We start from the raw sequence: 64,247 nt of genomic DNA, 5'->3' as shown, positions 1-64,247 counted from the left end.
TTTATATATATATATATATATATATATATATGGTTTCTGCCCCAGTTCAGTTCCTGACACAAAGCCCCTAAAGCCCTTGTAAATAGGGGTGCTAGGAGAATCTTTTGTTCTAATATTTGGTCTTTGACCCCACTTCCTGACAGAGAGCCCTTAAGACCCCGAGTGATAGAAGTGACTGACAGAGCTCCTAAATCCCTTGGAATTTCCTGGATAGTGGAGCATTTTTGGTTCTAATTAGGAGACTCTTGGGGGTTCCTGGATGGGGCTGGTCACCCGAAAGACCAAGCCATGATTAGAAGCTTGGAACTTTCATCCCCACCCCCTATTCTCCAGAGAGAGGAGAGGGACTGGAATGGAGTTACTAGTCAGTCATGCCTATGTGATGAATTCTCCATAAAAATCCCAAAAGAATGGGGTTTGGAGAGTTTCTGGTTTGGTGAATACACCCATGTGCTGGGAGGGTGGTACACCCCCAACTCCAGATGGACACAAGCTCCTGCACTTGGGACCCTCCTAGACCTCACCCTACATATCTCTTCATCTGGCTGTTCATTTGTAGCCTTTAAAATGTCTTTTGTAATTAACCAGCAGTAGTAAGTTAACTATTTTCCTGGGTTCTGTGAGCAAATTATCAAACCCAAGGGGGTGGGGTTGTGGGAACCTCCAATTTGTAAGCCAAGTCAGACAGAAGTCATGGGTAACCTGGGGACCCACTGCTCACAATTAGCATTAAGACCCCTTAACGTGTGGGTGTGCAGTAACTCCAGGCAGTTAGTGTCAAAATTGTTTAGGGTGGAAAACCCCACATATCTGGTCTCAGAAATGTTGTAAGTGTTCAAGTAAAGGAAAACAGGTTTTTTTCCAGGCACATATAAATATCTGATTTTGAGGTGGAAATTAGTTGCTACTAAGTATTTTTAAGTTTGACATGACTTGTACATTTTTCCAAAATTATGTTTAGAGATTCTGTGATACAGTAGTCAGAATTTAATTTTTTAAAATTAATCAATTTGTTTATTATTTATTTTTGGCTGTGTTGTGTTTCCGTTGCTGCGCGCGGGCTTTCTCTATATGCGGCAAGTGGGGACTATTCTTCGTTGCGGTGCGCGGGCTTCTCATTATGGTGGCTTCTCTTGTTGCGGAGCATGGGCTCTAGGCGAGTGGGCTCAGTAGTTGTGGCTCACGTGTTGTAGAGCGCAGGCTCAGTAGTTATGGCGCATGGGCTTAGTTGCTCCGCGGCTTGTGGGATCTTCCCAGACCAGGGCTCGAACCCGTGTCCCCTGCATTGGCAGGCGGATTCTTAACCTCTGCGCCACGAGGGAAGTCCCAGAACTTAATTTTTAAGTAAAGATTTTAGACACAACCAGCATCATAAATTACCACCATCATCTTGTGAAAGAGAGGACATTATAATGTCAAATAATCTGGAAGGGCATAATCTCAGTACTAAAAGTTTGAATAAATTTAGTTTATGAAAAACCGACTACATTCATTCTTTCTCACCTACCAAGTACCAGTGAAAACTTCATGAACGAACCAGCATCACCCTTTTGGAAGCCACTGCCCTTAGGAACCCCACGTAGCACTTAAGAATTTCATTCAGCTGTAAAAGAACCCAGAAAAGCAGTGGCTTAAACAAATTAGTAGTTTTATTTTTCTCATGTAAATAGAACTTTGGAGATAGTCCCAGGTAAACGTTGCTGCTTCATGAGGCCATCAGGGACTCTGCCTTCTATCTTTCTGTTTTTCTTTTGCAGTCTTTAGCATGAATTTGTCATCATCTGATCCCAAGATTCCTGCTTCCTTCTCCAGCAAAGTGTAGGCAGTGAGGAGTCCGCCTCTAAGCCAAAAACCTGTGTCATATTTCAGACCCAACCATAGGCAGTTACAAAGCTTTGCCCACAGGCCTCCCGGGAAGGTACATAGCCTGTGCACTGCACTCTCTGAGGGGATTTACAGTCAAGGGCTCTGGCCCCATCCTACCATCACCCCAGTCTTAGCCCAGGCTCCTTATGCGGAGAAGGGGGAGCCTAGCCATGGCCTCTCTTAGGTGTCTCTGCAGAGACCAACTTACTGGCTGTTGGCGGGGGGAGGGGGAGAAGGGGGCGAGAGTGGGGCCTTGAAATGCTTCCTCCACCCTGACTCAGTATGCAGTACTTTTTCACTCCTAGCCCTTCCCCCCTCCCTTCTCCCTGCCTCCCTTGTCTGCAAAAAGGCAGGAGCCTTTTGTTCAGGGATCCTTCAGCAGTGAGACAATCCCGGCATCTGTACTAATCCACCTGACTCTTGCCTGGCACTGTTTCAGGGAGAAAAATGGAACATTAGGGGAGCCAGCACTTTCTCCTGTTTAGTCTCTTGCTTATACTGTCACAGTAGATGATTAAATCCTTGACCATTAGTTTCATTTTTACTACTCTACACAGATGCCTAGCAGCTCAGCTGTCTGCAGCTCAGCTCAGCTTTTGGCAGGAAGAAAGAAGGGAAAGGGCAAAAGGGGTTGGTTGGCCAGCTGAGTTGATCTGCCTTTTGGTGAGCTTTCTCCAGTGCCCCACTGATATCTTATGCTTATATCTTATTGGTCAGAACTGGATCACATAGTCATCCCTAGCTGCAAGGGAGGCTGGGAAATGCTTTTTATCTGGGCACACTGCCACACTGCCACCCAACCAGAATGGGTTTTATTTATTTTTATTTTTTAATTTATTTATTTTGGTTGTGCTGAGTCTTTGTTGCAGCAGGTGGGCTCCTTTGTTGCGCCTCACCAGCTCCTTTAGTTGTGGCACGTGTGCTCCTTAGTTGTAGCAGATGGGCTCCTTAGTTGTGGCTCGCGGGCTCCTTAGTTTGCAGCTCACTGGCTCCTTAGTTGCGGCACATGTGCTCCTTAGTTGCAGCTGGCGGGCTCCTTAGTTGTGGAATGCAAACTCTTAGTTGCGGCATGCATGTGGGATCTCGTTCCCTGACCAGGGATCAAACCTGCGTCCCCTGCATTGGGAGGTGTATTCTTAAGCACTGTGGCACCAGGGAAGTCCCCAGAATGGGTTTTAGATTGATAATTATTACATCTTGGAATCCCCTACTTTTAGAAAAGTTAGTAGATGGTGGTTTGTCCATTGTCTGTTTGATTTCACTGGTTGGCATTATATAAAGAATTGAGAGAAAAGCATTCTGGGAAGATAGCAGTGGCATTTTTTAATCTCCCTGAATTCCACCATTAAAAAAAAAAAACCAAAACAAGCAAACAAACAACAACAAAAAAGCCACAGAGCAATTGGGATAGCAAAACCAAAACCTATGGACATCTATAACAAAACTGGGAGACAAGACAGCACCACAAACCCCAAAATTCATGTAGGTGGAAGCCACTGGTGGCTTGAAGACTTGCATGGTATCAGCATTTTTGTGGAAAGAAGCAGGGGAAGCAAAGAGTGTCTTGAGAAATCTGAAAATAAGAGAACCCCAAAATAGGTACTCCCTGGAAAGTACAGTGGGCCAATAGGAAAACAGCAGCTGGAACTGCGGGGGGCAGGGTGTTGTACAACCCTGTTTGCAGCTGATGAGGGCAAGGGGTCCAAAGTAAGGACTGAAGAAGCTGGAGCAGCCCGGGTCCTGTGAACCCTCAAAACCAGACGAAGTATCTTTGCAGGACACTTTAGAAAGCCACAGGGAATATACTACAAATAGGGTAGGCCAGGGATATTTTGGACAAAGGAAGGGGAAGTCCAAATGAGAGCTGGGGAGGGGAACAGAGCCAGAAGATCTCGGAAAGTATGAAGCCATACTTCTTCTGACCACTTCATGGAAACATAGACAAGGAAGCTGTAGAGCCTTGAATTTAGCAAAGCTATCCTAACTCACTCCTCCCCACTAAATGTGCAGGAAAACTAATTTCATCTAAAAGTGAGCAACAGAAAGGACTGGAGTGAAATCTCATAATGAAGTTATTATAAGAAAAATGAGAACAAGGAGCAGAAAAACATCCTTAATGAAATAAAGCATCCCAGAAAGATATGCCCACAAAACCAGGTAAAAACTGTAACAGTATTTCAAAATGAGCTGAAGTAAATTAAGGAAATATTACAAGATATGAAAGAAAAGTACAAGTCAGAATTAGAAAGCAAAAATTAGGTAATCAAACTTAGGAAAGAATTGGAAAGAAAAGGGAAAATTCATCTTACAAGTGAAGACTGAACTAGAAGGAATATAAGAGTAACATGGTTTTTGCACAACAGATAATGCCTTAAGGGAATAAAAAGTGAAAAGAAGGAAAAAATTTAAATTCCAGAATAAATAAAGAGAAATCTGAGAATTCAAGAGAAAATGACAAATATAGAAGATAGGCAAAAATATCTAAAATTGTATTACACAAGTCCCTGAAGGAGAAAAGAATAATGGGGCAATGAAGGAGAAATAATATATTTAAAAATCTATATAAAAGAAACTTCCCTGAAAAAAAAGATTAAAAAGACTCGAGATTGCATATAGAAAGGGCACACCTTGTGCCTGGGGAAATCAACCCAGAAGATCAATACTGAGACATATTCTAGTAAAATTAATGGATTTTAAAGAAAAACTATTTGGGCCATCCAGGCTAAAAGACAAATTCACTTATAAGGGAAAGAAAATCAGACTGTGATCAGACTTGACAACAGCACTTTATGTTAGGCGACTATAGTGTAACAATATATCTAAGACACCCAAAGAAAGGAAACCAAACCGACCGACTTTCAGGTGTGAAGGCCACAGACAAAATGTTATCAACATGGAAGAACAAAGGCACTATTCTCATGAGACCTTTCAGAGGCATCTTCTAGGGAACATACCTCAGACAACCAGACTAGTGAGACATTGACATAACAGGTGGTGAGCACTAAATATATTTACTTGTATAACTAAAAATAAGTGATGGTTATAAGGGAAAGAATATAGTTTTTAATGGTTATGTGCTCTTAAAATAAATATACAGTATAACTAACAAAATAGAAAGAGAATGGGGAGAACATTTATAAGAGGCAGACAAAGCTTGCTGATTGCCTTATAGTTATTAACCAAAATATTTCTTCCAACCCGGGGCTGGAGAAGAAGGGGAGGAGGAAGAAGTTACTAGATAATGTCAATATTGTTCATAAGAGGAAAAAATAGACAATAGTTGCCTTCCCCAAATAGAGGGGATTAAAGATGTAACACAGAGGAATGATTAGAACAAAAGTACAAACTTTTGTAAATATTAAAACCAAAAAATGAGTGAGCAAGCAAATAAACAGACCACAGAGTGAAAAATTATTTATATAAAAGAGTTGAGGGCTTCCCTGGTGGCGCAGTGGTTGAGAGTCCGCCTGCCGATGGAGGGGACACGGGTTTGTGCCCCGGTCCGGGAAGATCCCACATGCCGCGGAGCGGCTGCGCCCGTGAGCCATGGCCGCTGAGCCTGCGCGTCCGGAGCCTGTGCTCCGCAACGGGAGAGGCCACAACAGTGAGAGGCCCGCATACCGCAAAAAAAAAAAAAAAGAGTAGAAATTTTCACATAGATGTGGGTGTGAATCCCTGCTTCACTTTACCTCTGTCTGCTTGGCTTCCTCTGTAAAAGTCTATATGTATGTATGTAGACTTAAGTGCCTGGGAGCACATCTTATTTATATGTGTGTGTCTATATATATATATATATATATATAGACACACACACACACACATAATATATATAATTGATCTTGAAGGGCAAGTGTGAGAATTAAATTTATATAATATGATTTTCAGTACCCAGTATATAATAAGGGTTCAACCAAAGCAAGATCTGTAGCCTTTTCAGCAAGGGAGGGGCAAAGCTAGGACTTGAAAGTAGGATTGTCCGGCTATGAAGTTTGCTCTTTCTCTACTGTGCTACTCAAGGCAGCACGTATCCACTGAATGGTGGAATTACAGGATTTTTCAGGAGAGATTCCATGCTTCATGGAAGACATGGCATGCAAAGACATAGAGTCCAGCTTAAGTAGAGGCATGAAAGAGAAAACAAGATGTGTTGGTGAGGAGGTGAGGGGTCTGTAAGAGATCAGTTTTAGTGTCTTAGACCTGTCCTCATCCTTTTTCCAAGGACAACTTGTAAACGAAAAACTGATAGTCAGTTCTACCAGATGTATTAGTTGAGAGTATGGTTTAGGAGAATGAGTGTCTAAAGATAGGAAGGTCCTGACAGCAGCGACTCTGCTCTGATGTACACCCCCGGGGCCCAGCACAATGCGTGGCCTACACTCAACCTATACTCATTGCTGAGTAAATGCTGGTGGGGTGAATTAATAAGGTAATACCTAAAAGATAAACCAAGTTTTTCAAGGAGTTTTCAAGCCCTCATCAGGTAACTGTATTTATCTACTCACTATTTGTATCATTTGGGGTAGGTTAGATTATTCTACAGTAATAAACAACTCCAAAATTTCAGCAGTTTAAAACAAAAAGTTTCATTTCTTGCTCATGTTACAAGTTCATCACAGATTGGCGGGGAAACTCTGTTCTTCGTAGTCACTCAGGCCCTTGGGTTGTTGGAATGAGCACCATCTCATATGTTGTTGGTCACTGTGCCAGAGGAAGAGAGCTCTGGAGGGTCTCTCAGTGGCAATTAAATCTTCCACCTGTAAGTGACACGTGTCACTTCTGCTTACAATTCATTGGCCAGAAGTGTCACATGGCCATACCTAACTTTAAAGAAGGCCATGAAGTGCAATCCTATTATATGCCTAGAAAACAAGAGCCCTGAAATGCTTGGTGAACAGTATTAATGACCATCACATTATCTGAAGGTGGGTAATGGGGCTCCATTTAGATAGGTAGATAGAAAGAAAGGACAGTGTACACTAGTATCCCCCCTTTTTACAGTTGAGGACACTTGTGCACTAAGAGGTTGTTACTTGCTCACACTAACCTGCTATTAGCAGGGAGCTAGGATTCAAATCTGCATCTGCCTGACTCTAAAACCTTTACCTGCCTTTGATCCTGCCTTTGATCCTGCCTCTTCCTCATATACTTGGAGATGAGGCACCAAGTAGCCTCACCTTCACCCATGGATTTCATTTTACTGTCTCTGTGTCACTGGCAGAAGGTTAAATCAGACTTTGCAAACAACCCAGGCCAGTTTAAAAGGAAGAAAAAGTTATTTCTGAAGCCTGGATTATATACTTTGTTTGTACCGTGTGGATTTTCCCTCAAGGTTCTCCCTCTCTCTTCATTGCACTTTCCTTTGAAATATAATCCACCAAACAGCCATCAAGAGGTAAAGCCTGGCTCCAGAGAGTGGGTATCAAAGGAAGGAGGAGGAGTTTGAGCCTCATTTTCAATTTGCTAAACCTTTCAAATTCTTCCCCAAGGCTTCAGTTTGGTAAAGGAAAAATAGTAATGACTTATGTTTATCCTGGGGAATATGTGTTTTCCATGCCCCCTTAGGAAATGTCATCAATGTGTTTTGAATTTATTTTTTGCTTGATTCATCAAATTATTGTTGCACAAGAGACTTTGGATGTCCAAAGAGCTGTCTTTTAAAATAAATGTCTTTTATTTTGCCTCTGGAAACAGCTAATCACATTTTATCAAGAGTCAGCAGCCTTCTTTCTTCAAAGGACTGAATTTAACACTAAAAGGGTTACAGATGGGGAGAAAGAGGGGTCATGTGCGACAACCACCCCCTAACATTAACAGGCTATAAGATGCCCAGGACTATACAGTGTGAAGGTTTTGAAATGAAAACTTTAGGAAAATGATGGCTCATTTAAAAATATTAGGAAAATTTGGGCAAAAAGTAATTCCCATATTCCTTACCTCGTTGGGAGAGAGTGGTGGTTAAAAATGAGAGCCCAGATTCTTCAGGGACTCCCATTATTCATATGTTAGATCATCTTTGCCTATCTTCTTTATTTGTTGCTTTTTAAAAATCCTTTTTGTTTCTTTCTTTTTTCATTTTTGTTTGAAAAATGTTCTTCCCTTTTATATGGCATTAATCTTCTGTTTCTTTGCTCTTGAGTTCCTCCTAGTTCAACCTTCATTTCTATAGTGATTTTTCCTATATTTCTATTTTTATATTCCTATATATCTATTTATATAGATACTCTTTCTTTTTTACAGGTATTCATAATATTTTATTTTCAGTAAGACTAGACTCGTAAGGTATTCATTTTTTCATATGTGATTTTGGTATGTGTATTTACTTTTTCTTTCATCTATCTCTTCAATAAACAAAATTGGCTTTGCTTATTGTCTCTATTATGGGTCTGTTTCTATTTTCTTTCTTTATTTCTTTTTTTTAACATCTTTATTGGAGTATAATTGCTTTACAATGGTGTGTTAGTTTCTGTTTTATAACGAAGTGAATCAGTTATACATATACATATATCCCCATATCTCCTCCCTCTTGTGTCTCCCTCCCACCCTCCCTATCCCACCCCTCTAGGTGGTCACAAAGCACTGAGCTGATCTCCCTGTGCTATGCGGCTGCTTCCCACTAGCTATCTATTTTACATTTGGTAGTGTATATATGTCCATGCCACTCTCTCACTTCATCCCAGCTTACCCTTCCCCCTCCCTGTGTCCTCAAGTCCATTCTCTACAACTGCATCTTTATTCCTGTCCTGCCCCTAAGTTCTTCAGAACCTTTTTTTTTTTTTTAGATTCCATATATATGTGTTAGCATACGGTATTTGTTTTTCTCTTTCTGACTTACTTCACTCTGTATGACAGACTCTAGGTCCATCCACCTCACTACAAATAACTCAATTTTGTTTCCTTTTATGGCTGAGTAATATTCCATTGTATATATGTGCCACATCTTCTTTATTCATTCATCTGTCAATGGACACTTAGGTTGCTTCCATGTCCTGGCTATTATAAATAGAGCTGCAATGAACATTGTGGTACATGACTCTTTTTGAATTATGGTTTTCTCAGGGTATATGCCCAGTAGTGGGATTGCTGGGTTGTATGGTAGTTCTATTTTTAGTTTTTTAAGGAACCTCCATACTGTTCTCCATAGTGGCTGTATCAATTTACATTCCCACCGACAGTGCAAGAGGGTGCCCTTTTCTCCACACCCTCTCCAGCATTTATTGTTTGTAGATTTTTTGATGATGGCCATTCTGACCGGTGTGAGGTGATACCTCATTGTAGTTTTGAGTTGCATTTCTCTGATGATTAGTGATGTTGAGCACCCTTTCATGTGTTTGTTATATAGATATTCTATTGCTATATATTTCCTATATTTCTATGCCTATATATCTGTTTCTTTCTGGTGTTCTATATCATAATCCTGAGTTTTTGTAGTACTAATTAGTGTTGTTCTTTCATCTTTTGTATCATTTTCTTAATTAATTTTATTCCATTTTGGAGGATTAGGTTATAGTTTCATCTATTTAGTGCATGTGTCTTTCTAGTATGCTTTTGGTGTCCATAGGGATGCTTTTAAATCTTCTTTTCATATAAGTCAAGAAAGATAAAGTGACTTTCCCAAGATCAAATAGCTACTAAGTGGCAGAGCAGGTATTCACACACATGTTTATCTGACTCCAAAGCCTGTTAATCTTCTTACTAATTATATTTATCATATATTGAAAATCTACTGTGTGGCAGACAATTTACAACAAAATCTAATTTAATACAGCATCTTGCAACATCTTTTTATTATTGATGAAGAAACCAAAGCTTGGAGAGCAACTGCAGATGTTGTGGGCACTTGTGGTGGTTTCAACAGCTCTAGGGTACTAGCTCCTTAGTTCCTGCTCAACAGAAATGGTGTGGTTTTAACAGCAGTAATGGAGCTACCTCAGCAGCTGAGCACTGCATGTGGGCCGATGAGCTCTAATGCAGAGGGAGTAGCATCTTTCTGATATTTGGGTAATAATTCCTTTCTTCCTTTTGCTACTACAACCCTGTTCTTTCTCCCCATGTTCTTTTAGCCCTTCCAATACTTTTGTTATCAATTCTTTGAATTAAATCCCCCTTTGATTTAAATAACAAAGTTTGTTTTCCTGAATCAGACACTATCTGATGCATTTACTTGTTTCCATTCATTATTTTGTTCATTTAACAAACGTTTATTGACTACCTACTAATGTTATGGGTATTTTGGAAACAATGATTAACAAGATAGACAAAGTCCCTGCCCTCATGAAGCTTGTAGACTAGTGGGAAGAAAGATAATAACTAAGGAGTTACACAATATGATTTCAGATTGTAGTAAGTGCTGTAAAAATAGAAGTCGGTTAAACAATAAATAATTGTCTCTCTTGTATAAATTAAGTCAGAAGGTAAAGGCAGGTAGCCCAAAATAGTATGATTGCTCCAAGTAATCAAGTCTCCTTTTAGCTCAGTACCTAATTTGCCTAGAGTGTGACCCTCTTACTGTGGTTCAATATGGCAGGCAACACATCCAAGTTCCATGCAGCTGGATGGAGGAAAGGATTAAGAAAGGGGCAAAGACCACGAGCTAGCTCTCTTTTAAGGGGAGGTTTCTGGGAAGCTACCATGCAATACTTTGATTATATTTTACTGCCCTGAACTCAGCCACCTGGCTCCACTTAGCTGCAAGAGAATCTAAGAAATGTAGCCACATGCCCAGTTAAACGTGGGAGGGGGGGGTGGTCTATACTAAGAAAGAAGGGGAGAATAGACACTGGTGTAGACAACTACTAGTCTTTACCAAAGGAACGAAACAAAGGAATATGACTGCAAGTAACCTGAGGTCTGTTTATGGACACTCATTTAGAATGATTCTTCTTTTTTTTCATTATTTTATTTTTAATTAATTTATTATTATTATTTTTAAATTTTGGCTGCTTTGGGTCTTTGCTGCTGCACGTGGGCTTTCTCTAGTTGTGGTGAGAAGGGTCTAATCTTCATTGCAGTGTGCGGGTTTCTCATTGCGGTGGCTTCTCTTGTTGCAGAGCACGGGCTCTAGGCACGTGGGCTTCAGTAGTTGTGGCTTATGGGTTCAGTAGTTGTGGCTCACGGGTTCTGGAGCACAGGCTCCATAGTTGTGGCGCACAGGCTTAGTTGCTCAGCGGCATGTGGGATCTTCCTGGACCAGGGCTCAAACCCGTGTGCCTTGCATTGGCAGGCGGATTCTCAACCACTGCACCACCAGGGAAGTCCCTAGAATGATTCTTTATAATCTCTCTCCACCACCAAATAGAAGGTTTCTTCATGGCAGAGACTTGATCTACCTTTCTATTTCCAGTTTGTCCTGCAATACTTCAGACTTGATTGATATTATCATGTTTTTGGAAGTGAATATGATATACAACCTTAAAACAACTCAAGAAACCACTTTTAGCAAACATTGCAGAGCAATATGTGTGATCTCAATTACTCTCATCAGACTATGAGTTTCTTCAGAGTCAGTAAATCACTGAATCTGTCTTTCTAGAGTACTGAATATTGTCTGTGGTATGTAACTGGGTGTTAAAATGTGTTAGCAATATGCCTCTGGGGATCTCACTGAGGCCTAATGCAATCAGAGAAGGATTCATTAAGTGGGACTTAGGCTGGTGAAAAGCCTTTTTTTCTCACTGGCAGGAAATTAATGACAATATTTGTATAGCATTTTAGTACATCTTTACAACATCATCCGATGCCATCTTTATTTTTATCCTTATTGTATAGATGAAGAAACGGAGGCTCAGGGAGGGTCAAGATATTCCACTTAGCAAGTGGCAGAGCTGGAGCTAGAAATCAGATCTTAGGAAACCAAATGCACCTCTAGGGAAAGAGAGTTTTTCATTTCAGTAAAATTAGTACCTTTGTGGAGAGGGCCACAGCATCCTTTGATTTCACTTTCAGGAGGTCGATAAAGTAAGATCGGAAGGAATAAAGGCAAATCATTTTACCAGGTCTTTCTAATTATAGAATTCTGATAATCAGCACTGTGACTAGAAGCTGCTTTATAAAAGACTACGATTCCCAGCATGGCACAAAGGACCGCTGGGAAGACTTCTACTCCCAGCATGCTGTACTTTGGAACTCCCAGTCCCAGAATGCAACGCTCCTCCTTACTCAGAGGGCCGTAAAGACTACAGTTCCCAGCATGGAGCGCCGCCCCCAGTTTCTGGCGCCCCGCCGGACCCTGCTTCGGAGAGACGTTTTGGACTCCAGAGGGCGGGGTCTGGAGTCCCAGCCCTCTTTGGGGGACGTGTCTGCGGGGCGGTTCTGGCCTGTTGGGCCCGTCCAGACGAAACCTCGAAGGGATGGGTTGGGGCCTGGGCCAGGGTTCGCCCAGGCAGCGTCTGAGACAGCCCCAATGGGGCCCTCGGGGGGCCTTCCTCCCTTTGAACTGCGGTGGCGGGTGGGCTCACTGTATCCTGTACCTTTCAGAGTAGGGGCCGCCATCACCATGGCCACTGCTGCGAGCCTGCCGTGCGCCGGCGGACCGCGGGACATCCTGTGGCGCGTGAGTGCTGCGCGCGCTGTGGCAGGCGCTCGGCAGCTGCGGGGGTCGGGCTGGGCGTGCGGGCGCTGGTCGCGCGTGCGCGCTGGACGGGGGCGGGGCTGGCTCGAGTGTGGTGTGGGGAGCGCGTGGGGAGGGGGCGACCCGAGCGACTTATTTCAGGGTTGTGGGGGGGCGTCCTGAGTGCAAGCTGGTTACAGAGGGGACGGGCGTGCTAGGGAAAGTTGGTTACAAGTTGTGTGTGTGCGGGGCGTCCTGAGTGCAAACTTGTTACGGCGTGAGAGAAGGGTCCTGAGTGGAAGCTGGTCATGGTGGGAAGGATGTCCTGCATGGGAGTTGGCAGAGAATGGGGAAGAGTTGTATGCAACTCTGCTATGTGCACAATTAATAAGTTGTTGGTTACTTGGGATAAGAAGCAGGAAGGAATATCCGGAATCGGAAAGAATGTGGTATGACCTTAGCAGAAGCTGGTCTTGGGGACTAGGTGAGCAGGACAGGTATCTTGTCAAATTAGAGGAATGTGTGCACTGTGGGCCCGAGAAGAGGAGGTACTTCCTTGTTGAAGTCCAATCAACAGTTCTGCCTCCATTCTGTGGAGGGCACAGAGATATAGGAGTAAGATTCCTTTTAGAACAGGGCTTCTAGCCCAGCGGCACTGCCATCTACTTTGTATCCCAAGTTACTGAGTCTTACCTGTTCTTTACCACCTGTATTATCAGTCATCGATGTCCTGTAGATTGTATGTCAGAAACGTGGCTGCAGTTTTGTTTTTTTTTAACTTGCTCTTTGCCACTGCCTTCCTTCAGACACTGACTATAATCTTTGGCTTGGGCAATTGGGCTGGACTGCCTCCTGTTTGTCTCCTGTTTGTGTCTTGTCCCCTCTGATCCATCTTCATTATAGCCACCTTACAGACACAAGGGTGTTTTACCTTCCAAAATATAAATCTGATCGTCACTTTTGTGCTTAAAATGCCTCAGTATCTCTTCTTGTATTCAAGCAGTAAATCTTGTGCCTCATGTGGTAGGCACTGGTGAGTCAGACATGAATACAATGCAGTAGTTGCCCAGTAAGGAGCTCATGTCTAATAAACACAATTACAATATACTGTTGGTTCCTGGAAAATGAATACACTTTCAGATATTGACATATCAAACCTAGAGAGACAAGTATAAGTTGCTGTAAAGTACAGTTGTAAACTAATTGAAACCTCCCTCACCCCTCAAAGTGTGATATTTAATGTGACATCTGACTCTGGACTAAAACAAGCACCAGTTCACTGTTATTACAAGTTTCTGGAGTGATGTGTAGTGTTACTAATAGTAGTAACCATTAGAGTTTATCTATAGCTGCATGGACTGTGATCTGGGTGTAAATATTAGTGATCAACATCCTGTATGAAAAGATAGGATTTGCATAACTGAAATAACTGAAATAGTTTAACTGACTTCATGATTGAGGGATTTTTGTTTGTTTAATTATAGGTTTTGGGCTGGAGGATAGTTACAAGTATTGTCTGGTCATTGCTGCTTCTGCCCATCTGTACCACAGTATTTGTCATCTTCAGCAGCATTGATTTATTTCATCCTATACAGTGGCTGTCTGGTAAGTGATACTCAGTTTGGGGAAAACAAATTTACAGGACCCACTTCTCAACATAAAAATCGCATTGTGTTTTAAATAATTTATTTTAATTGCTGTATTGACAATGACAAAACATTCACTTTGAGGTATTCTTAAGGCATTCCCTTCCTAACATAGGCCTCTTCACTATATAATAAGATTAGTAGACACATCAGAGACTGTGTAGTATTATCACATGAACAGAAAGATCATTAGAAGACCACATAAATAAGAACCTAATTTTGTTTATTTGTCTCTTCTATTTGGCAGCTTTATTGAGGTTGTCTTTTTAAGAAGTGAACTATTCCTTTTATATATTTAAAAATTGTAGGTAGAAAATATGACATACCTTTTTAAAAAGTCTGTCTAAAATTAAGAATACTTTGGGACTTCCCTGGGGGTGCAGTGGTTAAGAATCCGCCTGCCAGTGCAGGGAGCACAGGTTCGATCCCTGGTGCAGGAAGGGGCAACTACCCATGTGCCACAACTACTGAGCCGTGTTCTTAGAGCCTGTGGTCTGCAACAAAGAGAAGCCACCGCAACGAGAAGCCCGCACACCGCTACGAAAGAGTAGCCCCTGTGCGCCGCAACTAGGGAAAGCTCGTGGGCAGCAGTGAAGACCCAGTGCAGCCATAAATAAATAAATAAATAAATAAATTTAAAAAAAAGAATGATACCCTGGAATCTGATACATGAAATATATTTTAAAAAATTTCTATATTGTGGTTGATAAAAAAGATGAGAAGAGAGAAAAGGAGGAGAGACTAAGGAAAGTAGAGTTAAACTGAAAGATTGATGAGGAGGAAAAGATTGGAGCAGGCTAATGTTTCTCCACATCCTTGTAGATAAAATTAATAAATTCATTAAACTAAACTATTTTATGTTAATAATAGCTACCAATTATTGCTGCCTACTGTGTGCCAGGCACCAGGCTAAGTACCTTATGTATAATACTTCTTATCCTTCCTACAACCTTGTATAATAATGACATAGTATCCCTACTGAAATGAGGGAACTGAGACTCAGGTTATAAGTCTGTGCAGAGACACAGCTAGTGAATAACTGAACTAGGATTTGAATATTGGTCTCTGACTTCAAACCTATGTTTTTCCACTCTGCCACACTAGAATTAAAAAAATAAAAAGAGAGAAATGTTCCCAGAGTAGGTTTTGAAGTCTTTAAAGTCTTGCCTAAGGCCTAGAAGCACAAATACTCTTGAAATTCTTTTTTTCCCTCCCTCTCAGAAACAGTAACAATAAATTTCTTTTGCTTTGAAAAGTGGGGAGTATGTTGTTAATTTAATTTTTCTGAAGAAATGCCAGTTTTCAAAGTTAAAAGCTTTACCTTGTGACCTTTGGAGAGATATTGCTGCTAAAGAATTAAAGTCATTTTAAGTTTTTTGTTGCAACATATCAATCACTTCTTGGGTGAGTCTCACAGGTCAAATGAAATTAAGCCATAAGCCAGCACAAGAATGGCAAGTATTTCTGTAACCATCTTGCTGCATCTGCATCATTCATGAGCTGGGCTGTCTAGTTGCAACCTCAGAATATTTCAATATTGTAATCTAGAGCCATTACCAATTGTTCAGTATTGGCACTTGAGATAAACACTTTCTGCCATTTCATGGCCCAAGGGTATCCTAGTATCACTTTCTCTTCAGGTTGGATTTGATTTATGCTTTTTTTCTCATCAAATATTACTTGTATTCTTCAACTTTTGCTTCACAAAGTCTTTACAGAGAAACTGTAGTCCTTCCTTCCTTATTTTCAGTCACATGAATCAGTTCTTTCACTCTTTTAGCTCAGTGTAATGCTTGAGGAGTTTAATTGTGGATACTGAATAAGTATTTTTCCATAATTTTGGTCACTGAATTAAAATTTTAAAAATAATTCGTTTCATTATTAAGTCTATTCAACAAACATATGTCCTTATTTTTATATCTCTTGTTCATGTTTTTAGGCATAATATATACGTATTTTAAACTTTACCACATTTTTTAAATGGAATATTGATTGTTGAACTACTCTAAAATGTGAATGTGTTAGTATTTCGTAGGGACATCATGATTTTTTTTTAATTTGGCTCATTTGGATGATTTATGGATTATGCTATTTCTAGAAATGTTACTTTTTTCTAGCTGTAGGGACTAATTGCATTAATTAAGAAGAGATCTGAAAAATATTATTTACATTTTAAAAAGAAACTTTGTTGGTATATTACTAAATGTGGTACTTCTCTGTTTCACGTGATTAAAATGTTTGCATATGGTATTATTTTGTCTGATGTTAACATCTGGGTCATCTAAAAGAAATTCTAGTATAATTTTTAAGGACCTGGAACTTGGTCCAAATAGCTCGTGCTGTATGTAGTTCTTGAGTTGATGTCCTATAGGACCCATCAGCAGTGTATGAGTAAATTTTTAAATAAAAGATAACTTTTAAAATTATAGTTGTGGTTCAAGCCCCTTTTCTATTGCAGTATACTAAACATGACTATATAACTGAATGAACTTACTAATTCATTTCTCTTGTGTTTTAGATTCTTTCAGTGATCTGTATAGTTCCTATATAATCTTTTACCTTCTGCTGCTGTCAGTGGTAATAGTAATAATAAGTATTTTCAATGTGGAGTTCTATACAGGTGAGTTTTCAAATATTAACCATCTTTAAAGTATCTGAATTTATTTTACTAAGGGCAGACTCAATGCATTTTGTATGTGGATGTGTACATCAGAGGCTATATTTTATGTCAAAGTTTAAAAAATGTATACAGAATTATTATATATGCTTTGAATGTCTTACCATAAAATTTATTTGACCAATACATTCTCTGTTTTAAAAAAAATAATTAGAACTCTAATATTGGATGATTCCAATTATATATATGAGGTATCTAGAGTAGTCAAATTGATAGAGACACAAAGTAGAATGGTGCTTGCCAGGGGCTGGAGGGAGAAGAGAATGGGCAATTGTTTAATGGGCATAGAGTTAATGGGTACAGGGGAGGATGGAAAAGTCTGGAGATGGATGGTGGTGATTGTTGCACAACAATGTGAGTGTACTTATGCCAGGAAACTATACACTTAAAAATGGTTAAGGGACTTCCCTGGTGGCCGAGCTTCCAATGCAGGGGGCGTGGGTTCAATTCCTGGTCGAGGAACTAAGATCCCACGTGCCCCGCAGCACGGCAAAAAAAAAAAGGTTAAAATGGTACTTTTTTAAATGTGTACTTTATGACATACAAAAATTTAGACCTTTTAATAATTCACAGCTGGTGTTAAAGTTATAATTCAGCAGATATATTATAAAAATAACTCCTTTATAGAGTAAGAGATCAAGACCAGATGATTTCTAAGGTCCTTTTCAAATATTGAAGTCTATAATTCTGTGGTTTTCCAACAAAATTTAAAATATCATATGTTTTGCCTTGGGAGAATCACCTGTTAGATTTCAGAGCTTTTTACTTTTTCTCAATTTCTCTCCTTGCTCTTCCTGCCGTTTCAGATTCCTTAAATCTGTCTTGAGGTAAAATGAGAAGCTTTTTCTTTTTCTTTTTTTTTTTTAACATCTTTATTGGAGTATAATTGGTTTACAATGGTGTGTTAGTTTCTGCTTTATAACAAAGTGAATCAGTTATACATATACACATGTTCCCATATCTCTTCCCTCTTGCATTTCCCTCCCTCCCACCGTCCCTATCCCACCCCTCTAGGTGGTCACAAAGCACCGAGCTGATCTCCCTGTGCTATGCGGCTGCTTCCCACTAGCTATTTTACGTTTGGTAGTGTATATATGTCCATGCCACTCTCTCGCTTTGTCACAGCTCACCCTTCCGCCTCCCCATATCCTCAAGTCCATTCTCTAGTAGGTCTGTGTCTTTATTCCCGTCTTACCCCTAGGTTCTTCATGACATTTTTTTTTTTGAGAAGCTTCTTCTGATACTTCTTTTTTTCACTATAACATCATTCTTCTTTTTAGCTCTTTAGTACTTCCTTGTTAGATATGGTATAAAATTTCACATTGCTCTCTGGATTTTATAGTACACCCTTTTCCTTTGCTTTTCTAATCCCGCACTATTGGCTGATGGATCCCTTTTGCTATTCACGCCATCTACAGAACCCCTTGGTTTACAGCATGTGTTCTTTCACACTGTCCCACGTACCTGGGTAATCTAGATTTAGATGCCAGACAAGGGCTCTCGAGCTAGTCATTCTTTTTTTTTTGGCCTCGCCATGCGGCATGCAGGATCTTAGTTCCCCGACCAGAGATTGAACCTGTGCCCCCTGCATTGGAAGCGAGGAGTCTTAACCACTGAATCACCAGGGAAGTCCCCATCTAGTCATTCTTAAAGCCTGACTAGTCACTTTGGCTCATTCCTTCAACATTCCTTATGTATTACTTTATGCCATGCATTGTGTGGGGATAAGAGATGTATGGTCCCAGTTTTCCCCAGGGGATCACAATTAATGCTGAGAAAGACAGTAATACATGGATAGTATGGACGTATATAGAAGCACCATTTACCCAGCATGGGGAGCTTCCTGGAGGAGGTGATGCTTGAACCAAACCTTAAAGAATGAGCTGTATTAAGTAGGCACAGAAGAAAAATGATGTTTTAGGGAAAAGGCGTATCATATAAAAAGACTTAATGACATGAGAAGCTTTGGTATGTTCAGAGTATGAGTCAGAATGTAAGTCAGTTACACAGTCAGTAGGCCTTGTGGGCATTTCTGGTGGGGAGGGGAAGGTGATAGCAGCCTCTTCCCCAAATTGTAAAGCACCTAAGCCCTCTCCCTTTATACTTAATTTTGTACTTCCCCACAATCTCTTTACTTGGTATGTATCAAAAGGAGAATATGTACAAAGATAGGCCAGGGAACCCTGTGCCAACTGTTTTCAAAAGTCAGCACCCCTCACCTCCCACCCACACTTGCTTCCCCCAGCTCACTTCTGAAAACCTTTTAGGATTATCAGAGCGGTATTAGAAATTCCCATGCAAGCATTTATTTTAATATTCAGTGTTATCATTATTTACCTGGTTTGTGGTTTATTTTTCACAGATGGACTATATATTGACAATTTAAAATGCTGAAATAAAGATAACTTGCTGGAGGGCAAGCACTGTCTTAAAATTATTATTGTTTATTCCTTTATGGCAGTGAAGGGAGTGCCAGGGTAGGCACTATTTGAGCTATCAGGAAATCTTAATTAAAAAGAATTGAAAAATGTTAATCATACTGTACTTAGGTTTCACCTCTCTAGATCCTTTGGTTTTTCTTTTTCTTTTTCTTTGTGCATCTGTTTGTATTCAGTCTTTTTTCAAATTATTTTAACTAAGAATTTTTAACTTGGTATTTTTCTGTACTATACAGTGACTCTGGGTTTCTTCCTGCCCTTTGGCGTATTTGTGCAAAGATGAGAGGGAATAGTTTAAGTCCTCTAATTTCATATGCTGCAGATTATAAAGCCACAGTCACGTGTTTTGTTTGCAGTTGTGCCTTCCATTCCTTGCTCAAGACTGGCACTGATAGGGAAGATCATTCATCCTCAGCAGCTCATGCACTCCTTTATTCATGCTGCAATGGGAATGACGATGGCTTGGTGTGCTGCGGTGATAACCAAGGGTCAATACAGTTTTCTTGTGGTTCCCTGCACTGTTACTGAGAGGTAATATTACATATACTTTTTCTAAGGGTGCTTGTTTAGTTACTAAGCCCAAAGTGACCTATATACATTAATAGTTTATGGACGTTCTTTACTTTCTGGACTTCAGTAAAAAGTGCTTTTTTATGTACATCGAATGTTTTTGATGTTTTATGTTTGTTGAATTCAACAATTTTTTTAAACCATTTATTTTGTACAAGGTACTATGCTAAATGCTTGGATTTGTTAGAATGATTCACACATGGACTGTAAGCTCCTTGAGAGTTGAGAACAGTAGGGGATTTAAGACCTGGACGCAAATAGATATAATAGGAGAGAAATAGGAATGTATGAGAAATAGTATTTAGTAGGAAGAAAGTGAAATGTGCAGATAAAAACATCTGGGGCTTCAGAAGGCAGGGAGGAATCCACACATGGCTTCATGGAGGAGGTGGTATTTCGGTTGGGGTTTGAAGGAAGGACAGTATGAGAAGAATGAAGAAAAAAATTTTTAATAATTAAAAATACCTTCTTCAGTAGAGTACTTTTATAATTTTGAAACTTATACAGTTCTTGACCAGATGGCATTGATGTAAATTTCAAGTTTATATTCTGACTTTAAAAGTCAAAAAAGTAATCTTAAGTTCTCTGTTATCCAGTGACTTTAAGACAGTATTCATGATTGCTACTGAATACTTGATTTCCTTTTGTCCCCCAGTTACATTATATAAGACAAGTTTTTTTCCTAATGCAATAAATTTTCTTTAGTGAAAAGAGTCCCCCTGAGGGATTGCCTAGTTATAAGAGCAACACAGAGAGAAGCCCAAAGTTACAGCATCTCTATCAGGTTATAGCCTTTATTTCGAATTCTTCAGTCCAGATGCAATTTACCAACTCATAAGCACCATTGCTTACTGTCACAGGGGACTTTCTTACCCTTACCAGATTTCTGGAGGAGCAGAGCTAGAGCATTAACTAAAGGTCAAGTTCTCATGCATCAGGGAAAAGGGTTTTGTTAATCTTTTGCCCACACTTAACCCCTTTGTTAGAATTTGGGGCATTTCTTAAGTAATTAAGTCAAAGCTTTGCCTTCAGTAAATAATAAGCCTAAAGTAGTAATATGTGTCCCTGACTGTTGAATTAATAACCTAACTTTTCCCCTTCAGCTTAGATAGCCCTGCTGCACAAACCTGCTTAAATGAGTATCACCTTTTTTTTCTGCTGGCTGGAGCATTTATGGGCTATAGCTATAGCCTCCTGTATTTTATTAACAACATGAACTATCTTCCATTTCCCATCATACAGGTAAGCTATGATTTGAGTATTACTTTATGTCAGAATTTGGCAGAGTTAAAATTGCCTTGGTGTTTGTATATATAACTGGCATCATCTGATTAATTCAAGATTTGATCAGCAAAACTTAGGACTGAGATCCTCAAAATGCCATTTGGAGAGTAGATCTTTGTCTTCATGAGACTTCAGTGTCTGTTTGAGAGCTGCAGTTGCCCTTCCTGCTGCCACTCTCAGAATACCTCTTTGCTCCACTCTTCCCCTCCCTGCTAGGTAGTGGCAGTTGCTGTGACCTAGCAGGGCTGGGGGAGGATGATGATGACATTCATGCAAAGTACCTCTGTGCAGCTGCCAGCTTCTTTTTGAACCTAAGAAGCTCATAAGCTTGAGAATGTACAACTAAGTATAGAATATGTCAGTTACTATCTCAAATCCTTTTCAGAACAAGGCTTGATGTGCATAAATAAAACAGTTTTGACTGGTTTGAGTGGGATAGGTTTTAAAAATTCTACTAGTTTGGTAGGAGCTGACTCTTCCTCTGGCAGGAGAGAGAAAGTTCGGTTGAGATTTTCCTGGTGCCATCAAGGCTTTCCCCAGCCTGTTGCTGCTATTCCTGACTGTGCTATTATTCGCTTCATTCCTGCTGTAGGGCATGCTGAGTACGGGGCTTTGGAGCAAAACTGTTAGAACCAGCCCCTTCCCACTAGGACGCAGTCCGGTAGGGAGGGAGGGGTATGCAAATAAATGATGTTCCACAAGAGTGTGTGAGAGTGTGACGGATTAGGATTCTCCTGGCTTAACTAAAATTTTCACATGCCTGTTGCATCCCTGAGAACAATCTGATGAAAATACACCTACTGCAAGGAGACAGTGCTCACAGGATCTGGTCCTTATCTGGATCTGGCCCTTATCTGCCTGCAGTCTGTGAGTTTATGAACAAAGAGTCCTATTTACAAATTCTTCACATCTTGTGAAGGTGAATTAAAGCAGAGTGTCAGCTTTGCCACCTCAGAATTTCAAAAGGAGAAACCCCCCCAAAATCCTGTATAGAAATATCCATGGTGAATCAGCTTTGATCCAAACATAGTTAAGAATGTAGGAAATGAAGAAAAAAAATTAGAGAAAAATGAGATTACCCCCAAATATCTTGCTCCTCCACGGACTTGTGTTCAAAGTAACCACCTATTTAACATCACGGATGTGTAAGAGTGAACAAGGGGAGTCCAGGATTGACAGTACTGATAAATTATTGTTTCTACCATGTACTGTTACATTTGTAACATTTGACTACTAAATTTTTTGTAATAGCTTTTGATAAAATCTTAGATTCATTCTTGTGTATTCTTCCAGACCCTTTACTGTACATTTATATATATAGTAGCTATAATACTACATAGTTTGTGGGGTGGGATTTTCATAAATAGTTTTATATTGTACATATTATTCAGTAACTACTTTTTTCATATAACAGTATGAAAAATTAGATGTTTTTAAAAATCTAGTAATTTTAACCATTTACCATTAGTCCATTAGGGTTTTTTTCTATAAACTTGCCTATGCTACAAAAACCAGTTCTATTGCCCTTATTAAATTCTTAATGACAGACTGATAGGGAAAAGCAGAACGTTGGCATGGAGCAGGGGACAAAGAAATGGATTAATGCCAAGACAGGCTTGGCAAGTTATACGCCAACAAGACTATTTGAAAGTATTAAATGAGATAAGATTTATAGAGCCTGGCACATAGTAAATATTTGAATAGGCACAGGGTAGCTCATAGCCAAATCACAGAAGAACCCAACAGGGAATTGAAAAACACTTCAGCTTGGGAGCAAGAAGAGGGTTTATTAGCTGTTCTCTACGTATCTACTGAAATGTCTGCCTGCTTCCTTAGCTTCTCTGGACCCTTGAGAGTGATGATGGAGGTGAGAGCTGCAGTAGGAATGGTTTAGGGACTGTACCCTTTTTATTAGGGGGTTGAGGTGAGATGGTGGTAGCACCCAGTAACTGCATCGAATAGTGCAATTCCATGTCTTGGAGTTTGAAAATATCTGAATAAATCAGGATACTTCAAGTTGTATGGTTAGTGATCAAGCATTCATTTCACCTGGGCTGCTTTTTGTAAGATGCTGTGGGAATCTGCAGATGTGGTATGAAGACATAACCTCTACCTAAGGACTATAATTCTTTGCTGTCCTTTAGCTTCTGAAATCCTTAGAGAAGGATCAGCCTTAATATAAACACAAAAGAAGACCAGAATTTGGGAAGTCCATCTTTGGTTCATTGGGTTTCCTTAGATTCTTTCCAATAATTTAAAAATTATTTTTTCCATTGGCATTTTTAGGGCTGACAACCCTTGTTTCACAAGAAGTGTAATTTTTTCAGGAAAAACATTTCGTATTTTTTCATATTTGATTCTTTTCTCTTAGATTGTTAGCATAGGAAGGTACCCACTAAGGAGCTGTTTAGCTGGTTCAGCCTTCTTATCTCACAGATAATTAGATAGGAGACGAGGCTGACTTAACGTTATACAGAAAGAGGAAGCACAGAACTCGGGTCTCCCAATTCTTAGTCTCGTGTCTTCTTCACTACCTCCTATTTTTCTGTAAACAGCATGTGAAAAGTTTTAGTGTAAAGGCAGCATACATTATCTTTAAGGTTGCAGACTCTGAAGCCAGCCTGCCTGCATTAAAATCGCAGATTTTTTCTTTTGCTAGCTGGTAACACTGGTTAAGTTACTTACCCTCTCTGTGCCTTGGTTTTTTCATCTGTAAGATGGGGATAATAATAGAACCTCCTTCGTGGGGTTGTTGTGAGATTTAAATGGATTAATGCATTTAAAGTGCTTGGAACACTACCTGGTATGTGAAAAGCATCCAAAGAATGTTAGCTGCTATTGTTGTAATTATTATTATGTTTTTTGTACTTACTCCATCTCTGTAGTCCTTACTATAAGTATAGATTGATATTGTTAATTTTCTCATTTCTGATCTCATATCAATGAGATGTTGTATAATGTAAATATTAAATACTTTAACATCTGAAATGGATGATTTTTTTACCTCCGGAATAAACTTTGTCTTTTTATGCAGTGATTATGTTTTTGTGTGGACCGTTATAGTTATGTGCTTGCTTTGGAATAAAAAAGAACCTTTGTTTGAATGTCATTTGATTCTGGTTTTTTTTTCTTCCACAGCAATACAAGTTCTTGCGCTTCAGGAGGTCTCTGCCTTTGCTAGTTAAGCATAGTTGTGTGGAATCGCTGTTCCTGCTTAGAAATTTCTGCATTGTGTATTATTTTCTTGGTAAGAATTTCTGCTTTTTGATACAGTATATGTATTAGCTCACAGCTCAGAAAATATCAAAGTCATTCTTGATTGTATTTATATATTTCCTACAATTGTAGGTATGTGATTAGCCCAGCTGATTGCTTGTTTCGATTAAGTGTTTAGATTTAGATTCAAACGTTCAAAGACTAGTTAAGAGAGAATATTGTTACAGAAAATGTGGTATATACATACAATGGAATAATAGTCAACCTTAAAAAAGAAGGAAAGCCTGTCACATGCTACAACATGGATGAACCTTAAAGACATTATACTAAGTGAAATAAGCCAGGCGCAAAATGACAAATACTACATGATTCCACTTATACGAGGTGTCTAAAATAGTCAAGGGACTTCCCTGGTGGTCCAGTGGGTAAGACTCCAGACTCCCAATGCAGGGGGCCCAGGTTCGACCCTAGTTGGGGAACTAGATCCCACATGCATGCCACAACTAGGAGTCTGCATGCCGCAACTGTGAGCCTGCGTGCTGCAACGAAGATCCTGTGTGCCACAACTAAGACCTGGCGCAGTCAAAATAAATAAATATTTAAAAATATATAAATAAATAAAGTAGTCAAACTCTTAGAAATAGAAAGTAGAATAGTGGTTGCCAGGGGCTGGAGGGAAGGGAGAAGGGGGAGTTGTTCAATGGACATGGAGTTTCAGTTTTGCAAGGTGAAAAAGTTCTGGAGAGCTGTTGTATGACAAGGTGCCATACAGTGTATATACACTTAAAAGTGGTCAAGATGGTAAATTTTGTAATGTATTTTTTACCACATAAAAAGATATATCCTTTAAAAAAAAGAAAATATTGTATATCATTTAGTCATTACTCTATAAATAACATATTCCTTTTTATAACTTTTTGTAACTTGCTAACTAATACAACAGAAATACCCTGTTGCTAAGGGGACATTGTAGAATTTATTAACATGAATTTTAAGCACAAAGATGCAGCTTATTTAATATAATGAACAGTACAAGTTGAATGGAAACCTTAATCTCAATAGCAACATATATTAATATAAACAAAATCCAGCATTCTAAAATACTGTTTTCAGACTATAACATTTTCTGGTGCTACTTTTTTCTGTGGAATAATTTTACAAAATTGTTCTATTTGTGCATAGGCCATTCTGTTGTCTACTTTAAAAAATTTTTAGTTTATATAATCCATTTTTCTACGTAGCTTTTATAATTGTCATTTTAATGTTAACACTTTGTTGTTTTTTATTAACCTACTGCAATCAGCCTGGATGTTCCCCTGTTGTTGTATCAATACATTTGGGCTGACATAGCAGCTGTGTCAACATATCCATGCCAACTATTTCTTCTTTAATTCCAGTTATGTTTCATTCAGATTTCCAGTGTTACCACTTTTCGTTTCTTTGTTGCACTTTGGTCTTTTGGGCCAGTTTCCTCTTTCAGTTTTTCGTTTTGGTAAAGTGTCATGGAGATTTATCATGGCAGATAAGGAGGCAACACAACTACATGCTTTGCTGTCTGTGCCAGAACTGAATAACAGACGTGAGTGACTAATCACTAACAGACTTTGAAAGAAAGGATGTCCATCTGTTATCTATATACTGATTTGTGTACTACTGAAAAGCTAGAATTGCTATATTCAGTTATGCACAGCTAAGGCTACAGTAACTGAAATTTGAATTGTGTTGTTGCAGGCTGGTGTTATTAAACCACAGTAACTGAAATATGTACATGTTGGACGTGTGCAAAGCAAGGACTGCTTGTATTTAGAAATTACTCTCTTTTTCTGCCCATTCCTAATCAAAGTCTAGCATTTTGACTGAGGTCTTGGTGTCTACTTGGTCATCTCATCCACCTCATGTTCCAAAGCATGATTAAGATTTGTTTCATTAACTTTTTATGATTATAGCATGGTGTTTTTTCATTTCAGGCCACATTCCCAAAGCTTGGATTAGCACTGCTATGGACCTTCAGTTAGATGAGTAAGTGATCCTGAAAAGTCTAATTTTAATGCTTTTAATTCTCTCCATCCTTTTAGATGTTTGCTACTTTCCAGATGTTTTATTTAGATTTAGCCTTTAAATTTTTTAAAAAATTGCATTCTTTTTTTTTTTTTTGTGGTACATGGGCCTCTCAATGCTGTGGCCTCTCCCGTTGCGGAGCACAGGCTCCGGACGCGCAGGCCCAGCAGCCATGGCCCACAGGCCCAGCCGCTCCGCGGCATGTGGGATCCTCCCAGACCGGGGCACGAACCCGCGTCCCCTGCATCGGCAGGCGGACTCCCAACCACTGCGCCACCAGGGAAGCCCCTGCATTCATTTTTGAATACACTTAGTTCACATAATTTAAAATTCCAATGGTATATAAAAGGGTATATGGTGAATCTGTTGGCCTCTGTCTCTAGTCACCTAGTTCCTTTCCCCAAAAATAAGCAATGATAATTCCTTTTTTGTTAGATACAGCTTTTATATAAGTGGATTTCTTGAGTTGCATGGACATACCTCTCTTTTGTTTTTCTCCTCAATAATCATTCTTTGCTATGTTGTGGTAGATGAGCACCATACTATGGTTTTACTCTAATTTTACCTGTGAGGAAACCAGATTTGAGTCAGGTCACGTGACCAGTTGAAGGTCATAAGTAGCAATGGAGTGACAGCATTGGGGTTTATTGTTCTAGTTATTCCTTATGCACTTTGCACATAGGCAAAGCTTTAATCTTTATTTAGCGAATAAATGTAAACTTCTCTATTAGTATTTGTTCTTTTAATTATTGGTTATTCCACTGTGATACTTTTGTATGATCGTAACTATTATCACTTTTGAGGAGTGGGAATATCGACATTAATGGATGTTTGAGGTATTATGGTTTCTCCAGTGTAGATTTCAAAAAATTCCTGACTTTTAAAAGTTGCTAGGTAAAATTTAGTTTTGTCTTCTGCTTAATCAGTATATATGAAACCAAACGTGTGGGTCATTTATTATGTTAGCCCAGGTTTTATACTTGGTCAAATGGAAAGAAAAAAATAATAATGGTATTGATAGAAATTTAATATAATACTTTTTTCCTCCTTTCACCTAAAAAATGTTTTGTTTGTATGGCAGTGCCTGATATTCTGGACTTAATGTATGCCAGGCCCTCAGTGATGCTTATTTAAAAGCAGAAAAAAAACTTTATCATCCCCACCGCCACCCCAACCCCAAGGAAGGTCAAGTACTACGCTGGGCACTCCTAACATAAACTGTTTTAAATCTCATAAAAGCCCTAAGAGGTAGAATGAAGAGATTATGCCACCATATGGATGAGGAAACTGAGGGTAGGTTAGGTCAAGTGATTAACAAAATCACAACATTTACAAATAGCAGAGTCAGAGGTTCTAGTCCTGTTTTCACAATTGCTAAGTATGATTGTAGGATTATAATGACTTTGCAAATTGAGCTCTTCAAGGTTTTGGTAACATTGCCTGCATTCCCTTTATTTAGCATTCTAACAGAGTTTCTTAACTTATTTTAAAAGTAAAGTTTGTTATTTTTAGATAGTACTTTGTGTTCTTAACTACTATGAAACTGTTTATACATATACAGATAGAGCTGAAATCTGGTCCAGGAGAGGTGCTAGTCATGCTGAATGGTTTTTAAGTATCAAGCTACAAAACAACAATAATAAAATTTTACCCAGTCTCTAGGGGAGACTTCTTCCATCATAGAAAGTGACAGTGAAGATTTGGAATGCAAGAAACTAAGAGCTAGTTTAGGTCTGCTCTTCCCTTAAGGCTCCCTTGTGTACTTTATAAGAAGGTATTAGTGAAAGAACTGTACAGGGTACAAAAGGAGAGGAATCTATCACCATTATTATTTAGAAATAGGATTTGTTTGTTTCTCAGTGTAGGGCCTCATGTCTCTTAAATGCTTAGATTGTATTTTTCCTACAGGATTAAATAGTAATTTCTGCTTTCACAGGCAGTTTCATAGGCCTCTTGACACTGTGAGTGGCCTCTTGAATCTCTCATTACTTTACCATGTCTGGCTCTGTGGTGTCTTTGTCCTGATGACTTGGTACATCTCATGGATCCTCTTCAAAATCTATGCCACAGAGGTTAGTATTGAATTTTTTGTCAGTACTTTTCTGTTTTGGAGTGCAGAGGTTTATTTTTAGTAGAGCACTGATCAGCATGTTGTTGTGCCCAAAGCCATTTTGAGAAGTTGGGTTTTGGTTTTTCTTCTGAGATTTCATAAGGCATGTATCTTTTATAACCATCATTTATTTGTATTTTTTTCTGAGGAACAGTGTTAGTGTTCTTAATGTTTGAAAACTAAACTGAATGAACTGTTAGTGGTACTTACTATGTTTTATCTATAGTGTAATTCTCATCTGAAAGTTTCTATTTCTCTACTGAGCATATACTAGATCGGCCTGAATTTTAAATTAATTTTACATGCTATTGATATAGATACTGTTGATCAGTATTAAAATATTTAAATATAAGGAAGGCAATAAAATACTTGTTCTTTTTTTTTTTTTTTTTTTTTTTTTTTGCGGTACGCGGACCTCTCACTGTTGTGGCCTCTCCCGTTGCGGAGCACAGGCTCAGCGGCCATGGCTCACAGGCCCTGCCGCTCCGCGGCACGTGGGATCTTCCCAGACCGGGGCACGAACCTGTGTCCCCTGCATCGGCAGGCGGACTCTCAACCACTGCGCCACCAGGGAAGCCCAAAATACTTGTTCTTTGAAGGAACTTTTAAAAATTTATATTGAAGAAATGATTTTAAATGAGTAGGAATTGCATTGTCTTCATCATCCAAATGTTTGTCTTAGAAAATGAGTGTTTCTGTTTTATTTTACCATCTCTGTAGGTTTGTACCCTCCAGTGACTTCAGAGAATTTTTTCTTAAATTTGTTTCTATTATTGGAAGTCAGAGATCTAGTAAAATTTGGAAAGTAACATGTTAGAAGGTAGTGTATTTGGGTACATGTAATTTTAATGCAATCTGTTTTTGCGAGGAACACTAAAGATGTTAGTTTGGTTGTATTGTCTCCTTTATAATAAATTTCAAATAGTGCTAATTTACTGAATGTAATTAAGTCATGAAAATAATCATTCCATAGTCTTTATATTTGATTATATTTGATAGGCTCGTCTGTTCCCTGTTCAACCACCATTTTCAGAAGAGTCAGATGAATGCCTCCCGAAAGTTTTAAACAGCAATCCTCCCCTCATCATAAAGGTAGCGGAACTATGCATTTTGTGTCTTTACACAGTCATCTCTAACTTACCTTATGGAATAGACTTAATATTTGCATAATTAAGTATTTCGATATATTTTTTGAGGGCCTAGAATATTCTAATACTGTAAAAAGTATTGTAAAAATCACCTACATGCTACATTAAATGCTGTTTACTTTTTCAGTTTTCATTCCAAGTGACTAAGATGCAGGTATATATTGCAACGTATGTGTATAAGCTAGACTAATTCTATATTTAGGAGAGATATAAAAATATTTCAAACATGAAATATAATGATATACAACCATATACGTTAGCTTTTCACAAATTCTTCATGGTAGCAAAACAAAACACTGATTTTTTTTTTTTTTAATCATTGGTTTAAGGTATATTTTCACTCATATAGAATTGTTGGCTGTTATGATCAAAGGAAGTACTTGATAGTGTGTACATATTCAATGAACTCTCTTAAAATTTGAATAATGATAATAATCCTAAAACAAATTTTAATCAAAAGAGTCTAAAGAAGTTGCAGTACGTTTATAAATCAACCTAAGTGAGAATAAATTGTTTTGATTTAAGTTTCATTTTGAAATTTTAAAAGTAGAACTACAATATACATGATCTTGTTAAGAGGTCATAGTACTTAAAAAAGAATTAAAATAGAACCTAGAGTTTGGATTACACTCTAGAAAAGTTGTAAACTAATAAGAAAATGACCCACTAAGGTTCTGATTACCTTTAAATATCAATTATGACTAATTTATTAGATAAACAAAAATATCAGTTACTCATTTGGTTATTTAAAAGATCTTTATTTACTGGGCAGATGTTAGTCACTGCTAGTTGCTTAGGGTGTAATGATGAATAAGACAAAGCACAGCCTAATGGAAAAGGCAGATACACAAAATAATGAAAATTTACTGTGGTAAGTGCAGTGGGAACCACTTACTCTGCTTGGGACCAAAGCAGGAAACCTTCGCAGAAGGGATGGTATCTTGAATGATGAGTAAAGTGGTTTGCCAGGGAACAAAATGAAGATTTTGAGTAAAAAAGTACAGCATATGTTGTGTCTCTACTGTGTGCCTGGGCACTGCTTTCGGACGTGGCAGCGAGCAAAACATTGTCCCTGCCTCACAGTTTAGTGGGTGGAACCCGGTGAGACAAGTAAGCAGGCAGTTACAATAAATTATGGTAAGTACCATGGTTGAGAGCTGTGTGAGTACATGTTTTTGCCGGGGAGGGCAGGGAAGTTCCAGGAGGAAGTGGTGTTTTAAGTTTCCCACTATAAGGTGGGAAGGAACACAGAGAGTTCCGTAGTTCCTCGGTAGCTGGAGCCCACAGTGACTAGGGTAGCCTACAGAGGGTAGAGGCAAGAAGGTTCTGGAAGTCTAGAAAGGAAGGTTATGGTTCTGAAAAGTATTTCCTTCATGAAAAATTTCAACTGATTTCCCCTTAGATATGTAGTATTGAGCCCCATTCATAAATAAGATTTTATATAGAGGTTAAAAAAATTAAATAGTGTGTATTTTTTTCCCTTTCAGTATTTGGCCTTGCAGGACCTGATGTTGCTTTCTCAATATTCTCCTTCACGAAGACAAGAAGTTTTTAGCCTTAGCCAGCCAGGTATTGCTAAAAATAATAGACCTAATAGGAACTGAGTATGTGTGTGCAGAAAGTGTTCCACTTAAAGTTTGGTGAGCTCGATATACTTATTAAAATATCACACATCATTAAATATCACACATATTTAATAATACTTCCATTAAATGAAGTATTGATTTAAACATTGTACAACTGTTTGCATTGCTGTGGTTAGAAATTATATTTCCAGGAAAAGTATTTTTAAATTTTTATATTATTTCCTTCTGTCCTCTCATTCCCTTCACCTGAAGAAATTATGAGGTAGGCTGACAGTTTTAGAGCAGAAAAGTACAGTTTAAGAATCCCAGAAGTTTTAATGCTATAAGGGGTCTTAAAAATCAGATGGTTTAATCCTTATGGAGGACCTAAGTCTGAGAGAGATTAAAATGGCTTAATAAAGTTAATGTCAGAGTTGGAATAAGAAATTCTGTTATTTGACTCTTAAGTGCAGCGCTCCCCCTTCCTGCCATGCAACTTTGCCTTCCTTTTTAAAAAAAGAAGTGAAAAGAAACTATCAATAGACTTGATGGTGATAGGCCCAAGGACACTCTTGGCAACTCTGAAACACTTCTTCATTGTTACTTACCGAGCTCCTCCAGACTGCAGCTGGGCCAGTAGTGCTCTGCCTTGTTCCTAGAGGGAAAGCCTTCCAGCCCAGCACCAGTGGGGACAGAACCTGGGTAGCTTTACATCTCTGTAATAAGCTCTTCATTATTTTGCCAAACTCGCCAATTCCCACATTATAAAATAAACCTATAGTTACATGTTACATGGAAATAAAATCCAGTTATATAAAAATATAGATGATTGGAGCCACTCTCCTTTTCGTAGTATGAAAAATCCAGTGCTGATGCTGTGGAAAATTAACTGTAGCAATACTTTTCTAGCAGACTGAGGTTTACTTAAGAATTCTCTATACACTAAATGTTTTCACAAGATATTCAAGTAAACCGTACCAGGGTGGCATGTTCTCTGCCAGAGAACATATTATTAAAATGTAACTGGTCATAGAAATAGAGATGAGATTTGTGGTTACCAGAGGCAAGGGGTGGGGGTGGGGGAACTAGATGAGGGCAGTCAAAAGGTACAAACTCCCAGTTATAAGATAAGTAAGTACTAAGGATGTAATGTACAACATGATAAATATAATTAACACTGCTGTATGTTATATATGAAAATTGTTAAGAGAGTAAATCCTACGGGTTCTCATCACAGGGAAAATTTTTTTTTTCTATTTCTTTAATTTTGTATCTGTAAGAGTTGATGGATGTTCACTAAACTTAGTGTGATAACCATTTCATGATGTATGTAAGTCAAATCATTATGCTGTATACTTTAAGCCTAATACAGTGCTGTATGTCAATTATATCTGAAAACTGGAAGAAAAAAAATGTAACTGGACCATTACATAGTTCCTTACTGGTCCTGCGATACAGCGGTAAAAAACGTCCTGGGGGGCTTTCCTGGTGGCTCAGTGGTTAAGAACCTGCCTGCCAATGCAGGGGACACAGGTTCGAGCCCTGGTCCGGGAAGATCCCACATGCCATGGACAGCTAAGCCCGTGGACCACAACTACTGAGCTGGCACTCTAGAACCCGCGAGCCACAACTACTCAAGCTGCGCACCTAGAGCCCGTGCTCTGCAGCAAGAGAAGCCACTGCAACGAGAAGCGCACGCACCTCAACGAAGAGTAGCCCCCGCTCACTGCAACTAGAGAAAGCCCATGTGCAGCAACAAAGACCCAACACAGCCAAAAATAAATAAATAAAGAAATTAAAAAAAAAATAATTTAGGAAAAAAAATGTCCTGGGGCCTATTGATGGAGTATTTTGTTTGTTTTCAGGTTAAGTGGTATTCCTCTTAAGTTGTAAATGGGAAGAAAGATTTAAGGAGGGACCTAAGTGAAGAGAGAATGATTGTTTAATGCCCAGGATAGAGAAACCAGTTTTCAGTGGACTCCTCTGCTATTCTCAACGCACAGTCGATTTTTGCATGACAGCTATTGGAGATAAAGATTTTAGAAAATCAAAAGATAATGAGAATTAAGGGAATTTTTAAGAGTGTGGATCACAGTAGTTAAATAATAAGATAGCAGATACATAAACACTCAGTATAAAGTATGATCACTGTCAAATAGTGTGTCACTTCTATAGATGTAATAGCAAATAAGGGCTCTTTTGCAAATGAAAATGTAAGGAAGCACAGTGGGTGAGCCACAGCAATTTAGAGGTCACTGGGGGCCATGGGGTGCTTCTCATTAGACATGTTCATTGTCATAAGTCTTCAGTCTGTTCAGTACTGCTAGTGAAGTAACCTGGGTCTTTTTCACTCAAACTGTGCAACAATGTTTGGCTTTATTTTAGCAACCAATTTGAGAATGGTTTTTTTTAATGGTAAAATAGCAAATTTTTGCTTGTAGACTTTTAGGAAAATTATTTCATCCAAATATTTATTGAACTCCTGCTGTGTATTAGATGGCATGAGTGTAAATGGTAGCTTGACTGAGAAAAGTGGGCCCTGATGCGAAGTGTAATATAGCATTTCTTGTTGATTTTTCTCCTCATTTTGAGAGGAGACCATAAGATTATCTACATTTTAAAAGCTGGTATTTGGACCTCCTAGGTGGACATCCCCACAGTTGGACAGCCATTTCAAGAGAGTGTTTGAATCTTTTAAATGATATGACTCAGAAACTTGTACTCTATCAAGAAGCTGCTGCTACAAATGGGAGAGTGATGTCTTCATCCTACCCAGTGGAACCTAAGAAATTGAATTCTCCAGGTAACTCCTAATACTACTAAGAGAGGGGAAAGCACTTACATTTTATTTCCTACGGAAGGTAACAGTAGTTAATGTAAGGATATGTATATAAGTGTGAAGTATATACTTTTAGGGAAAATTGATCCAATATATGGGATATTGTACTGAATCAAGAAAAAGGCCTGGGTACTATTGTAGATTGAAAAAATTAAGTCCAGTGTGGTGGTGGTGGTGTTAAAAAGGCTAACAAAATGTTAATCATCAAATAGAGGACTTCAGCTTACTCTAGTAGAGAGCCAGGTGAATCTTTACAGGTAATACTGGATGCTGCTGTGATTGCAGTATCCCAGAGATAAAAAGTTCCTGGGCGGTGCCCAGAGAGGAGCAACTGCAATGACTCGGTGATTTGGGGATGGGGGCATCACATTCATTGTTTTAAGATAGCTTGATATAATGTTTGAAAGATGAAAGCTGAGAGGAAAAAGTACAGGTGGAGGAACCTATGCTATTTCACAAAACACCTTAAGTAGACAATACCTAGGAATGTAAGACTGATAAAAAGACTTAATGTTCCAGTGCCTTTTGGAGCCAGGCATTTAATGAAAATGGGCAGAACTGGCTGGGTGAGGACTGTGGTAAACTTGAGAGCACAGTCTTCATCTGAAATGGGAAGCTGCGGGTTAGCTTCAGTCCATTGTTCCCATATGGAAATTTGGACCCAGTATCTGAACTTCTGGGCTTTTTTTTTCTTTTAAAGAGAAGCCTGAAGAAGTTTTAGGGAAAATCTACCACTTTTAAACATTGGCACCTAATCTTGATATTTAAAAAAATCACTATATAGGCCAAAGCAAACACATCTCTGTCTTTGACTTCATTACTCTGCTGGGGTCATAGACCAAAAACAAAGAGATTACAAAAGAAAAGTGATTTAGATAAGTTCATGAGTGTCAGATTTTAGAAGATTCTAGAGTGTTTCAGATGTTCTTAGCATTCAGATTAGCATTTATTTATTCAGCAAGCATTTATTGAATGCCTACCATGTACCAAGCACTGTGCTAGAAGCCAAAGAGTTGAAGATGAAAAAACATTCTTGGAACTGACCTTTTCGTGGGAGGCACACGAATAATGACAAGACAATGTAACTGCTAAAAGGAAGTCTGTCAAAAAGGAGTCTGAATGGGTAGGATGATGTTTGATAATGAAAGGAGGAGTTTAAATTTTATCCTTTAGATGTGGCACTGTTAGAGAATTTTGAGTAGCTATAGTTACATCAAATTAGCATGTTAGAAAGATCATTGTAATTCTGAGTTGGGGGAGATCCTGGGCCAGACCAAATATGGATTATTCATTATTTTAAATTGTTGTCATATCCCATTACTCAGTCAAAATTTGCCTCTAATTTTGAGGAATAACCGCAAAACTTAAAAACCCCAATCTTAATTTGTAAATCGATTCTCCAAATATTTGTTATTGCCATTAACCCTTAAAGAGTCATGTCATGAAAATTTGGTACTTTAAATGTTTGATGTCTTATGCCAGTTTTATTAAAAAGATAGAATACTAGTGTAATTTATTTGTCTTTGTGCCTTGTACTGGAGTGGCAGAAAGATGTTCTTCTATTTTTGTACAAGAGACTCTATAAATTGGTACAGTTATGAGATAACTTTTGAAGAAGCTGTTTACAGATCAGATTTGTAGGCAAATGAGTCTCTGGTGTGACTTCTGTTAACTTGAAAGAACTCTGGGGAAAATGGGATAAGATTAGCACTCTCTCTGTACATTTTCACACTGTAGATTTGATTCAGCCAAGTAATAGTTACAGTAAGATCATGCAGTAACCCTGGGCATATTCTAATGCAATAAGGTTGTTGCCATTTGAAAAAAAAGTATAAGTTGATAGGTTCACTCAAAGCAGCTTAGAGTTAGAAAAATTGACCTTGAAGATGAAGATACCTGTTTAGAGAAAAAAAACGTGGGCTGTACCACCCTGACAGAAAAAGATGTATAAAGCTCCTTGAGTGGTCACCAAGTTGCAGTAGTAAAATATGGATGTTGAGAATGTAAACCTAAATGGAAACAATCTACAGAGCCTTGGTTAAATGAGTTAAACAAAGAATTGAGATGTGTAAAATTTGAGAACCTCCACAGTGGCCTGCTTTGATCAGGTTGCCTCTTCAGCACTGGATCTGTTCTTTTACAGAAGAAACTACTTTTCAAACCCCCAAGTCTAGCCAGATGCCTCGGCCTTCAGTGCCATCATTAATTAAGACATCGCTGTTCTCCTCAAAATTGTCTACACCTGATGTTGCAAGTCCCTTGGCGACCCCATTTGGCTCTAGTGTAGTGAATCGGATGACTGGGATTTTTGATGTAAACACGTGCTATGCGTCACCTCAAAGTCCTCAGCTTACAAGAAGAGGGCCAAGATTATGGACTTCGGCTTCTGGTGAGGACTATTTATTTTCTAAAATTTGAAATGTCATAGTTACAGAGAATCAGGCTAAGTTTTCACCTTCTTGGGTTTTTTTTTTTGTAGGTCAGCAAATGACTGAATATTCTAATCCTTCTCCATCTACCTCTGTTAGTGCTGAGGGTAAGACAGTGAGACAGCCCAATATGATTTATTCATGGATTCAGAATAAACGTGAACAGGTAGGATGATACGGGTATGGGATTTATAGTTACATGTAACATTGAGAGAATCAAGGATCTCACTTAAGTAAGCCATTAGGAATAAATAGGACTTTGGGGATGCTTAATGTGTTAAGTTGACCCATATAAAATTGCCAGTATTTGACTGGTTTTGAGTTATAGAAATTGCAATTTCATTTGGCTTAACCTAATACAGTGCCTTTGATCTGTGAATTCTTTCATTTAAGAGATATTTATTGAGCTCTTCATCTATGTAGGGTGTGGTTTTAGGTATTGGGGAAACAGCAAACAAAAGTCCCTGACCATATGTTTACATTCTAGTGAGGGGAAAGAGGTGAGCAAGCAAGTGTATTACATTTCTTTGAATATAAAAAATGCAGTTTATGCTTGAATAACTCGGGTTTGAACTGTGTGTCCACTTATATGTGGATTTTTTTTCAGTAGTAAATACTACAATACTACTCGATTGCAGTTGGTTGAATCCACTGATGTGGAAAACTGTGGATACAGAGAACGGACTGTAAGTTATAGGTGGATTTTCAACTACAAGAGGGTCAGTGTCCCTAACAACCGAGTTTTTCCAAGGGTCAACTGTACTATTAATTGTAAGACTTACTTTACGTACCACTAAGAAAAAAAAGTTGCCAGTTAAACCGTGACATGCTATTGACTATAAGATGCATCCTGATATGTCATGTGCAAAATATGAAAAATATATGTCTTAAAAGGGAAGAAATTTGATGTCTTACGTGCTATGTAGGAAAATAGAGCAGGTAAAGGAGACCAGTACCTAGGGGAAGAGAGTACTATTTTATATGGTGTGATCAGGGGACATTTCATTGATAGGGTGACTCTTGATCAGAGGCCTGAAGGGAGGGCAGGGAACAGCAAAATGCAAAGGCCCTCAGGTGGGAGTAGGATTGGCTTGCATGAGGAACGGTATGGACACTAGTGTGTCCAGAGCAGAGTGAGGGGAGAGTGGTAGGTGGGTGGTGAGATAAGACATGTAGCAGGCACCCAGAGCTCGTCAGGCCCATTAGCCGTTGGAAAGACTGACATTTTCTCTGAATGTGATGGATAGCCACTGCATGGTTTTACCCACGAGAATGACATGATGTAACTTTACATTTTGAAAAACGCTGCTATGTTGAGACTAGATCCTCAGAGGGCAGGAGTGGAAGCAGAGGGACAGTAGTAAAGCTGTTAAAGTAATCTAGGGGGAGATGATGGTCTCTGTGACCAGAGTGGTTGTGGTGGAGACTAAAATGTGATCAAGGTCTGGATATATTTTGAAGGTAGATGTAATAGGACTTGCTTATGGTTTGGTTGTGGTGTGAAAGAGTCAGTGTTGATACTAAAGTTTTTGGCCTGAGGATCTGAAATAATGTAGTTGCAGTTTATTGAGTTGCAATTTACTGATGATTCTGGAAGAAGAGATTTGATAGGGGTAAGGTAGGGAAATCATGAGTTTGATTTTAGACATGTCAATTTTGAGATACTTACTAGACAACCAAGTGAAAATACTGAATAAGATATGAGACATACATCTGGAGTCTAGGGGAAAGTCCAGGTTAGAAATGAAATTTTGGAAGTCATCAGAATATAAAAGCCATGAGACTCCGTGAAAATTCTTGGGGAATATAGATATAGAAGAAGAGAGATGCAAGAACCGGGACCCTCTAATGACGAGGTCTGGGAGATGAGAAGGAATAGCAAAGGAGCACCGTTGAGGTGAGAAAGAACCAAGAAGTGTTTCAGACAGAAGTGAGTGTCAGAGATGATGCTGATAGGTAGCATGAGACTCAAACTAAGAATGAACTGTTGCGCTAGAAATGTGGAGGTCATTGAGTACTTGACAAGAGCTACTGGGTGGAGTAGAGGGGATGAACACCTGATTGGCGTGGGTTCAGGAGAGACTGGGAGAGGAATTGGAAACCACAAGAAAAGCTAGATCTTTCAAGGAGTTTTGCTATAAGGGGAACAGAGAAATGGGGTAGTAGCTGGGAGGAGTTGAGGGGTCAAAGAAGGGTTTTATTTTTTAGGATGGGAGAAATAATATCATGTTCATTGATAGAATGATCAATTAATAGAGAGGGCAGAACTGAAGGCATTTTACAAAACTTCAGGATCCCATATGGCTCTATATGCCATAAGTACTGCTATGTCATGAATTTACTTTCAAGTCAGTTGGGGTATATAGCTTTTAGCTTAATATTAAGAAAATTGTTTTCCCTGTAAATATCAACTAGTAGAAAACCACTTCATGTCTTAAGATCTTTTTTTTTTTGGTAGGGGAAACATGCTCTTTTTTGGTATTAAGAGGTAACGGGTAAGACAGTTGTAGAGAATTGAGAAAGAATATGGTCTTAGAAAATATCACCAGAACCACTTAGAGTTCCTTTTTTATTATGACAGGGCTTAAATTTGAGGGCTAGACATGTGTACATGGGAATGCAGTTTAGGTTAGATGGCCTATCTTGGTTATCCAGTTTATAGTACAGAGGTATTTATTTACGTAGTTTACCTTAAATACTGTTCTTTCTTTGTAAGATGTGAAGTGTTTCATTTAAGTTAGTGTCAGGAAGAACCTGGAAATGTGTAATATTATATTTGAGTAGAATTGCAAAATGTGCATGTGTTAATTCTTCCCTTTTTCCAACTCAGATTAAGAATTTCTTATCAAAACGGGTGCTGATAATGTATTTTTTCAGTAAGGTAAGAATATGTAGTTATAGCATTGGGAATGGGGGGGGGGAGGAAACAAAATAAGAATGAAGTAGCAGGTAGGATTTGACTTCTAAATATTTAGCTTGATCCTAGCAAGCCAAACAGCTCTGCATCATGCTTCACTAAACCTCCCTTTTAACAGTGGCTGCCCTAGACACACATCTCACCTTAGTGGCTTCCTGAGGCTTGGCTCTAGTTGGCCTTCTCAGTTTCCTGGCTGCAGGCAGCTTTGTGCTGATGTGTAGCCCCTTGCTGCAAAATGAGTAGATCCATGGTGATGCTTCATGGCTCATTGTCCTGCTAACATCTTTATGGCCAATTTGGTGTTCAGAAGAGAGATGACTGGGTTAGATTGCAGATGTTAAACTTGGGTTGGATAAAAGTTGTAATTCAGACCACAAACTAAATGACTTTCCAACTTGTCTGTCAGCTGCCCCAGCTGCTGTAGGGGAGTAAATCTCAATGGTAGAAGCTAAAAATTCATTCCTGTTTTCACTGCTACAGCTGTTGTGTGTCAGTTAATCCTTTGATGAGGAAAACCTTGCCCATTTGTAGGGGAAAGAATTTTTGTTTTAATTTTTTTTTTTTTTCCCCCCCCGTACGCGGGCCTCTCATTGTTGTGGCCTCTCCCGTTGCGGAGCACAGGCTCCGGACACGCAGGCTCAGCAGCCATGGCTCATGGGCCCAGCCGCTCCGCGGCATGTGGGATCTTCCCGGACCGGGGCACGAACCCATGTCCCCTGCATCGGCAGGCGGACTCTCAACCACTGCTCCACCAGGGAAGCCCTGTTTTAATTATTTTAATCTAGCTTCTCTCTTTTTCCAGATACTGTAGTATTAACTAATAGTGCACTCAGTTAATGCCTTCAAGTGAAACTCTGCATTGGCGTACATTCCTCATTTTTATTCTTTGGGAGTCATACTCTGGTGGGGAGAGAGAACTCAGTAACTCTGATAGAATATAGGTACACATAGCAAAGAATCCTTTCAAGTTCTTGAAACTGTTTTTTCACTGTGGTGGCAGGGAGGATCCACCCAACTAGCAATAAGGCTATCCATTAGAGCCCTGGTTAAACTATCAGACCCCGGAGGAAGGTGTCTCGTCTTCCACCAAGAGGAAGAGGAGTTGTCTGAAGTTTTACTTCAGAGCTTTGCTTCAGAAGGATGGGAAGAAAACTTACCCTTTTGTCTTCTGTATGCGGTGCTCTTTTCACTTAAGTTCCCTCATTTAATCTAACAGCATTCCTGTGAGTTGTCTTTTTGTCCTCATTTTACAGATAAGGAAACCTGAGGCTCAGAGGGGTCAAGTAGCTAGCCTAAGGGCACATAGCCAGTAAGTGGCAGAGCAGAGGCTGAACAAGATAAGATCTCCTTTTTCCTTGGAAGTGAAGGGCTGCTTTTGATTCTAATTTTGCAAGTGGATCTGTTGTATGATAAGGAGTTGTAGACACTGCTACTTAATGTTGGGACGTGTAACATGCTGTTGTACTTAGTAGGCTTCATTGGGTGTATTATGAAATCCACCATTTACACGGGCCAATTATTGCTCCACACCACAATACCTTGCTGTATTAAAGAAGGTTGGGTGGTTTTTCTTTGCAGTGGGATTGAGGGCAGACGATTTAAGAGAGGTAATATGTATTTAGGCAATTCTTTTGTTTAAAAAAAAAGATCATTCTTAACGCTTCTCTTAAGTGATCTCTATGCTAATCCCCTGAGGTGGGTTGAGTTGAATATATTTATTATTTATTCAACTCTTATTGTAAATGAGAAACTGAGGCCCATCGAGATTTAGAGACTTGGCAAGGGTCACACAATGAGTTGGTAGCAGAATGCTTTATTGCAGTTAAATCATACTGTGTAACAATTTCAGGTTTTAAAATTCTTCAGAGGCAGCTGTGAAATATTTATTGTTATAGTCTACATAATTGATTAGATGAAATTATCATTTCAGGGGAACTTACTTAAATGTCTGTATTGTATTTGTAGCACCCAGAGGCCTCCATTCAGGCTGTTTTTTCAGATGCCCAAATGCATATTTGGGCATTAGAAGGTAAGCAATCTCAGTGAACTGCAACTATGATTTCTTTATTAGTTAAATATTGAAGTATAATCCGTGAAAGATCAGTTCTGGACTTCGATCTCAATCTTTGAATATTCAGATACATTGTTATTTCTCTGTTTTATATAGATCATTTTTCTTAGATATTTAGGTGTATTTTAATTTAGGCAGAAATTTTCCTTGTATATAAGTGGATAAACTGAGCCTGGGGTTCTTGCCTCTCTTTCTCTATTTCAAAAAAACTGCAATTAATAGATTGTTTTTTAACCGTCAACTTACGTTGACATAGCATGTTTAACCATATTTAGCTTAGGTTAAATATGAAAATCTAGTTCCTGAAGAACTATTTCTTTTCATCTTACAGATACTGCCTTCTCAATGCTTAAATGATACTTCCTCAGAGGGGCCTTTCCTGACCACCCTATGAAAAGTATCCTCACAGCTGTCACCCTTATCATGCTTTGTTTTCTTAGCACTTATCACTATCAAACACAATATTATTTTAAAAAATTCTTTTTCCTACTAGAACGTAAGGCAGAGACTGTCATCTTATTCAAGACTGTTGCAGTTGAGCACTTTTTCCATGCCTTTTCCAGTCTTTGCCTATTTTTCTATTGTATTACTCCCTCTTTTTTTATTTAGAAGTTTTTTTATGCATTCAGAATATTAATCCTTTCCCAAATAGACGTATTGCAAGTAGATTTGCCTAATTTTGATTCGCTTTTAACTTTTTTCTTCTTTTCCACTTGAGGTCTGTCTCACTTAGTAGCAGCATCATTTACAGAAGATAGATTTGGAGTTGTCCAGACTACACTACCAGCTATTCTTAATACTTTGTTGACGCTACAAGAGGTAGGCAATATGTGGGTTGGGTGGAGTAGAGGTCCTGTCCCCTCCCCCTGCCCAGCTTTTTCACTTTGTTTCTTACGTATCACATTAAGCAACAAACATATGTTGGAAGTCAAAATAATGGTACTATTCTCACCCTCAGGCACTTACAATCTAAGAGAAACTAGGAAGATAAACTTTTAATTCATTTATAAGTAATAATTGTATTGTAACAAAGAAAGAAAGTATACTAAACCTGTAGGATATACCTCTGATATTAATCAGATTATTTAGGATATTGGAATTCTGTTCAGTGCTATAAGATTGCATCCTTACATAATTTGTAGCCACTGAAAGTGACTTGAAGTTAAGTTACCCTGCAGATAAGAAGTTACCTATTGGCCAGAGGCTTAAGAAGATAGAGCTGGGGCCAGCAGATTCCTGTTTTCAGGCTGGGTGCATAGTTTTAAACTACCAGGTCTTTTTAGTCCTAGACTTAAAGGAAGAAAAATAAAACGTATGCTTCTTGTTTTCCATTAGGCTGCCTTTCCTAACTTCATGTTGGGTGATATGTTTTACACTGCCTTATAATATTAGTTGTATGTCAGATGAGGAATATAAACACTGAGGGCTAGGAGCATTTAGAGGTAGGGGCTTGTGTGTTGTATAGGTTTTCTGGAGGAGTGTTACTGAACTAGGCTTAAAGGATAATAAACTGGTGCATCTTTGGGTCTTGGGAAACAATTTAAGATACGAAGAGAAAACAGGCTTTACTGTTCCTTTCTTCAAATCTCAATTCATTTTACCTCTTAGAAAGTCTTACCCATCAAAACCAGTGATTTTTTTTTTTCTTCACTCTGAGTCCTCTTTGTGCCCACTTTCTCATGTATGTTATTTGAGACATGTTTATACACATGGGTAGTTTTATTATTTGGGTTCTTTTCCCAGCTGCCTTTCTCTAAAGAAAGAATTTCCTACTATTTCTCCACGACTTCTAATATTTGGCTTGTCTAACCACACAATAGGGTAACCATGATTTGGGCATCTCTTTGGTACATAGCATAGTTTTTTTTTAATCACTCTTGCTATGTAGTTTAAAATAAAACTACAGTAGAATGTTCCATAGTCTACAGAGTGATTTCTTATCATTATTTATTTTGAACCTCAGATCTATCTTGTGAAGTGAGATGGAGGTGTTTTGGCCCTGTTTTGCACATGAGAGGGGCTCGGTAGTGCAGGGACTTACCTCAGGTCTCACACACACGTCTTGTTAGTGGCAGAGCTGGGACTTGAATGTGAGCTGATTGCAGGGCATTAGCAGTGTAGTAGACCCCAGGGAAAGCTGCAGATCCACATCCTGTATTCTCTCTGAACTTGTCTATTATCTTCTCCTGGGCTTTTATTTTTACATAAGGTTCTCTTTAGAGAGAATGGCTCTACCCTTAGAACCGTGGCTTTCAAACTTTTTAGACCATGATCTAGTACATTTACATTAGACTCAGAATATAGAGGTGTGTGGGTGTAACAAGAAACAAAAGATTCTTAGAAGAGTGCTTACCTTTTATTATGTGCTCTGCATTCTAATGCTTTCCATTCTGTTTCATTAAAAAAAAAATGGTGGTTGAAACGGAACTGATTTCACAAGGATCACACTGCCCTCAAGGTATTCTGCACCAAAGTTACTTTCTTTTCACCTCCCCACCATCAGAATTCCTAATTCTTCATAGTTGGCTATGGGTAGGTATGACAAGGAAAGCAATTTGTTTATTTGGTTATAGTCATTCCTACCTTTGATTGATTGGGAAGATAAGAATTATAGATTTGTCGAAGGGTCAGGCCCTATTTACTTTGAAACAGAGGAGTTGAATGGAGGATACTGTTGAGGGGCAGAGTAGAAAGAGGCAGAGGCATGTTTTTGAGAGTTGAGAAGAGGTAAATGGAACAAAGAACAGGACCAGTGATTTGATACTTTGCTTCTGAGTATAAAAAGCCTTCCTAGTGTGAGGCTTCTGGCATCTGTTCTCCCCTAGGCCACATCACAGTCGGCCTTTTGGTCATGCTCTGCAGGCATCAGATTTTGCAAACTGCCTTGCAGTCTTTCCCACCCCATATCCTGAGGTTGACTGTAGTGAGTAATTCAGTGTCCACGTGGATATTTGTCCCACACCTTGACCTCCTCACCAGTCTTTTACATACCCATCAGTGTCAGCCTTTGACCATCATCCAGGCCTCATCATCCCCTGAATTCTCCACCTCCAAAGCTTAAAATTCCAGGATTCTACCCTCTAAGTCAGAGTCCTTAAATGTTTTTGTGCCAAAGGTCCCTTTAACAGTCTGATGAAGCCCATGGACTTTTTCTCAGAATAATGTTCTTAAATACATAAAATAAAGTCCTTAGGATTAAAAAGGAAATCAATTATATTAGAATACAATTATGAAAGTATTAAATCTATGATACAGTAATGTGTGCTTTTTAATTAATGCATTAAATAACGAGATCTATCAGTGAGTCTACTAACCCATCACTTTGAAGTAGTGATATGATGAATGGTATTTCAGATAATTGCAATAGTAATGTGATATGAAGATATTGATGATATCTGTGGTGGCAAAGTCACAGGAATTGCTAATGCTATTGTGATTTACTGTTTCATAATTGAAAGAAATGCTAATTTTTAATTAGAGCTTAGTAAAGATAAGCATGTAATTTTTATCCCAGAGTTCTTGCGCCCTGAATCCTATCCATAGATCTGTGGGCCCATGTAAGAGGCCCCCCAAGCACAGCCTCTTATGCCCTTGCTTCTTCTGTACACTTTGTCTTTGTCAATATTTTCACTTCCTTTGTTTTTCGGCTCCCTCCTAGCTACACATATGTCTTTCCCTATCCAGCTTAGACCTTATAGTCTGTCACTTCAACCATTTTGTTACCAATTTTTTTTTTTTAACATCTTTATTAGAGTATAATTGCTTTACAATGGTGTGTCAGTTTCTGCTTTATAACAAAGTGAATCAGCTATACATATACATATGTCCCCATATCTCTTCCCTCTTGCATCTCCCTCCACCCCACCCTCCCTATCCCACCCCTCTAGGGGGTCACAAAGCACCAAGCTGACCTCCCTGTGCTATACAGCTGCTTCCCACTAGCTATCTATTTTCCATTTGGTAGTGTATGTATGTCCATGCCACTCTCTCACTTTGTCCCAGCTTACCCTTCCCCTCCCCATAACCTCAAATCCATTCTCTAGTAGGTCTGTGTCTTTATTCCCATCTTGCCCCTAGGTTCTTCATGACCTTTTTTTTTTTTTTTTTTAGATTCCATATATATGTGTTAGTATACGGTATTTGTTTTTCTCCTTCTGACTTACTTCACTCTGTATGACAGTCTCTAGGTCCATCCACCTCACTACAAATAACTCAGTTTCATTCCTTTATATGGCTGAGTAATATTCCATTATATGTATATGCCACATCTTCTTTATCCATTCATCTGTTGATGGACACTTAGGTTGCTTCCATGTCTTGGCTATTGTAAATAGAGCTGCAGTGAACATTTTGGTACATGACTCTTTGAATTATGGTTTTCTCAGGGTATATGCCCCGTAGTGGGATTGCTGGGTCGTATGGTAGTTCTATTTTTAGTTTTTTTAAGGAACCTCCATACAGTTCTCCATAGTGGCTGTATCAGTTTACATTCCCACCAACAGTGCAAGAGGGATCCCTTTTCTCCCCACCCTCTCCAGCATTTATTGTTTGTAGATTTTTTGATGATGGCCATTCTAACCGGTGTGAGATGATATCTCATTGTAGTTTTGATTTGCATTTCTCTAATGATTAATGATGTTGAGCATTCTTTCATGTGTTTGTTGGCAATCTGTATATCTTCTTTGGAGAAATGTCTATTTAGGTCTTCTGCCCATTTTTGGCTTGGTTTGTTTGTTTTTTTGATATTGAGCTGCATGAGTTGCTTGTATGTTTTGGAGATGAATCCTTTGTCAGTTGCTTCATTTGCAAATATTTTCTCCCATTCTGAGGGTTGTCTTTTCGTCTTGTTTATGGTTTCCTTTGCTGTGCAAAAGCTTCCAAGTTTCATTAGGTCCTTGTTACCTGTTCTTCAACTCCTTGTTGCCATGTCCTTCAGTTGCACCCATGTGGCAAAACTCTAAGGGATCAATCCCATATCAACCACCCACCCTTTCTCTTGCCCATCCCTCCTGCTTCAGCCTCACTTCAGCCCTTGGCATTTCTGACCTGAATTATTACTATGGCCTTTTGCTCCTCTTATTAACAGGGATCCTTCATTCTGACTTTAGTCACTATCCTGTTCTTCCTATAAGCCCTCTACTCTAATAACCACGATGGACTATTCCATTTCCCCCCCAAATATATTTTATTTTCTTAACCAGACTCTAACTCTGTATATGATGCTTCTTCTTTCCTTCTTTGCTTAGAACACATTTTTCTTTTCTCTGGCTCTGCCCTGTAATCCCCATTTCATCACTTTATTATACTGCATTTTAATTGTATGTTTACTTTTTTTTTTTTTTTGCGGTACACGGTTCTCTTACTGTTGTGGCCTCTGCCGTCGCGGAGCACAGGCTCCGGACGCGCAGGCTCAGAGGCCATGGCTCACAGGTCCAGCTGCTCCGCGGCATGTGGGATCTTCCTGGACCGGGGCACGAACCCGTGTCCCCTGCATCGGCAGGCAGACTCTCAACCACTGCGCCACCAGGGAAGCCCTGTCTCTTTACTTTTATTGTCTCTAGTCAGAGCAGAGGCAGGGACCTTGTCTTAATTCTGTATTCCTAGCATCTGACCTGGTACCTGGCAAATGACAGGCACTTATTAAATGCTTGTTTGATGACTGCTGGATAGCTTCATGGTTGGTTTGGTGGGCAAAAGCTTCTGTTCTGGGGCCTGATTTGAGTGACAGTTCTGATGTAATGGGTTAATTATAATAGTCCCAAGCCCCTTCATTTTGAGAGGCAGGGATGTCATGAGACTCATACGAGCCCTGTTACATGTTTTTGGTTTTATGTTCTGTGATGTAGGAGGGATACTTGCTCTTAATAACGAGAATAAGTTCTAAGTATCTCTTAGAATTTAAGGCAAGTTATAAAATACAGGCTTCTGGATGTTACTAAGGAAAATTGTATGGAACTGTTCTGTTCTTTTGTTTTATTTTTCACTATCAATAAAAAAGCCATATCACTGTGAATCATTAAAGAGAAAATAGGAAAGGGGAAGCCTTTCATTCTTCAGATCATTCAGAGGGCAAGCCGTGGAGGGATGGATATCCTAGGACAGTTGTTCCTAATAGTGGGCCAGGCCCTCCTGGGAGATTCCAAGTATCACAACAGGTTCATGAATCCACACATATATTGCCGTCATCTGAGTAATTAATGTTTGTCTGACATATTTATAGCTATTTTTCAGAGGTTTTTACATGCTGTTTTGGTTAATTAAAATAGAAATTCACTTAAAAGCATTATTTCCTACATTAGTGGATGGAGAAAAACTACTATCCTGTGGAATTCCACTACGTATACATATATATGTGTACATGTCTACATATATATATAATCTTTAAAAAGGGTCCTTATAAAGGTTGGGGACCAAAATGGTAGAGTGGTTTTTTTTTTTTGCGGTACGCGGGCCTCTCACTGCTGTGGCCTCTCCCGTTGCGGAGCACAAGCTCTGGACGTGCAGGCTCAGCGGCCATGGCTCACGGGCCCAGCCGCTCTGTGGCATGTGGGATCTTCCCGGACTGGGGCACGAACCCGTGTCCCCTGCATCGGCAGGTGGACTCTCAACCACTGCGCTACCAGGGAAGCCCCTAGAGTGTTTTTTTTTTTTGCGGAAAACGGGCCTCTCACTGTTGTGGCCTCTCCCGTTGTGGAGCACAGGCTCCGGACGCGCAGGCTCAGCAGCCGTGGCTCACAGGCCCAGCCACTCTGCGGCATGTGGGATCTTCCCGGACTGGGGCACGAACCTGTGTCCCCTGCAGCGGCAGACGGATTCTCAACCACTGCGCCACCAGGGCAGCCCCTAGAGTGGTTTTTTAATCAAAACAAATTTTTCTTAAATTGTGTTAAAATACACATAACGTAACATTTACCATTTTAACTATCTTTTAGTGTACATTTCTATGTCGTTAAGTACAGTCACATTGTTGTTTAACCATCAACCATCATCTAGCTCCAGAACTTTTTCATCTTTAAAAGTACTTTTTAGGGCTTCCCTGGTGGCGCAGTGGTTGAGAGTCCGCCTGCCGATGCAGGGGACGCGGGTTCGTGCCCCGGTCCGGGAGGATCCCACATGCCGTGGAGCGGCTGCGCCCGTGAGCCATGGCCGCTGGGCCTGCGCGTCCGGAGCCTGTGCTCCGCAGTGGGAGAGACCACAACAGTGAGAGGCCCGCGTACCGCAAAAAAAAAAAAAAAAAAAAAAAAAAGTACTTTTTAAAGTTTTCAGAAAGCCTTCAAGTCTTTGAAAAGTCATTGTCACCTTGATGGTGGGATATCAGCTCTGTCTATTTTATTTTTTGCCTTATCATCTGAAGGTCAAATTTTGATATACTTGGAATATTGGAGTTGACCTTTATGCTATTCACATATCCATTCATCCAGTAAATGTTAATTATCAAATGGTTTACCATGTGTTATGATATAGAATGAGAAAAGGCATACATGGTACCTGCCCTCCAGGAGCTTACAGACTATAAAATAGAAAATCATACAAATAAGTAACTACAATTGTAATAAGTGCCACAGTATGCAAAAATGCAGGATGATCAGAGAACATAAAACAGGCAAGTCTAAGCTAGTCTTGTGAATAGGAGATTGAAAGGAAGTATGAAGTCATTAAAGGCCTCCCTGAGGAAGTGATAACAGAAGTTAGAAGGAAGAATGGGGAAAAGGAAAGGAATGTTCTTGAGGGCCAGAACTATGGGTTTGAAGGCCCAGAGACCCTTGACCAATACTCTTCTACAAGTCACAGTCCATTCTTTGTTTCTCTAGAATCCTATGCTACTTTACCTAATATCTGTGTAGTACTCCAAAAGAAATGCTCTTTCTTTAATTTTTGTAACACTCCCATAAAGTTAGAATAAGACTTACTTTGCATGACTGAGGCTCTCTCAAAAAGACTGTATCTGTCGGTATGACTTAATCAAGATCTTGCCAATAAATGGTCGAGTAAATTTGAAAACCAGGCTTTTAGACCTGAAGTCCTTTGCTTCCCGCCATATCAAATTACCTCTGTGAGGGCTTGGCAGGAGCATGCATTTCTTAACCTCCTTTTATTTATTTATTTATTTATTTACTTACTTACTTACTTATGGCTGCATCGGGTCTTCATTGCAGCATGCGGGCTCTTCTTCGTGGTGTGCAGGCTTCTCTCTAGTTGTGGAGCGCGGGCTCAGTAGTTGTGGCACACAAGCTTAGTTGCCCCGCGGCATGTAGGATCTTAGTTCCCCAACCAGGGATCGAATCCGTGTCCCCTGTATTGGAAGGCGGATTTCTTTTTTGTTTTGAATTTTATTTTATTTTTATTATACAGCAGGTTCTTATTAGTTATCTATTTTATACATATTAGTGTATATATGTCAGTCCCAATCTCCCAATTCATCCCACCAACACCACCCCCCAACCCCTGCTTTCCCCCCTTGGTGTCCATACGTTTGTTCTCTACATCTCTGTCTCTATTTCTGCCTTGCAAACCGGTTCACCTGTACCATTTTCTAGATTCCACATATATGCATTAAGATACGATATTTGTTTTTCTCTTTCTGACTTACTTCACTCTGTATGACAGTCTCTAGGTCCATCCACGTCTCTAAAAATGACCTAGTTTCGTTCCTTTTTATGGCTGAGTAGTATTCCATTGTATATATGTTCCACATGGAAGGAGGATTCTTAACCACTGGACCACCAGGGAAGTCCCAGTGCTTCTTGGATTTCAGTATTTAGGAGAAGACAATTAGAGTGAGAAAAGACAATAATTTTAAGCTCTGGCTACATACTGTTTGCTCAAATCCCTGAACCTGAAGCCTTCTTGTCCTTTGCTACAAAAGGAGATTAGAGAGAATTAGAGATGTGTTAAGGACACATTACCTCCAAACTAAGACTTTCTTCCCCAATGTAACTTTTATACCATTAGGGTCTGCTGGACTCAATTTAATTTTTGTATTTATTTGTGAGCTATTCCAGTTATTTGTAAGGATTGATATTCTATGACTTTTATTCTTTCTTAGAGGTCTTTCAAAGAACAAAGAGAAAACAGTCGAACAGAATTCACTGTTTTACAGTTATCCTTTGGACCCTTGTAAAATCCAAGAGGTATTATGAAATCCTAGTGATTTTACATTTCCAGTATCTTGAAACAACTTGCTATTTGATCATCCCAGGAATTATTTCATCATTACTCATCAGTTATTCCAATTGTGGTAAAAAAGACCAATAAGAAAACAGAAGAATGATGAAATCATATAATATTGTATCATCTTTGAAGAAAAGTTATATAGTCTGAACACACATCTTTACAGTTTTTTTTTTTAAGCTTTCATTGAATGCAGTTGCTAGTTCAGATTTTTAAAATTTACCACCGATGATGGTAAAAGGAAGAAAATTGCCAATATGTTAAATAATTATTTAGATAAATCAGAAGATGAATGTGGAGAGACAGCACTCTGGAAATTTACATGGTTCTTAAGTGGTTACATGCTGAAGGTACACAAAGGTGTATTCAAAAGTGATGGGAGGGGGCTCCCCTGGTGGCACAGTGGTTGAGAGTCCACCTGCCGATGCAGGGGATATGGATTCATGCCCCGGTCCGGGAAGATCCAACATGCCGCGGAGGAGCTGGGCCCGTGAGCCATGGCCACTGAGCCTGTGCTCTGCAACGGGAGAGGCCACAACAGTGAGAGGCCCGCGTACTGCAAAAAAAAAAAAGTGATGGGAGGACTTCCCTGGTGGTGCAGTGGTTAAGAATCTGCTTGCCAACGCAGGGGACACGGGTTCGAGTGCTGGTCTGGGAAGATCCCACATGCTGCAGAGCAACTAAGCCCATGTGCCGTAACTACTGAGCCTGCGCTCTAGAACCCGCTAGTCACAACTGCTGAAGCCCGTGTGCCTAGAGCCCGTGCTCCACAACAAGAGAAGCCACTGCAATGAGAAGCCTGCGCACCGCAACGAAGAGTAGCCCCCGCTCGCAGCAGCTAAAGAAAGCCCATGGGCAGCAATGAAGACCCAACGCAGCCAGAAATAAATAATTAATAAATAAGTTAATTAATTAATAAACAAAAAAGTGGAAGGAAATAGGTGATACTGAAATGAAAAAAGTCATGTACAATAAAATATTTTTATATTTGATTCATCATTTCAGTTCATCTTTATAAACCTAAGAATGAAAATGTTTTGCACAATTAGGGTACAAAGAAAATGGCTGAAGTCTTCAACAATATTATGAGCTGTCAAAAGTTTTTTAAAATATTGTATTTTGATGTGCAGATGCAAGAAAAAGAATCAGAAGTAATGATAAACTAGAACCTGTTGGAGATATATCTTCAGTTTGAAATCAGTATTGCAAGATGGCTGTGTTCCACGTTTATTCATGATAGCTGATAAGCAGCTAGTTGCATTCAAAAGACTGCCTATTTCAGATGTATATATCTTCAAAACCTGGAAAATATGTTTATAATCTTATTTAAACTTCTATAAAGTTATTTTACATTATCCTGTCATTCTTATTTCTGTAAATTTTTTGTAAAAAAACTAAACTATAAAAAAGGTCCACTGGAAAAAAAAAAAAGGGGAGCTTCCCTGGTGGCAGAGTGGTTAAGAATCCGCCTGCCAATGCGGGGGACACGGGTTTGAGCCCTGTTCCGGGAAGATCCCACATGCCGCGGAGCAACTAAGCCCATGCGCTACAACTACTGAGCCTGCGCCCTAGAGCCCACGAGCCACAACTACTGAGCCCACTTGCTACAACTACTGAAGCCCTGCGCCTAGAGCCCATGCTCCACAACAAGAGAAGCCACAGTAATGAGGAGCCCACGCACCGCAACAAAAAGTAGCCCCCGCTCGCTGCAACTAGAGAAAGCCCACGTGCAGCAACAAAGGCTTAACGCAGCCAAAAATAAATAAATAAAAATAGATTTTTAAATAAAGGGTCCACTGGATCCAGGTGTAAATGATGATGATGATTTTGCTGGTATACTGAATGTTAATAAGAAGGTTTACGAGAAAATTGAAAAGGAAGTAACTTTTCCAGTATGATTCAGTGTTATTTAATGTTGCTTAAATATGTCATTGGATACCATCTCCCATACTGCCTAAAATTATCTCAAGTTTGTCCCAGTCTTGGGAATCCCTCTTATAAGTTACTGTTGAGAGAATAAATGTTTAGACTTGCAGTTATCATGGCAGACTGAACACACACATCAGGTCTTGTTCCTTACCCCTAAACTCTGCTAAACTACAGTAAAAGGACTTTTAAAAAGACATAAATCCAGGGCCTTCCCTGGTGGCGCAGTGGTTAAGAATCCGCCTGCCAGTGCAGGGGACACGAGTTCAAGCCCTGATCTGGGAAGATCCCACATGCCATGGAGCAACTCAGCCCATGCACCACAGCTACTGAGCCTGTGCTCTAGAACCCACAAGCCATAACTACTGAGCCCACATGCCACAAGTACTGAAGCTCACACGCCTAGAGCCCGTGCTCCGCAACAAGAGAAGCCACCTCAATGAGAAGCCCTCACGCTGCAACAAAGAGTAGCTCCCGCTCGCTACAACTGGAGAGAGCCTGCGCACAGCAACAAAGACCCAGTGCAGCCAAAAATAAATAACTAAATTTATTTTAAAAAAAAACAAACGTAAATCCATAAATAGGAGAGGAGACAACAGCAACAAAGTCTTCAAAGCTGGACAGCAGATGGTTGAGATAACTAACTTAGCAGATTCCAGAGGCAAATCTGAAGTTGTTAGTGGGGCAAGCACCAAGATCCTCTGGAACCAAGGGTGAAGGGACAGGTACCAGAACAGGGAGGTTTGGGTGAGAGCTGTTTGAAAACCAGTTAGATCCCTAGATTTTCCTAGGTGGTGCTTCTCCCTCATTCCAGCAGAAGTCGAGGTTCATCCTCAGAGAGAGTAGAGCACTGGGTCTCTGGACTGGGAGAGTTCACAGTTGTGGGTACTCTACTAAAAAGCGTAGAGGTGTGCTCCATAGCTCTGTTCACCACTTGGCTTCCCTGAGCACTGGGGACCAAGCCCCCCAGACAGGGTACTGGAAGACTTTTCTTTGGGAACTCTGATCAAACCAAGAAGAAAGATCTAAAGTTACTGAGTTGAGCACTTATCCCCAAAAAAGTCCACGCAGATCACCTATTGTGAAGCTGTCAGTAATCTCCAGTTGTGTACTCAAAGCTGTGGTCAATAATCTCCAGTACTCAGAGCTTTCGGTCAGCTCTTTAGGAGGTCCCACTCTCAGTCATGAGCCAAAGATCACTAGATTTTGAAGAAAGTATCCAATACAGAAGATACAGACCAGAAGAAGGAAAGAGAAGAAAAGTAGCTTGGAAGAAACTATAAAACAAACAAACAACCAAAAACATAACAAAAATCACCAAAATCCTCAGAAATAAAAGCGGTATTGCAGCCTTGAAACAAAAATAGTATGCTGAAGTAAAAAGGATCACTCAAATGACATAAAGAGCTCTTTTTAAAATTTTTATTTATTTTTTACACAGCAGGTTCTTATTAGTTATCTATTTAATACATAATAGTGTATATATGTCAGTCCCAATCTCCCAATTCATCCCACCACCACCCCCACCCCTGCTTTCCCCTCGTAAGAGCTCTTGAAATTAAAAACATGATGGCAGAAATCCTTTTAACTATAGTTTTAAGTACTTTTTTGGTGCTTACATCTGTAACTATAAATAATAGACTTATATTATTACTTCTTGTCACTTTAGACATTATCTTTCCTGTAGTAGATTGACATGCTTATACTTCTCAGTCTTCTCCTTTCTCTTAATATAGTTTATAGCATTTAAAAATTATAATATTTACCTTTGGCTTTTAAAAGTTATACTTAAATCTCATACTATCAACTATAAATAAAATCAGTTTCACTTGTGAGTTCTCTTCCCACCTATTCTTGCTCATAGGTACTTTATCAGCTAGAATTGTAAAGGAAGATAAACTAGTATAGTAAATAACCTTACCCTTGTAAAGTATAAAGTTTGGTCTTTTTTTGGGCTGAGATTTATAATAAAGATGCTCTTACCCGTCTGTCATACATTATAAGCAGAGTAGGATATCTGTGTTTCACTTCCCAGTTTTGCATTTTCAAGGCTGTTGAAGTATAACTGCTTTTTAGAGGACAGATGTGGACTTTTCCCTGGTAACTGCTGAAGTGGCTGAACCTCTACTCCCTGTTTTTCAAATTGTTTTGACTGTGATCCAAAATAAATATTATATGTCTCTGTGTGTGTGTGTGTGTGTGTGTGTGTGTGTGTGTGTGTGTGTCTGTATCTATCTATCTGAAATGAAATCTCTTTAATCCTTTGGACTAAATTGGCTTTCTTGATAGTCTGAACTAACGTGTTTTCTTTCTTTCTTGATGTAGGCAGTTGATAAGTACTTCAAGCTTCCTCATGCTTCCAGTAAACCACCTCGGATTTCAGGAAGCCTAGTGGACACTTCTTATAAAACATTAAGATTTGCCTTTAGAGCATCACTAAAAACTGCCATCTATAGAATAACTACTACATTTGGTGAACATCTGAAGTAAGTTTACCTGTTTTTGTTCCACGATAATTCACTCTCAGGAGTTCACCTGAGAAACAGGCATGAGAATTATAAAGGCTCATAAGTTGAAAGTATTCTTTTGGGACCTTCATGATTCCTACTGGGAACTAACAGCTTGGATTTAGATTTAATATTTACATTTTAAAATTTGGCCTATCATATAAGCTTTGGGGCCTTCTTTCAAATGGGTAAAAAAGAGGATAGAAAGTTATAAAAGCAGCAAATGTAATTATATATTTTTTTTTTAATTACTAAAATATCCTTAAGGGAGAAAAAAGGCAAAATGATATTTTCTTCTCCAGAAAAGCATATTAAAAATAATTCTGTTATTACATCTTGGTCAGCAAACTAAGACTTGGGGTGAGGAGAGTATTCCATAAATGAGTCCTTGGTGCTTTGTGAATCGTGCTGGAAAAGCAATGATAGATCATACCACCTTCAGAAACGGAACCAGAAAGAAAACCACAAATGCCAGACCTGTGTATATTTAGTTTCATTGATGTTTACTGCTTTCTTTTCATGAAATAATCTACCTAGGCAGTGTAAGGGATACTAGTTTATTAACTAAATTATTTCTGTCATAATTATAAATAAACTTTAAAAGATATAAGAGATTGCTCTGTTCTTTTCTGTATGCAATCAATAAGTAGTTTAGAACTTCCTCAAACCACTTGCTTTTAGAAGCAGTAGTGTATTTCCTTTTACTTCCATGAGGCACATACATAAAGCATATGACATACATGTCAACACATACATAAGGTAGCAGCAGCAGCAAGTTTTTTTGGAACACTTTGGTTCTGTGCGGGAATACAGAAGAGTTGTAGATCCGCTCTCCTTAAGAAGTTTATTCATTTGTTTAAAAACAAACCAAAAAAAAATCTATTTATTGAGTGCTTCTAGATCTGCACTCTCCAATGTGATAGCCATGTATTGCTATTTAAATTTTTTTTGTGTGTGTGGTACGCGGGCCTCTCACTGTTGTGGCCTCTCCCATTGCGGAGCACAGGCTCCGGACGCACAGGCTTAGCGGCCATGGCTCACGGGCCTAGCCGCTCCACGGCATGTGGGATATTCCCGGACCGGGGCACGAACCCGTGTCCCCTGCATCAGCAGGCGGGCTCTCAACCACTGCGCCACCAGGGAAGCCCCCTTGCTATTTAAATTTAAATTAATTAAAGTTAAATAAAATTGAAAATCCAGTTTGTCACTTACATTGGCCACATTTCAGGTCCTCAATAACTGCACATAGCTAGTGGCTACCATATTGGACAGCTTAGGTATAAAACATTTCCATCATTGCAGAAAGTTCTGTTGCACAGTGCTGTTCTAGACAATACACTCGCATTTTCACTTACTCTTCTCAAAGAGCCTTTGGGGTGTAGAGATTATCGTATTGTATAGATATGGAAACAGACTTGGAGGGATTAAGAACTCGCCTAATAGCGTAGTCTAGTCAGTGTTAGAACATGAACCTGAAATCAGGTCTTTCTTCCTCTTAAAATTCCACCTTCTTACCCTATACAATACTGGACTCCCTTTAAGATGTAAACTTAGATAAGAAAGGGAGATGACTGTTAAAAAAATTATGAGAATGAAACTCTGCCTTAGTTTCTTTCCTTTGAGAAGAGCCATATTTTTATACATGTACCAAAATTGATGAGGTCAGTAGAGACTATTTTGTACAAATACAGGACAGAATGGTATAGTAAAAGTTAGATTTGGAATTAAAACATTTGGATATATGCCTGGTTACATTATTGACTATCTGTAGTTGTGGGCAAGTTACCTATTGATTTAAGTAACTGGCCTGAGATTATGCAGGTAGTAAGTTGCAGAACCAGCATTTAGACTCAAATCTTTCTGACCCTAGAATTCTATCTACAAACCTCTGGAAACCATTCTGATACTGTTTACCCTCCTATGAAAAGGGTATGTTATCCATTCCAGTTTGTTTCATTTGCTGTTAAGAGAGATAAAATGGGATCCTACATCTGTAAAGCCCACACTACATTATATATTGTTGTGACAATAACTATTATTACTGTATCATACCTGGTTTATTCATTCCCCAAAACTTCACCTCTGAGAACCAGGTATAAATGAAGTAAACGTCTGAGGTGTGAAAATGAACGCAGATCAGTTACGCATTGGAGAAATTCATTTAATACCTATTTACTCTTAATTTAGGCAAATTCGATTTGCTAGTTTTCCAGCCTATAACATATTAAAATATGAGAGGAAGACTGCTGTTAGAGTCAAGAATACAAACAACAGTAAGAGACAGTACAGTGCCTGCTAGCAGAGGGGAGTCACGAGAAAAGCTGTAGACTTGGTGTTTGAAAAAGTTCGGAGCCATTTAGTGAGAAATGACAACCTCACTGGCACCTAGAGGGAGTCTGAACAGTAAAATACACTTGAGATGGTGCAGTTAGTCAGAGAGATGTAAATGTATAAGGTGCTTTAGCATGATTTGTAGCAAAATTATTATAATAAGACTTGACGCTTTTAAAAGTGGCGACCTTCAGTTACCTGGAATTTTATCATTCAGTAATGGTATATTACTATCAACAACTAGAAAACCAGAATTTTTCAGTATATTCAATTTCTGCCCAAAAGTTTAAAAGGAAGTTTTATACTAGTTTCAATATATATATTTGCCCCGCTTTTGTCCAGGTAATGTATTTTTGTGGCGGCAAGGGTGGGGAGAGAACTCAGTTTCCCCCTCTAAGACATAACTTACGTTCAAAGGGAAACGTAAATCTAAACCACCAAGCTATTACCTTTGAAAACGATTAGTGGAGTCTATTGTGTTTTAACCAAACATTTTAGTTTAAAGGATTTTATATTAAAGGCAATTCAAATACTCCACAACTCAAAGATAATGTTGGAATCTGGTTTAAATAAAATAATAAAATCCAGAAAATCTACTGCAAGGCCTGGAACTGCACAGCAGGTTCCACAGCAGAGCAGGTTAAAATTGATGCCTTCACTTGTCAGTCTTAATTTGCTTTGGTCTTTTAGAAGGTAGAAGCATGCTGTTACTGAGTGCAAGCCCTCCTCCTCATTAGATTAAGGAGGGTTTTCATCCAGCTTTTTCAGAAGTACTAAATATGTGAAGATTTCTATTCGTTTTTAATTGTTTTGAAAAATATTGACTCTGTGCTCTGTGGTTCACTTAATATGCTTAATGTAAAATAAAGCTTATGCTTTGAATTTATGTTTCATTTAGTGCTGTGCAAGCATCTGCAGAACATCAGAAAAGACTTCAACAGTTCTTGGAGTTCAAAGAATAGTTAAGTAATATAAACTGTGTTCATTACACTGCTGATACAACTACAGATGGGACAGTAAATGTTCAGCATTCTTGGATCAGAAGAAAATGGACTAATTAGATGCTTCCTTTGTCGTGGTGGTTGCTTTGAAAACTATACTTTAATGGGAGAAATCATGGAGAGAAATTCTCAACAGAATAACCGAAAACTGCCTTTTCTGTACCGATTACTTTTTGTGTGTGTGGCATAATAAAATCTTTATTCAATTTTACAGAAGCATCTATGGCAGTAGAAATGTTTGTAGCTTATATAGCTTAATAATAGTAACCAGAAAATTTTTAGAATTTACTTTTGAGAGGAGTAGAGTCAGCTCAGAAGGTACTGATAAAATAGGTTGACTTGATCTAGTCTTCCTTCCTAATCGTCCTGAGAGTTTAGCTCTCTGTAAATTCAAAATACATAAACTTTTTTGGAGTAGTTTCTGTTTGCTAAAGGATAAAAAGGGTAACAGTGGAGAAAATTTCACAGAAAATATTGTCTGAAGGACATATTTTGTTAATCTGTTAGGTTGTGTTTTTGTTTTCAGAGACAAATTAAATTTGCATGATTGTCCAAAAAAAGTCTCAATTTACAGATGCTAACTCTATATAAAGGAATGTGGAAAAATTCAGTTCTTAAGTTACAAGATTAAACATTCACATTTGGTTTTCGAAAGACAATTGACCAACATCTATGAATTTATTTTGTATCGTGCTAGTAAACAATAAGCATATGGGTATTTTCTCAACTAGTTTTGCTTTCATTTTCTGGAACAAAACATTAAGTGATTGCCGAGTTTTTCAAGTGAGAGAAAAAGTTTTGCACGAAACACCAGGAAACTTTCCCTTTTTTTTCCTTCCCTCATCTTCATTAGATCAAATTATTTTGTAAAGCTTAATTGGCCTCACAGAGGGAGCAACCTTTGCTTTGTTAACTGGCTAATTAAAATATATTAGGAAAATCTTTGCAGCCAGAAACAACTTAGTCATCAATCAGCAAGTGAAACCAAAATGTCAGAGGGATTACTGTTCTTAGGAGTATGTTGTATGTCCCCAAAGTGAGTAGGTAATTTTATAATTTATTAGATCACCTTTGGAGGTGAAAGATTGGAAATCCTACTGGTAGATATTCACTGGACTAACTTTGGACTGAAATGCTCCCTTGTAATTCTTTTCCCATTTTTTCCCTCGAGTGTCCCCCATTTTTTTCTTTAAAGTCAGCACAGAATTGTATATGAATCTTTAATGTGGTATATATGTCTACCATTTGTCTGATTACTTGATGTATTATATCTTGATTTATTTGTTGCCCTTCAACCAGCACATGCCAAATTATAAATGAATCCTGCTGGCCTTTAAAGTATCTTTATGAGACAGTTTCCCAGTTGTCAAGTGTTTGGAGTATTTAGGCAGTTGCCTTTTTTTTTTTTTTTTGCATCTGAAGTGGAGTTGATCTCTTTTTTGAATGTAAAAGTTGAATTTTGAATGTGGAAGTTACTTACAGATGACCAAAAAATTGTGACTAGGTTGACTGAGAACTGTTGAGTTCCATGTTTTAAAGCCATTGAACTTCTTATATTCCATTCTCTGCTTTCCTTGGCTGAGGCATTTTGGGAGAAAAGAACTCTTAACCTTATGCTTCCATAAAGAAGAATTTAAACTCTGACTTACTTAGATAAAATGTCTGGCTTTGTTTAGGTTTTTATCATTTCCCATATACTTTGGGCAAATGTATATTTGATGAGCAATGTGAAAATTTCTGATGTGTTCATCCCTATTTTTTCTCAAGAGGACGTGCTGTGTACACAGTATAGTTCACTATATGTCTGGCTGGTGGAAATTTGGAAACTGCTTCCCCAAATCTGGATTGTATTTAGTAGATAAGGAAGTCAGTTCCTTTTCCTCATTGTGTTGTTAATCTACACACCATCTGTTGGAGTAGGGTATGGCTCGATCACCTGTTATGAAAGAGAGCTCCTTCGCCTGTGTACAGGGAGGAGGATCTTAGGAAGGCCGGCAAGAGGAGAGAACCATTTCCTTTGATGAAGTCACATCCTGCCTGTGAACCCACTGATACTATACATTGGCCTGAAAATTAGAGGGTGTTCTTTAAAAGCCTTTCTCTGACTGTCAGTACAAAACGTGATTGTATCAGCTCTTGTAATGTTTTCTTGACCCTTATGGAAGGTATAAATCCACGTAACTTCTTTCCTAGAGAACTGGGACACTGTGCTAGAATTTTAAAAAACTTGTATAGTTGAGCGGACGTGGATAAGCAACAATTTGTTACTTTGCTGGGTTTATTCCTTGGTAATTGTTCTGTGTGTCTTCCTATAAATATGGTGATCTGTTTATATCCTTTTGTATATCACTGATACTCAATTGGGTAGAAAAATAAATTGACAGTTTTTAAAAATGGGACTATAAAATGAAATATGTATATCTGTGAGGTCAGTTATTTAATTTCTGGGGTGTGTGTGTGTGTGTTTCCTTAGCCGTTTTAATGCAGTCTCAGAGTTGTTGCTTATAAAACCTGAAACACTTCTTGAGAAATGAGCTTTTGCCCCTGGTTGGACTAATCTGGTAGGTGATCTGTGTTTCATGGTACCTCTAAGGAGCGTGAATTCTAAAAGCCTCTTTCTTCGTTGTCTTGGCTGCCTTTTTTTCCGAAACTAAACAAAGGATGCAGGTGCTGAAAGCCATTTCTTAATAGAGGTTTCTTTTCTTGCCAGAATAATGTTTCTAAACGGATCATATTCCACCAGACTAAAAGTTTTGTCTGTCAGCTTTACTTAAATTAGTCTGAACTTCAACTCAAGGTAGTTGAGGTACTATGTATTAAGTCCCTCAACTTTCTTGTGTGCTATCCCAATCCATAGTTATGTTTCCTTAGAACCAAATAGCTTAAAACAAAGATGACTTTAATTCATCAGTTAATAATCCAGCTACTCTTAACAAGCTGCTGACCACCATTTTAAAATAAGCAAAATCGTTATCGTTTTGAGGGTAAGAAAGGGGGATAGACAGCACGCACCCCCTAGAGTTCTCAGTCATGGTCCTAAGCAGACTTGGCAGTTGCTGTAGTGATAGGCACGTTGATGTGGAGCTAGCTAATCATCCAAAAATACTCACTGAATGTCTATTATGGCCCAGCTATTAGAAACAAATTGACCTGTGAACAAGAGAGTCCTTGTCCTCCAGGAGTGTATAATCTGATGCTGTGGCATTTGAAACTTGGAATCAGAAGCATCAGACTCACAGGGAGTGCTTATTAAGGTTCAGAGTCTGGGCTCCACTTCAGTACAGATTCTGCTTCAGGAGGTCTGGACTGGTTCCCAAGAGATGTAGTTTGTAACCAATTCCAAGCAGTGGTCTGAGAATTACATTATGAGAAGGGTTTATCTTAGATCAGGAGATCTGATGCATTTAGCATGCATCAGAATCAGTTGGAAAGCTTGTTAAAACACATTACCGGGCCCCCTCTCCAAAGTTTTAGGTTCAGTAAGTCTGAGGTGGGGCCCAAGAATTTGTATTTCTAACAAGTGTCCAGACACTGCGGATGCTGCTAGTCAGGAGACCATACTTTAAGAACTACTGTTCTAGTGGATTTTCTCATATGTGTTGTTCTCTCAGATGAGTGTCTAAAGCATATGAACTATGATTTTCTGTAAGGTGGAGTTCTTACATCTGATTCATTTGTTGGAAAGCTTGAAGAATGTGGTTAGATCCCATAGGTAATGCAGGAATGCTGAGAAATATTCAGGTGTGCGGATGATTATCTTGAAACTGCAGCAGGGATCTGACGCGAATTGCTCTCGCACCTTTACGTGCTCGTGCTCACATTGTTCCCTTTGCCTGAATTTCTGTCTTGGCGCACTTCCCGTTTTTCACAACGAGCTTAGCTTTCCCTCATGCTCCTGGATAGGTTTCAATGTGTTTTTTCAATGCTTTGTCATTCTTTCTTTTTTGGACCATATCACATTGAATTGTAACTTAACTGATTAAAAATCTGCTTCCCCTTGTAGATTATGAGCTGTCTCTCCTTCCAGGATTCCCGTTACACTTTCTCAATGTATCACTTTAATATTTTTGACTTTCCATGCTTTATTCTGGGTAGTTTCTTCTGACCTGTCTTACAAGTCGTTTTCCTCAACTGTGTCTAATCAGTAAACTTATCACACTAACAATAGTTTCCTGATAACTAAGTGAAAATTAGCAGTCCTTTTTTAGGATTACTTTTAGTTTTCATCTTTAGCAGACCTTATCTACAATTCTGAAATCCAGAGGTTTTTTTATTGGTAAGTTTGGTGACAAAACATATTTGGCAGCTAAACCCGACCTTAACTGATATGAGGTTATTTGTAGACTTAATTTATTCCATGTAGTATGACTACGTTTACATTCACTGTAGTGTGATTATAAGGTGCTGTTCCAGACCCCACTAGAGTGTTATGTAATATACATCTTTATTACCTTTCTAAAATCTGAAAAATTCTCTATTCGAAACATCTGGCCTCAGGAATTTAAGACAAAGCGTTGTAGACCTGTTTTTGTAAAATGCTGTTAATTCTTCCATTTACTAATGCAGCATTTACTAACTGCCTGCTGTATACCAGGCCCTGACAGTACAAACTTACCCCCTTAGAGTTCTTCCTTGTGTGGAAGAAGTAAGTGGAGGTAACCGTTGTTTGCAAAGACCTTTTTTCTACTTATTTACAGAATTGATGTGTCTTGCTATGTGCTGTCTCCTTGTTGATTGAGCACCTATTCTGTTCCTAGCCTACCCAGAATGCAGCATCTCTTTAGGTGTCCTGGTGCCCTCCCACTTTGTCTCTTACATTATTTTTCAGGAGCTGTGTGGCTCTACCTTGTCTTTAATTGCTTATGTTCTCCCTGCACACACATATCTCTTACCAGATACTGTTGAGTGTGACTTGCAAGCGATTCTGTTGGTAAAGTAGTTCTGATGGTAGTTCTGGAAGACCTATGGGATGTCTCTGGCAGAAAAACATTGGAAGATGACCTCTGAATTACATGCTTTTACTTGATAGTCTTGAAGATATGTTGACTCTTGATTGATTTATCCTTTTTAATCTCTCAACTTACTAGTAAAGCAGTCTACAGTTTTGAAAAAAATTTGAACACTAGTCCCTCCCTTGCTATATGATGATTCTTTGTTGCAAGGACACAGTCCCCACCCAACTTAGCTTAAGCATAAGAAGGGGAGTTGATCCTAAGGGCACAGGAAAGTCTTGGTGAGCACAAGTATAGATTTGCTTCTGGGCCCCATGAAGAACCTGGAGAGCTCTCAGGACCTCTAAATGGTTCTTCTCTGCTTCTTTGTGCATCAAAGATTTATTCTGTCTCTCTGCCTAGTGGCTTTCTGCTACTCACTCCATCTGCCCCCTAACTCCTGAGTTTACATATAATAGATGTAGACTGACCATCTGTTTCTGAATGCCAACCAAATTCCTGTTTGAAAGAAATTAGCCTAAATGGATTAAGTGTCCAAGGGTCTAATTAGGCTTCAGGGACAAGGTCATGTAGTGCCAACATGGCTTCTGAGAACTTACCTTTGTTGATCAGGATAAAGTGTCAGGTAGGGGCAGTTTCCAGAGTTTTCCAACATAGGGGACAGAATTTGGGATTCAGGGCCTGCAAAGAGGGGCTGGTTGGTCCCCTTGCTTTGGGTTGGACCCCTAAAGGGCTGCAACCTAGAAGGAAGGGTGAAGAGGAAGTCGATTGCATGAGCTGTAGTTGAGTTAGAATCCTAATTAAATTGAGTTGCAGTAATCTCTATTTGCCAGCGTTTCTAGCTCCTGGGAGAAGCTATCATAAATCATCTCTGGAGGAAAACAACATCCTGGGTCTCAATTATTTCTACAAATGATTTTTCAGATACAGTGTCTGCAGACAATTGAAAATAACCAGGCACAGGAAGAGACAACATGAA

The 64,247-nt window shown here is 39.0% G+C and overlaps 1 protein-coding gene across 1 annotated transcript; it reads left to right on the top strand.

The window, feature by feature from the left end:
• Positions 1-12,043: 12,043 nt before the first annotated feature.
• NDC1 (NDC1 transmembrane nucleoporin) lies at positions 12,044-60,728 on the top strand. The gene is made up of 18 exons (XM_067726210.1): positions 12,044-12,415; positions 13,897-14,017; positions 16,577-16,678; positions 19,530-19,704; positions 20,847-20,985; positions 24,166-24,274; positions 26,211-26,262; positions 28,238-28,373; positions 29,411-29,503; positions 31,047-31,128; positions 33,769-33,927; positions 36,107-36,352; positions 36,443-36,558; positions 39,223-39,273; positions 41,275-41,338; positions 42,099-42,199; positions 54,803-54,963; positions 58,214-60,728. The coding sequence occupies exons 1-18, from the start codon at positions 12,053-12,055 to the stop codon at positions 58,275-58,277; spliced, it is 2,334 nt and encodes a 777-aa protein (XP_067582311.1). The 5' UTR covers positions 12,044-12,052; the 3' UTR covers positions 58,278-60,728.
• Positions 60,729-64,247: the final 3,519 nt, after the last annotated feature.

Source organism: Pseudorca crassidens, chromosome 2 (genome assembly GCF_039906515.1).
Source record: "Pseudorca crassidens isolate mPseCra1 chromosome 2, mPseCra1.hap1, whole genome shotgun sequence".
Taxonomy (NCBI): domain Eukaryota; kingdom Metazoa; phylum Chordata; class Mammalia; order Artiodactyla; family Delphinidae; genus Pseudorca; species Pseudorca crassidens.
This window is presented reverse-complemented; position numbering and strand designations above follow the sequence as displayed.

Coding starts and splice junctions, on each gene's coding strand:
- NDC1 (XM_067726210.1), top strand. CDS start 12,053: ATGGAGCGCCGCCCCCAGTTTCTGGCGCCCCGCCGGACCCTGCTTCGG. Junction 12,416..13,896: donor CGCGGGACATCCTGTGGCGC/GTGAGTGCTGCG, acceptor GTTTAATTATAG/GTTTTGGGCTGGAGGATAGT. Junction 16,679..19,529: donor CAATGTGGAGTTCTATACAG/GTGAGTTTTCAA, acceptor TTTTGTTTGCAG/TTGTGCCTTCCATTCCTTGC.